Here is a 69,790-nt window from a genome sequence, read left to right as displayed (position 1 = left end):
CTTATCACAGTGCTCAGCAAAGAGGAATCTAAAGCTGCCGAAATCCAAGATATATTTGCAATTAGTGCCACAGATAATGTCCCATGAATGTGAGATATTTCAGGATACTCTCTCTGCAATCAGTTTATAAACCAGCTAATTTATAAATCAGCTTATTTGTCAGCCTTTGGATGAGGGACACCTAATGAATGTGCTGAGCATCAACCAATTCCACACGTAAAAAAGCCAACCTCTCTTCAGACTTCCCCATTTCAGGACAACAACAGTGATCCATTCTCCTTGAATTATTAAAATGGCAGAGGGGGACAGCCCTGAGCTGAGCGTTCAGTATCCACGCAGCCTGGGCTGGCAATCAGCGCAGCCCCGGGTATCGCAGCCCTGGACCCAAGAGCGTCTGCTCCGCTCCGGGCTCTGCTGCTGCAGGAGCCGCGCAAGCCCCGTGCTCCTCCGGCCCTGCCCTAAGCCAGGGAAATATCTCCGGCTTCCACTGGGAAACACTTGGAGATCCACAGAGAGGGAGCAGCGTCTCAGACCGCTGATATTGCTCTGGGCATAAAAAGCCTCTGAAATAGCCTCTTTCCTTGGGAGCCTGCCCCCCAGAATAAATCACAGTATTCTGGATTATCAGCTCATTTAGAAACACCAAAAGACATGATCCTTCAGAGAAGTTTTAAAATAAAATGTATTTTATGTTATTTTTAAAATAGGCTCTAAGGTTCATAAGGATTTGCTCTTTATTCATTCCTTGAGCCCAATCTACCATTTTTTCCCCTTTTTCTACGTGACAGTAGCCAGAACAGCCATTACAAAGCTCGGACTGCGGCGTTTCAGAAGCCAGAGTCCGGTTTTACAGCAGAAGGCACGCCAGGGTTACCACTGGGGTTGTTTATACGGAATCACTTTAATTAATTGCTGAAGATATGCCTTGGGTTTACATCACTTCATTGCTATTGGGCTGTGCTCATCCTGGCTAAACACAGTTTATTTTCAGCTGCTGCCCTCTCCTTTCCTCTCAGCTGTCGGCGTTGCCATGCCCCACCCTGAAATCCATGGAGGTGTTTTAGCCAAAAACCCCAAATTCCCATCACCACCTTCACGGTGGTTGCAGCTGTGAGTCCTGGCTTGGGACAACAGCTCCAGGAGGCTGGTGCCCCACGGTGCCGGCCGTGGCTGCCCCAACCTGGGGAGCAGCTCCTCTGCCGCCCTTCCCCACGTCTGGAAAGCGCCATTCAAATTAGTGACTCGCACAACTACTGTAAGCATCTCACTCAGACTCTGTTTGCTTTAAAGTCTGGAAAGCGCCTCTGCAAACGAAGCTTTGCCAATTTGTCTCAGCCGAGCTTCTGCCCCCACGTGTTGATTGACTCATTGCTGATTATTTATTTGAGGTAATCAGCGGCAGTTCCTAAATGTGTATTTTTATTGGCAAAGACAGCACAAGCGTCTGGATTGTTGAGTGTAGCCATTTTATGCAGAAACTCAGATGCGGCGGAGAGGACAAGCCCGGCCAAGCACCACGATCAGTGAGGATGCCTCTTTGTGTGGAAAACACGCAGGAGCCTGCTCGATGCACCGACGGGAATGGTATGGCCTGGGAAAGCAGGGACACAGCCAGCCCCGGCTGCTCGTCCTCCCTTGTCACCGCTCCCCTCCAGGGTTAGCACCCGCCGGCCAAATGGCCTTTGGTTATCAGCTCTGCTGCAAACGTCCCCTTCCAGAGACAGCTCTGCGGAACCGGGCTGCTCCGTGCTGTGCTGAGCGCAGGGTGGTGGTGCAGCCCTTTGCCCTGCCTCCTCCTCCTCCTCCCTGTGGGACACAGGACTTCCTCCTCATCCTCATCCTCATCCTCATTCTCATCCTCACCCTCATCCTCATCCTCATCCTCTGCAGCAGCAGGGCAAGGGCCCCTCAGCCTCAGCTCCCCACCCTGGTCATTCCCAGGGGCTCTCCTTGGGGCTGCTGCCTGCCTCATTTTCCAAATTTCTCTTTCCTAAAGTCAGGAGGATTTACAGGGGCAGGAACACACTCGACTGTCCCTCCAGACTCCGAATCACACAAAATTAGGAGCGCTGGGACCGTATTTCTGGTCTCCGAGGCAGACAGCAGATGTGAGCAGGGACTGCGAGCTCTCCTGATAATTTAGCGTAATAATGGTGTTAACAATGGCCAAATGGCTAACTTGATTGTAAATGAAACTAATTACCCTGCCAGAGCACTGCCACGAATACTTCAGACCAATGAAAACAGACTGGCCTAGAACGAAATCCACTCATTGTATCAAAGTGACCGTAACATCTTGTGCATATTTATTGCCAAGTATGTTGGCTTTTGGGTTATTTGACAAAACACGGCCTCAGCTGCTCTCTGCTGTTTGGCACCGTGTCCGGCGACCATGGAAAACAGGGAATCCTGTTCCACAGGCTTTAGAAAGGAGGTGAAAAAAAAGGAAAAGAAAATCAGCACAGGGTATTTTTTACAATAATGTCTTAATTATGCAAGCAAGTGATGTGATGGATTTTGTGTGATTTTTATTTCCTGGCTACAAAGAGGGGATTTTTTTTTTTCGTGGGGGAAAGCATTCATAAAGCCTCTCTGCTATTTATCCCTTTGACCTCTGCATTACCCCAGCTGTGCCTGGGATGACAGATGTACATCCATGCACTCGGAGTACTGAGGTTAAAAGAAAAAGTGACTCATCCAGTATGAAACCCCCAGGAAAAAATAAATCCCTTCGGATGGAGAGAGGTGTTAGACCAGCAGTTTAATTTTGGCCACTTGCTGCCTTCTCATGGGACGGACTTAGGGGTTAGCACCATGCAATGAGGGCTGCTTTGGGGCAGACTCTCTGGATTAACTCCTTAGAAGCACGGGCGCTCAGGAGGGCGTTTGTCTGGCCGTAGGTGTTGGCATCTCCATGCAGGTCACCCAGGACCTGTCTCCAGCGGAAGCAGGGAACAGAAAAATCCTCGAGCCTTGAGCGCCCTTATCAAAAGGGAGTGCGACAGGCGCTGTCTCGGCTTCTGCAGGAGAGCTTTATGCGAGACGAACGCAGGAATCCTTCTGCTGTGCCTGCTGCGGGAGAGGCTCCAGCCTGGGCGGCTGCGTGTCCTGTAAGCTGGTCCTTTTTAGGGCAGCGACATGAAGTACATGGCCTTTGGCAGCCCTTCATCGACAACTCCACTTTTTGGCACACTGGGCATGATCTCGTAGTTTCTGTGGCTTGTAACTGAGGTTTGAAATCAGACTTTTTCCCCTTGTGCTTTTGGTTTTTTAAAAAAATCTGTCTTTTCTTAAGAAGCAAAAGTGGCATTTGCAGATCTGTGTGTGTAAATCAGTTTTAGTATAACTACTCTGAGGACAGCTTCATCCTGTGGGTCACAGTCCTGTGCTGGGGATGTGTCATGTACTCACTCATCCGCAAAGATTGCCGTGATGGAGGGAGCAGCTTGGACCACAGAACTATCCCAAAGTAGGTACCTGGAGAACTTCTGATGCTGTTAATGAACTGACTGGAAAAGGAGCTCTAAAAGGAGCTGGTCACCACCATATCTGGTTTACACCCTTTAACTCCATTGATTTCAGTGCTCTCCTACTTCTGAGCTGCACTGATATCCATCAGTTCTCAGCTGCCTTCCCAGTCTGGGGTGACTTTGGGCTGTGGAATCAACTCAAGAAACCACAGAGGATCTGCCTGTCTCCCTCAGCTCGGTGTCTGGACATTCCCACCATCATGTTGGATCTCTCTCAAGCTGAGCCTCCAGTATGTTGCTCTGTTTGCTCCAACACTTCCAAAACTACTTGCCTGCCCACGTGCTTGGATCCCCTCGGCGGTCACGGGGCCCTCCGTCCCCGGGCAGAGGGGAAATTGCATGATCGTATGGAAAATACCAATAGTGTTGTTGAGTTTTGTTGCCATGGGAACTGGAGCTCAAAGCAGAAATACGGCACATCAGACGGCGGAAGGCTGCCTGTTGCGGAGGATGCCCAGAGTTCTGTCTTTAAACAATGACATAGCAAAAGAATGAGACACCAAAGGCCAAGAGCTGCTCTGCGGGTTAGTCTTACATTTCTTTTGACCTTTAACTATAAATTGTCCCTCTTATGACTGTCTCATAATATAACCTCACATTGTACATGATTTTTCGTGCACTTGCATTAATAAATGGGACGATGTACTCCCCTCTTTCTCTCTTTGTGTGACTTTCTGTGAGTAAAATACTTCACCAAGAAATGAAAGACTCTATTCACCTTCAGCCCACATAAATATCTTATGTTAACGTACAAATGCATGAGAACATCTGCAGCCTCTAGCCAGATGTTAGATGTAATGGCTTTTCATCTCTCGGTCTTATCACTAGGTTGCTTTTCTTTAGGAATGAGTAGGATTCAAAGAGGAGCTGAACACTTCTGTGGTTAGTGAGCACATCTGCAGCTATAAAAACGCCAGGTCACAGAGGAGCGGGATGGTCAAACTGCCCCACATGTGTCCTGCAGGCAGCAGAAGCCTGCTGAGCTCCCCGGTGCTGATGGAGGTACTTTAAAGGTTCCCACCAATGCTGGCAGAACAGAGCTCAGCATCACACCCAGCTGCAGGCCCAGCTTCCTCTGTCCCCAAAGTCCTTTCCCACCAGCATCTACTGGGATCCACCCTGTGCTAATGCATAGCTGGTCTGATGTGATTAGAACCAAACTATGGACTTCGTGCAGCTCTGCAGGGACACCACGGCAAGGAGCCAGCTCCCATCATTTCTTCGTTGGGGCATTTCCACATGCACAAACACAAGGCAGGCAAGTGCAAGGCAGTGATACTCCAGTTCAGCCACCGCCTCAGCTGCATCAAGGCACAGAAAACACTCAGTGAGGAGTGGCTTCCCAACAGCCCCCATGGTGGACACTCAGAAATTATTGTTTCTTCAGATCTGTGCTGTTTTTGCCTTTTCCAATATCTTTGTCCTGATCTACATCCGTATTCTCCCCTTGACTAATTTCTCCAGCCTGGTTTTTTGCCTTCCTTTCTTTGTGCCTCCCCTTTCTTATCTTTGTTTCTGTATCCCTTTGTCTTGCGTACTGTCACTGTTTTTTTTTTTCTGTTCTGTATCTCACTGTCTGTGACCTCCTCTGTGCCCCTGGGCGTGTTTGCAGCCCCTGGGTGCAGAGCTGATGGCTGAGGACAGGCACAGGGAAGGGGGTGATGTGCTGTGGGGCTTTGGCAAGGGCCCCTGCTCCTGATGGGCTCCAGCTGGGGCTGGAGGTGGGGCAGCCCCAGATGGGTCCAGTGAGGCTGAGGGTGGGCCTGGCCCTGGCCCTGGCCCTGCTGTATGAGGGGCCTCCAGCTGTAAAGGGGGCCGCCTGGGCATGGCTGCTGGAGGGGACTGAGGAGTGAATCACAGGCAGGTGCCTCCAGCAAGGAGTGGCTGGTCCATCTGAGCCCTCCCTGACAGAGCAGACACCAGGACGCAGTGCCAGGAGCTCCGTGCCTCTGTCGGCCACGTGTGCGAGCCACCACATTCTGCTACATTTGTCATTCAGCCCTGTCCAGAACGTAGCTGTGGTAGAAGTTAGATAGCATGCATGGTCTTGCTAGAAATGAAGCCTGGAGCATTTGTTTTCTTGTAGGAAGCTAAAGCAGGTGGTTTTTGATAATGTTGTCATTGCATGTAATGACATACTTTTCTAGTTAGCTTGGTATGACACCTATTTTTTTTTCTACCTACACCCTAGAAAAAGTAAGTTGAGCTTTGCGTCTCTCAGCATCTGAAGCACCACGAGCGGCAGTTGCAGCGTCGGACTTCTTGGCAATGAGTGGAGCCGGTGAGCAGAGCACTGCGGCGCTTTTGAGGAGGAGAGTGCTGCAGAAGAGATTGGTGGTAAGTAGTATGATGTTGAAGGGCGGTGCTGTTTGGTAGGTTTTATTTTTGGTTTTTTTTTTTTGCAGATGGTGATGAGGAGCTGGGCGAGGAAGCGTTATCTTAGTTAGCATGGGGTTGTTCTTTTGAGGATGGAATCTGATTTCTGGCCCTTTGAGAGCTAAGTTGAGGGACCACAGCTGAGGAGGGAACAAGGCTGAAAACTGCAGGGAGGGTGCAGGAAATTGGGAGGAAGAGGGCTCCCTGGGAACAGTCTCTCTTGGGAAGGTGAAGCGGGAGACGTTAATGGTCAGTGTACACTGGGCAAGAGTGTTGCAGCCTGGGGCGGTCTGTCTTTTATGCAGTCTCTATACTGGATAATGTTTGCGGGCCTGTAGATGCGCTGGCAAGGGCCGGCGAGGAGCAGCACGAGCTTTCAGTGCTGGCACTTTTGGTGTGGCAGCAATCGTCTGACGTTCGTTATTTTGAGGCCTTTTTTCCGGTGGGTGGCCGTGCGGAGTTGACAGTGAAAGCGGGAGCACTGGCGTCCAGGAAATCCCAGAGCCCTCCTCTGCTCGGAGGCAGTTCACGAGGACAGAAGTGTTGCTGTGCTCCTTAACAAACAAATATTCAACTTGGCACATAGAGGGTGAGGAGATCTCGGCTGTACTTAGGGTTGAGAAAATGTATGTAGGCATCTGTGTCTGTCCCCTGCCTGTATCTAGGACAGCGGTTCGAGTGAAACTAAAGCTGCCAATGAGTCAAAAAAAGCAAAAGGTTTAAAAGCTGGTATCAACAGCTGTAACAAAGGTGCTGCAAAATACTCTGTCCTTCACGTGGTTTTAGTCCTGAGAAACCTTGCCTGAAAAGGAAGAGTTAGATTCCTGCCTAGCTTTAACTAAGGGGTTTTTCCCTCTCTCTGCTGAATGTCGACTACCAGCGTTTCACCGTGGTCGCCCTTTCCTTGGCCATGAAAGTACGAGATGGATGGAAAGGAGCCGTAGTGGTCTGCATCTGAGATGCGTGACTGCATTTTTCCTAAGGGACTTGCCGCATGGATTTTAAAGTGAATGTTAAGAATGTGGTGATTTTCCTTCTGTAGTCTTTTAACTAAATATTCAGACACAGGAAAAATCAAATGAGGTGTGGTCTGGAGCATAGTCTGGCCATGGAAAAGTAATTTGTATATTATGGACAAGGAAAAAAAAAAGCCACTCAATTTGGGGAAAGTTGGTGTGACCCAGTGGGAGACGGAGGGGTTCTCGCTGGGGATTACGCAGTGTGGGTCCATTGTCCGGTGTGGGTCATCTCGTGCAGGTTATGCCGGGTGAGTTACGTGCTGTGGATTGTCCTGTGTGGACTCCCTGCTATAGGTCATCCTTATGCACCTTTCTTCCCACACATACCCCTTGTCCTTGCGTGTCCGTCTGTCCCTCGTATCCGTCCCCACTGTCCCGCTCTGTGTTTCTCAGCCCTCCTGACGCGTGGATCAAACTCTACAACTCGGAGAGGGTTATAAAGCAGGCATGTTTATTTGGCACCGGGTGCGTGGGGGATTGCTTCTCCAAAAGCATGCACACTGACAGCACATTTTACCAAAAATTTATACGGTGCAGGTACACACATTCCTAGGATTGCACAATACAGACATACATATGCATAAGTGAGGCGGGGTTATTAAAAAAACACTTGCGTTAGCATTTCAGATCTGTCTCTGGTGGTCGTTTACTTCTTCAGGGGTCTGATCTTCCGCTAGATGAACTTCAGTCATTCACCCATGCTCTCCTTTCACTTGGGGATTTCAGCAGTTTCTTAATAACTTCTGACCAATGTTGCAGCTCCTGTTATCATGTCCTTTGCTTGACACATTAGTCCTTGACGAATACCAATTTCTTGAGAAGTACCAGTCCCTGATAAGCTTAAGTAAGTTTCAAGGCAAACAGGATTGTTAGGCATTGTCTAGCAGACAGTTAGTCTCCTAAATCAAGCAATATTTAGCAGACAGTTAATTTTCTGTATCACTTCCAAATGCTTTTCAATAAAACATCCCCCTGTGCGAGATTTTCCTCCCTTGTGAGTTTTTTTTGCCCTGTGTTTTGCCCTTTGCATGCCCAGCACTCTTGTTTTGTGTCCCCATTCCCACTGCTCCAGCCCTGTTCGATGCCCTGCTTTTTGGCGCTGCCTCCCCATAACCCCTCTGTCTCGGGATCCTCGGGGTGCTGCCTGTGTTTCCCAACTTGCCCAGTGCCCCCCACCCCCAACTTTTATGGAGATTGTTTCCATTCTAAAATGAAAACACTCCAAATGTTTTCATTAGAAACTTACAAGTGTGTTCATTTGTATCAGTTGCATGTCTTGGGTTTTCTTTTGCTGTATTTTTTTTTGTTCCACTTTTCCTTACCAGTGATGGTTGTTTTCTTCCTTAATATTAAACTGTTTTTTATCTCAAGTCACAAGAATTGTCCCTTTGACCTTTCTGAGTCTCTCCCCATCCCACAGGGTCGGGGGCAGTGAGCGAGCACAGTTGCTGGCTGGGGTTAAACCACGGCACAAGGTCAGCTGCAAGCCCTGCCTGGCTGATGCTTTAGGCTGTCGATGTCATTCCTAGTGTCTTGACAGTTTGTCTTTGTTCTTTGTCGTTGCTTTTTAGTGCCTTTTCCTCTTCTGTTTTGGGCAGCAGTGGTTGTGGAGCCGCTCCAGGTAGCCACTCTCTTAAGGGCAAGGGGGTGGCAAAGCCGCAAGCTGGTGCGCAGTCCGGTTGGATGAAGGCACCCACCTGTCACTGTGGATCGGTATTCTGGAAGATGTAACTGAAGGCTGCCTCCCGCCTGCCTCTCTGGGTGAGGAAGATCCCGTTTTGAAGGCCGCAGCAGGTTAGATCGCCAAAGAGCACTGGAGGGTCTGTACACATAATTTAAAAAGGGGGCACGGTCAAGTACTGGGTGAGCGAGGCTACGTTTCTAGGGAGCTTTGTCTCATAAGAGCTGTAACGCATCCCCCTCTTTTCTTAGGTTGGGGACAGTCAAGCAACGGGAGTGACAGAAGAGGAAGGGAAGAGCGGAGAAAGAAGGGTCTGAACTGGCAAACCCTCCCTGGAGCGCCGAGAGCTGCGGTGAGTCCCAGGCCCTTGGGGTCCCTTCTCCCCTCCTCTCCATCTCAGGGCCTCCTTGGCCCTCCCCCAGCTGCCTCTCTTTCCCTTTTTCTTTCTCATGCTGCTGTGATTTTCTTGGCTTCCCTGTATCTCTCTTCTTTTTCCATTTTTCTGTTTTTCTCCGTCTTTCTCTTTCCCCTTCTCTCTCTTCTTGTACAGCACCCCTTCTTTTTCTATCTGGGCTCTTGTTCTCCCCTCTCTCCTTCCTTTTTTCCACCCTCTGGCTCTGTCCTGCAGCCCATCACTGTTTTTTCCTTGTATTTCCCTGTCGTAGTTCAGCCCTGATCAGGACCAGACTATGCAGTCTCTCTCTCACTCCCCCCACCTTCCGAGAGAACAGGGAGAGAAAATATAAGAAAAAACGGCTCGAGGTTTGAGATAAGGGCAGGGAGAAATCCTTGAAGTTACCGTCACGGGCAAAACAGGCTCGACTTGGGGAAAAGTATTCATTTATTATTACAAACAGCAGGATAATGAGACAGAAAACAAGATAACCTCCATCCACCCCTCCCTCTTCCCAAGCTTAACATTATCTCTACCACCTTCCCCTCCCGAGCGGCACAGGGGGGAAGAGGGAATGGGGGTTGCAGTCAGTTCATCATACGTTGTTTCACACCGCTGCTTCATGGTTGGGGGAAGAACTCCTCACATTCCTCCCCTGCTCCATCGTGGGGTCCCTCCCACGGGCTGCAGTCCTTCGTGGAACTGCTCCGGTGTGGGTCATCTCTTCCACCGGGGCCGCGCAGGAGGGAGCAGGGTTATGGATGGGCTGCCAGGCCCTCCCGGCGGGGGCCTGCCTTTATTAGGTAGCGTCACAGCTGCTGGCCACTTTCCACAGGAGTTTTAAAAATGCTTTTAAAAAAATCTTGTAGGGAGAGTGTATTAAACATACTGTACTGCAGTGAGAAACAGACCCAGCTGACAGGAGTGTCTGCTCAGGACTGGCTAAATCCCTGCTGTATTTCTAACATATTCATTGTCCTTTGCAGTACCTGCCTGTGTTAGCTTTCAGGAGCTGTGATGAATTTTTTTTTACTTTCTCTCTCAAGAAGGATTTCAGCCCCGGCTCCTCTGCCCTCTCCCAAGGGGTGGAGGTTACATGCGGAGTGTGTATGAGTGCGCGTCGGACTCTGCTTGTGCCAAGCAAGCGGCCGGGGGGGGCGGCCATGCTCCAGGCAGCCGTGGGGAGGGAAGGGAAGATCTGACCCAGCGTGATGGGTCCCGTGCTTCAGGATGCACACATAGGGTTGGCAGTTGGCTCCTTCCATCCCTTCTCCCTCTGCACCATTCCTCTCTGCTCCCTTTGCACCCTCCTCCTGCAGCCACACCAAAACCAAGGCTGGGAGGGCGCAGGGCACTGCCGAGGCGGCTCTGAGCCCTTTGCCGGCGATGGCTTCATTAGGGCTCCGGGTGTGCCCAGCCCACACTGCACAGCTGTACAGAGCTGGGACCAGGGAGAGGAGCTGATCCTCATCTCATGCTTGAAAGAGGGGCGGGGATGCAGGGTAAAGTCCAGGCAGTAGCAGGATGAACTTTGGTATCAATTCACTTTGCCTTCCTTGAGAAAGTGTCTGTAAGACCACGCAAAGAAACCGTCCTGCTGTGTCTCTGTTGCTCTTCCAGCCAGCAGAGTCTGTCATGCAGCTCCTGGCCAGCGTGAGGTCAGGCATGAGCAGCTAACATTGGCCTCCCACTCACCTGATTTCCCACCCAGCAACTGACTGTGCCAATTTAAGAAAATCAATTTAGAAACAGGCTCTTTCAGGCCACACAGTGTCTGTAGGTCCCTGGGGGGATGAGTCCCAAAGGGGAGCTCATTCTTCCCTGTTCCCTTGTTTCCTGGCTGCCCTGGCGACGCGGTGACAAAGGCTGCATTTAGCAGGAGCCCTGGCAGCGGCTGATGCCATCCGGACACGGCTCTGCCTGTGCCAGCAATTCACAGAGGCCATCACAAGCCATCTTCCCTTCACAGCCAGCCTGGGCTCCTGCACTGACAGCCTGGGCAGCAGATTTCCCTTTCAGCCGATCCAGATTAATCCAAAATAATTCTGTTGAGATCAGGAGAGTAACAGTGGCATTACCCATCCTGGGGTGACTCAGAGCCTATTGATCCCACTAATTCTGTGTTTCACTATCAAGCTGCTGAGTCAATCGCTGGTCCGTATTTGGGTATGTTTAAAATTTTTAACGACAAGGTCAGGAGACTCGGGTTTTGCAGAAGAAATTTCCATTCTTTTACTTTAAAAGAAGCATGACACTCATCCTAAATACAGAAACACCCATCGTTTTCCATTTGGGTTGTAACAGAACCAGTGGAGCCATTTAAATCTACTTTCTGAATTTTGTGCCAGAGTTACTCTTTTAGTACCCAAACTATGTATGGTAGAAGGTGGTATCACATTAAAATTTGTGTGATGCATGGTGAAATATATTGCTTACACGTGTAGCCACAACATGCTGGCAAAACGTGAATTTCTATTTAAGTCTGATGGGAGGTAACAAGTGCTTGTGTATTATCCAGTTCTGCTAGCTGACTCTTCCCTTCAGGGATAATAACTGTTTTCCCGAGGCCATGCTGAGCCAGCACGACTATTGGGGGGGAAATGGATTTGTTCTGAGCACCTACAGCAAGAAAAATGTTAATTATTTCAACACTGAGTTTCAGCTGTGGAAGTTTTGGGGTTGGAAATGGATGCATGGGGGCGTAGGGCCAGACAAGGCCTCCAGTCCCCCACCCTGCTCCAGAGGGTGACAGATCCGGTTGATCCTGCTTTCCTGAAGATGCCGGCCCGAACTCCAAAAGCCAGCTGGCAGGTTGCAGGATTTGCAGGAGTTGCACCCCCAGCAGCTTGATATTAAAACATTCATTTCAAGCTCAATCTCTTCCGCCGCACACTAAGCCTGATGTGTTTACTCCCCCTCCAGCCTTGTGTGGGGAGGCCCTCAGCCCCGGCCTGTGTCCTCGCCGTGCCCGGCCGCGCTTGCCGAGGGCAGCCCACCCCCTCGTGTCCGTGTCCGTGTCCGTGTCCGTGTCCCGCCGCGGCCCCTTTGCACCGCTGAGAGGCGTGAGGCCGCCATGGCCACCGCCTGCCCCGCGGCCCGAGCTCGGCGCGCCCCCTCCCGGCCTCTCCGGGAATGGCGGCCTGAGCAGCCGGTGTTAGAACCGCCTTGGCCGAGGCGTCCTCCCGCCCCTCTCCGGAGCACGGCCTGCTCGGGCATCGCTGCTTCCCGGGGTGGGTGCTCGCAGGGGTGCTCCGGGGCTCCTCTGAGGGCTGGAGCACCTCTCCTGTGAGCTGGGGCTGTTCAGTTTGGAGAAGAGAAGGCTGCGGGGAGACCTTAGAGCGGCCTTCCAGTGCCTAAACGGGTTACAAGAAAACTGAGGAGGGACTTTTGACAAGGGCATTGACAGGACAAGGGGCAATGGCTTTAAACTGGAAGAGAGTAGATTTAGGTGAGATAAAAGGAGGAAGTTTTTTTTACGCTGAGGATGGTGGAGCACTGGCCCAGGTTGCCCAGAGAGGCGGTGGATGCCCCATCCCTGGAAACATTCCAGGCCAGGTTGGCCGGGGCTCTGAGCAACCTGATCTGGTTGGAGATGTCCCTGCTCCTGGCAGTGGGGTTGGACTGCGTGGCCTTTAGAGGGCCCTTCCCACCCAAACCATTCCATGATTCTAGGATTAATTGTAACAGAGGACAAACCTCACTTGGAAGTTAGTGAATTAGTCAGAGGAGTGGCCTGCCAGAGGGGAAAGGGCAGGCAACTGGGACCAACTGGAGGTAGGGCGGTTCCCAGGCGCGTGTCCTGTCCTGCCACAGCATGGATATGTTTTTTGGTAACCCTGGCTACAGTGGAAGCTAATGGGTCCCCAGAAGAATGTAAAGCTGAGCTGTTTGTGGCCCTGGGGTTGAAGGTTAGTGCTAGCTTTTCTTGAGATGCAGTTCAGTGAGCTACAACTAATGAGGAGCTAATAAAGTATTAGGAACCACATTTAATTCTGCACCATGAAAAAAAGAGGTGTTTTGCCCTGGTAGGCTGCCTTGGCCAGAATCGAGGGCCTGAGGGAGATCAGCTCTATCACCTTTTACAGGAGGAAATGCAGCTGGAGCCCTCAGCGAGCAGTGACGTTTTGAGGACATTTCCCAAGGGTTCTGTGGAGACCTTGGTGGCAGCGCGGGACCAATGCTACGCTGAGCACATCTTAGAAACAACAGCATTGCTGTGAGATGGCTCCCGTGAAATGAACAGGTAATACTGCCACAGAGAGGCTTGAAAAGTCGCTTTGCCCAGCCATACGTCTCTAAAGGGAACTTTCCAATAGCCCAAGAGTGTCCTTTAATTTCCTGCAGCAGAACGATCCCTAAAAGCGACGTGGAAAGGGCAGATCCCGGCATGTACAGCCCTGCCGGGAGCTGGGCAGCCGTGGCCGTGTTCCCCAGGCTGCCCTTTGCTGCTGGCTGCCCATCTGTAACGCCACCGCTGCAATGCTGTGTCCCAAACTGCAGCCTTAAAGAAAACCTCACACAAACACTAGTTTTGCCCAGGGTGGTTCATTTAATTTTTGGCTCCTCAAGGGACAGCACGTCAGGCCACTATACCAGGGTCTGAGCCGCAGATAATTAAAAATAGCTTTGTCTCTCAGGGCTTGAAACTTTGCTAATTAGAGTCATTCTCCTGAAATTAGTAGGGTATTACAGTTTATACCAGCTGAAGATTTGTCTGTAGGGCCAAAATTATTTTTCTCATAATAATTTTCCACTGTCACACCCATACATGCAACATAAGCTGGATTCAGCAGACTGGAAAGGTGAATGAAGATTTATTTTATGGTATTCTACTGTGTTTCTTGAATTAGAAATGAGAAAATATAATTTCCTTTTCTTTTGAATTTCCATTCAGATTTAGAGAAAATAAAAAAGCCAAGGGACATTTTTTATGTTTGCAGCAGATATTGCTACTTAGCCTCTCAGTTGTATTAGTACACATCTTCCAAACATTATTTTTCTGCATTAACCATGGAGCTTTAAATCTTCATTAACTAGAACGCCTCAGCTCAGTAATTGCTAAATAGAGCTGAAGTAAAGACATATAACAAAGAGCAGACTAGGAAACAAAGGCACACAGTTATATCATCGCAATTCTATCGGGAGTTACGAAAATGCCTATAAAGAACCCTTGTATCTGCTTAAATGTCGGAAATTGTTAAATGTATATACTCTTTACAGATATGGAATGACATTTCTTGCAGTTGTAGTTTTTTCTTTTTTTTTTGTTGAGGAATTTATAATATAAGGGAAGAACACACCCCGTCCTGACTTAAGCTCTTCGGTTTATTCAAATCTGCTTAGAAAATGAGGAGATGAATGGTGCTTCCACCACATGCTCTTTGCCATAGGACCAATCATTACGGGAGAAGTCTGACCCCTACACTTCCCCTGGATCATGCCAGAAACGAGCTGCCTTGGGTGTCCTCTCACGGGCAGAGCAAGGAACAGTATTTGCTCTGTGAATTTACATACGGAATTGGAGCATGGATATAAGTAGATGTGCTTTTCCCCTCCAGCACCTGAAGTGAAAGGAATTCACTGCCTTATTTAATACCTTTACGTGAATGTCCATGCTCAGGCATCCAATGTTTACTTCTGCTGAGTATACAGTGCACACACTGTACAACTTCTTCTGCCTGGGAAGGAATAAAGATCTACTGTTCAAGTCAGCCAAATATTTTTAAAATTAAGTGATGTGCCAGAAAGGATTTCTGGAACTCCAGAAGTTAACAATTCCACTGCTGCATTTTGCTGTGCAGATGTTGCTGCTCAGAGGAAGGATCACGACTCACACTGCCAGGGTTGCCCTGCTTCAACACTGAAGTGGGAATTCAGAACAGCTCCTTCGCAGGGGCAGCTCCTGATCGGACAGAAGAGGAGAGACCTTTGGGCAGCAGGCTGACCCTAGCGCCTTCTGGCCTGGGAGGCTGCGCATTAACCACAAATGACATAAAACACAAATGAAGGGACGTCTTGTGTGAGAATGGTAAGAAGCTGAAGGACTAAGTGCTCTGCAGATGGAGATACCTTCCCTTTGCTTGCTCATTGCTGGCATGCCTGGAGGTCGTGGGTGAACAGTGAGGAAAATTTAGGAAGGGTGCTGTCATCCTCCCTAAGATTTTAAGATCTGAGATTTAAATTCTCAGAGCTTGCACAAAGCTAATGAGTCCTCCACATGAGCATTTTCCAGCAGCCAGGTTTCCCTCCTAAGGTGTCTGTAAAGTACGTTGTGTGCACAGAAGGGATGTGACAAGCCAGCACAGGCTGATGCAGAATGAGTAACAATACGGAGCTGATAGCGCTGCAGCTAGTCAGCAGCGAAACCCCAGAGCCTGCTAGCGCTGTTTGCCTGGGTTGCTCTCTTTAGTACGAAAAAACAAGATGCGGTGACCCTTACCTCATTTATGGAATCTCTTCTGGAGACAGGTATCTGATTTCCACGTAGAAAACCCACACACCAGCTAATCCTAGAAGATGATAGCCACCTAAAGCACAGTAACTGCAAACTGTCCTCTCTCTGGAGAGAAAGATTTCCTACTGATCTGACTTCAGCCTGGTTCAGTATGTGGGTTTTTTTTTTTTAAGGTCTGGCTTTTATCCACTAATTAGTAGCCTAAATAAAATACAGGTTGAGATTTTTGGAGGGTTTTTTTTCATGGTTTTGTAATATCTTTTACCCACATTTCTTAACTACACCTTTCCCTAAACCTAAAAGGAATAATGTGACCAGCTGGCCTTTCCTATTTCTGGATTTGATTTATGAAAGAATGACTCATAGAGCCTGCTTTACGTTGGCCGCTCAGTCTTGTACGAAATCTGCACAGTGCAGTGCAGGATGATCAGAGTTCTTTTCAGTGCTCCCTCTCGGACCTTCTCTAGGCTGTGGCAAAATGTGCTTCTCCACCACAAACCTCTGTGTTAAACATGTTGCAAGGCTAAATCCCTTGCAGGCTGCTGTCGGAGCTTCAGCCAGAGTGGTCTGGCTGCCTCCCTTCAAAGCCTTTGTTTCTTTCAGTTAACAGTGAAAATTACTGCTATGCGGTGAACAGAGAGGTCAGACGGGCAACGCTCAGCAGCCACCTGCTTGCCAGCCACCCAGGTACATTCCCCAGCACTTACGTGCCTGGGTGCGGTGACATGGGCGAGATGGGAGTGCATCTTTCTGCCACAGCTGGGGCTGCTGCTGAACCTTTCTGCAGCTATCAGCATCTTCCCTGGGCTCCAGCGACTTCCAGCATTTTCCCCTTAGTTCAAACAGGGAACACAGGGTGATTCATCGTTCCTGCTAGCCAAGTTTACAAAAGAGCTTACTCATTTGCTGAGGAGGGGGCCAAAGTGGTTAAAAAGCATAAAATGTGGATATGATTTAAAAAATGTTTCAGCCTGGACAGTGCCTTCTATGCATGTAAACGATGGGGGCTGCAGTCACTCAGGGCTTTCGCAGAGCAGCTCATGGACAGATTTTGGAGCAGAATACCAGAACAGCTGCCTCACTCCCTGCAAGCCCCTCCAGTGCTTAGCAAAGGCTATGATTTGCATCCTTACGTCCCCTGGTTCTTTTGGGCACCTCTGGACAATTTGGAAGATCTAATTAAAAGATGGGCAGTGCCATTGCAAATAGGATAAAACAGTATGTGCCTTTTCCCTTCCCTGTAGTCAGATGCTTCTAATTCTGTATTGGTGCACTTAGGCAGTTTTAAATAAGCTAGTCAGGCAACTACTAGTTATTTCTGTGTTTGCAGAAGTTTAAATGACCTTGTGAACGTGCAGCTGGGCACGGTTCAGAGCCCTGCCAGACCAGCCTCGGCTGTACCATAATTACGTTAAACAGGAACACGAGCCATCGGATTCCTCCCTGGTCTCATCTTCCCGACTCTCCTGGAGAATCCAGCTTTAGTCTCCCAAACCTGGCACTGAGACAGCTGGAGCTACCGCTCTGTATGACAGACCTTTTCCATCTGCACACTGTGTTTATCTCACATTAACTCTCATCTAGCTTATCTGCAGGAGAATTTAACACATAAATCCCATCCTTCCCTTTCTCTTGGTTGAACTTCGGTGTCCTCAAGGGGAGCAATCCTGAATAACACACTGACTGCTGCCTGCAGCTTTCCCAGTCTGCTCAGCTCCGCACCAGCATCAGGGCGGCTTGGGACCTCACAGGAGGTCCTAAACCAGTGTAAGTGCAAAGGGCCCTTTGCCTGTTCCAGGAGGACCCTGGTACAGGTCTAACTGCTTCGGAAACATTCAGAGCATCAGTTTGTTTGCAGCCGAGATCTCTGAGTTTTATCAGGGGACAAAACTTGATACAGTTGACACCTCAGTGTTTCACACACTGAGTTTGTTTAGCCTGTGCAGGGCAACCCCAAAGACTCCTGGGCTTGGCCTGAGCTGGCTGCTGGACAAATTTACTTGCAATCCAGAGAGCAGATGCTGAGCAGAGGAGCAACATAAGTGTGTGGAGCAGTAGGTTGTGTGGGTGCTATGGTTTAGTCCCACTCAACAGCTAAAATACCACACAGTCGCTCACTCACCCCTCCCTCACAGTGAGATAGAAATAAGAATCAGGAACTAAAAGAAGGCAAAACTCATGAATTAAGATAAAAAATAGAGGAAAAAAATGGAGGTGGGAAAAAAAAATAACAGGAAAGACTTCAACACATAATTTACAGCACAATAGCTTACAGTAGATCCTGATGCCCAACTCCTTCCAGAGCAGCAAAACCTGCCCCTCAGCACCATCCCCACTTTATACCCTGAGCAGGGTGTCCCATGGGATGGAACAGCCCTGGGGCTCGTTAGGGTAAATTGTCCCAGCTGTTCGCTAATTAATAAACTGTCCCAGCTGTGTCCCCAGCCACAGGTGTCACCAGCTCCAGTTCTCCCAGCTCTGGTGAGAATTAACCTTATCCTAGCTAGGACCAGGACAGCGGGCTGTGGGACTGCGTGATTCAGGAAGGCTTCCTGTACTCTATAAGGATAACAGTTAATATAGTATTTAGAAACGTTAAACAGTCAAGGCTCTTCGTCTAATACTACATCGTATCATCTGTATATACAGTCAAAAGGACTGCACAGCTGGTTATTCGCGTGAACAAAGACAGGTTCATGTGGTCTTGTGTTCCCTCTACAAACACACTTTTAGTCCTTTCCATTAAGATAAAGAAAAATATTTCTCCACGACATAAGAGCAAAAAGTCTACCATAAAACTGGGTTAAAAACGAAGCCTCAGAACTGAGTAAGAGCTGGCTCTGAATCACATCATTGTCTCTAAAGACTAATGCTGTTTTTGCAGTCTCTTAAATGTACTTGTCTTTAGCGCCGTCACACACTTACAGATTGCTTCTTTCACTGACAGTAATGCAATGTTTTTCTAAATATATGACGGAAATTAACTTCACCCAAATAAATGTTAATGTACAAAGTGTACGCATGTGCAACATATGGAGCTGTCAGGATGTTTTGGTGACAGGACAGCCGGACTCTTTTATTATGGTTTATGATATTAGCAGTCGTTAAAAGCTTCAGTGAAATCGCACCCTTATGTTAGGTATTTATTTCCCTATTTTCCCCTTTCTTCGTGGGTTTTGATATGGCGAGTCATCTCCCAGAACCTTGCTTTTTCAGTCACGTTCTGCTAGATCTCTGTTCAGCAAACGGACTTGTGATGGTGGAGCGAATCTGGAAAGTAAGAGGTTGCTTTGTGTATTGTATGGTCTGATTCGATTTCTGACTCTATTTAATACTGACAAGATGCTATTTTTGGCTAAGGTAATTGTTACCATGACTGGTATTGATGAAGGTAGCTCGGAATTGGTGTGAATACTGGTTTGTGGGAGGTGAAAAATAGTAAATTAGACATTCCCGGTGAGCTGGGGAGGTGATCTTCTCCGGTTTGTTTCAGCTCTGTCCATGCCTCAGCCGTTGAGCCCGTCCTTGTCCGAAGCTGTGCCGTGATCCCACAAACCACAGCGGGGGCTTGGGCCGCTCCTCGCCGGAGCGCAGGCTGCCCGTCCCGACGTGGAGTCCGGCTGTTCCTTCCTCAACCCGTCACACCCTGCTCGTACCTTCTGATCATGTTCCAGTACAGAGATCTTCCCCTCTTTCCCATTTTAAACTTGATTTTCCTTCTCCCTGCGAGACTGCCAGCTGCCTAAGGCTTACAAGTTGTCAGGCGATGGGGACACTCCAACTCGTGCTGGCTTGGCGGCCGTGCGGGAGCCGCAGGAAGAGTGAACTCACGGGGAAGGCTTTCAGAGCAGGGCAGGCAGTTTTTGGAGAGCGGGCAGGATTTACAATTGGTGTTTAATTTCCCTGTGGAATCCGCTTTTTCGCCGAGGAGCCAGGCCAGGCCTGGCCCGACGGTCCTGCCTGAGGGGCCTCAGCTGATCCCGGGTGGGGGCCGCGCCGCTACTCGCGGCATTACGGCAGGAGGGGCCGGGCTGCGGGCGGGGCTTCAAACGTGGCGGCGGCTCAACAGGAGCGGGGCCGGGGGCGGAGCGGGGCCGGGCGGGCGGCGGCGCGGCTGGAAGGGCCGGGCCGGTTCTAGAAACGCGGCGAGAGGGGCAGCGCGCTGCGGGGTGAGCGGGGCGGGGGGCTGCGGGTCATGGAGGGTAGGGCGAGCAGCTCCCGGGGGCCGCTGTGAGGAGAGGGGCGAGCCCGGGCCAGGGGAGCGGGGCTGGGTGGGAGCGGGGACCCAGTGACGGGCGGGGACCGGTCCCCGAAAGGCTCCGTCTTCGGTTCCCGGGGGGCTCGGCCGCAGCTCGGCGCCGCGGTGCCGGTTGAACGGCGGGGGTTTGCGGGCAGCAGCGGGCGGGCTCCGTCCTGTGCCTCCCCGCCCCCGCTGTCGGCCTCCGGCGGGGAACTGTGGCTCAGCTGGGGGGAAAAAGCCGAAAATGACACTTCAGAAAAATCATTGGGTGTTTGTAAGCAGGTCAGAAGTATGGGTATTGCCAGAAAAGTGAAAGGGCTCCTTCCACTTTTCCTTGCCCTCTGCGTTTGGATATGACCCATGTTATCACAGAAGGTGGGAAGCTTGTTGTGCGTCAGCTGCGTTAACCGCTGTACGTGTGCTTTGAGACACAGCAAGTGATGTCTGAAGCTTCATAAACCTGTTCAAACCCCACTTGTTCTATCTCATTTCCTCTTAACCTGAGATTTGTTTTCTAAAAAATGCTTGTCCTTGTTTTGGTCAGAGCCCACAGGTGCGGGTGAGCCGCAGCAGCCGTGTGCGGCAGGTGTGGCGCGGAGTCCGACGCCTTGGTGAAAAAGGGTCGTGCGAATGCAGGGTGGGCTGGCGGGAGAGCCAGAGGCACTGCCCAGGGTGTTGTCGCAGCTCAGCTGGGCTGTGATAGCCTGCTGTGTCATGGTAATGCAAAACATGCTTTTGGCCAGCCAGGAATAATTTTATTGCAAGCAGCAAAGCATATCGTTGTAACCTGGAAGCAAGGAGGAAAGAGGCTGTGTAAATACCGGCTGTGTCTGGCACTGCCTGGCTCTGTTGGTATTCCTAGTAGTTCCTCAGTAGTTAGTATAGAAAATAGGCTTTCCCAAAAGACATTTTTTGTAACAAAACCTCTTGTCCCTTAATTTTATAGGTGCTCTGTGAGGGCGTAGCTGAGCTGAAAGGCCACTGCAGACGTCTTCACCAGGGTGATACTTCAGCTTTCTGGCATTAAGGACTTAGGAAACAATCCCACAGGTATGTTGTAAAGACATATAGCAACCAGTAACTGCCCGTTGTATTTTACAGGCAGAACCTTATTCTACAGTTGTAAATTGGCATTGCTATGACACTAACAGACAAGAATTTTGCTTCTTGCTTATGCCATAATTTCTTGAGATTTTTTTTCTTTTAAATGTAGCTCTTCCCAGTGCAGGAAGTATGAGCCCAGAATATAATTATGTGTTTCCAAGACAGTAACAGCAGAGGGAGCATGATTTACCATTTGGTATGAGAAGTTTTTCATTCTAGATTTCAGTCAGGAACCCAGTCTGTTTATAATTTCCATGCTGTGCATCTTGGCAAACTTCCAAAGAAGCAAGCTGTAAACTGAGATATTTTTCCTATGACTAGTTCTGATTTTTGTGTATGGTTTTCTGTATGTCTGAGAAATTAGAATGCAGAGTATGGTAGGGGACACGTTCTAGGGTGATCCTAGGGTAATTAACTCCCATACTTCTGTCATTAATTGCTGGTATTAATTGAAATAAACAGTTCACTGATGGTAGACCCTTTTTATATAAGAAAACATTATTTCTGAACAGAAGGATTTTTAATGCTGTACGAGCATATGGAAGGTTATGTTAAGTATACTGAAGTTATGGGCTTTGCACAGTAAAATGCAGTCTAAATTTTAATGCTGAAAAACATAATGGGAAAAAGAGCATGCAATCCTGCTGTCTTCACTAACTGTGGGATTTGACTCTAGTCTGCTTCGTGTGGGATGAGCTTGCAGGTGCTGCAGCGTAAGATGCAAGCAGATCTGCTGTGCCTTAGAGTAGCATGAGTTTTCTTGCCCGCTTGAGCGCAGAAGAAATATTCTTTGCTATGGTTTAAAAAAAAAAAACAAACAAAACAGTTTGGAGCTAATTGAAATGCATGTAGTTTATAGGCTATAGCTTTATAGATTATTATAGTGAAGGATAACAAATCATTCTATGCTGGAAGAAATGCTTGCAGTTTTGCATGAATATACTGTATCCTTGTTAATGCGTGCAAACGAACAGCTTTTCCTCCTTTTCTTTTGGCTTGCCTTGAAAAATACAAGGCAATCATGTTGTGTTATTTGCTAGGCAATTATAATTGTTTTCAGATGCACATGAAGCCCTTTGGCAAGAAAGGTAGTGATGTTGGCATAAACTGTTTTGAGCAGTAAACCCAGCGTGTACGGGAGGAAGGAGCTGGGAAGCAGTTCCTTGATGATGAAGAGGGAAAAGAGCTCACTTAAAAGGAGGCAGCTAGTGCTGCAGGGGAGCAGTGCTGTTCGTGTCCCCCTGGGTGTGAGCTAGCTGTTTGCAGTGAGGTAAATGTATGTTGCACTGGCAGTGTCGTGAATCCTGACATGGGGTTCAAGCTGTGACAGTGCGGCCTGGGTGGGGCACTGGCAGATGTTTAAATCCACAGGTCAGAGGCGTGGTTGAACTCTGGAGCATCTGAGTGCATGTGGATAAGGAATTTTAGCCCTGAATTACTTGCTTCAGAGTCTTCAGCTGGTGGTGAAGGTTGGCTTTCTTAGGATAAAATTGATATGCTTTCCTTACTAATCAATCATTTAAAAATAGTTTTATAGCTCCTGTAATGTGTCAGGCTAATCTGCAAGACTTGAAATACAGCTACAAGCTGGGTGTTTTTTATGGCTGCTTTTCTTATAGAGGTATTGAGAGAAGCTTTTCCTTGGCAACATCCTGAAAATCTGTTCACAGTTCAGCCCATTTTTCGGCTCTAAGTGAGTGTGTAAGCAATCTTGCAGCTTTTTGTTTGTCCTATTTTCCACTTAAATATAATTAGCCTTCTCTACAGCCATCAATACTGATAGCAAGTTGTTGGCTACCTTTGAAGCTCAGTTGTGGAGGGGAAAGGGGATGAAGCCAGCTGAGCAGTCAGTTCAGTACTTCTTGCTGTGTCTGCAAGCAGTAAGACAGTGGGTGGAGAGCACTGGTGTTTTGAGAAATCCCAAACCAACCTGTCTCATCCAAGAGTCCAACCTCAAAGTGCTGCTTGAGGATGGACCATTCTTCAGAGCTTGGCATGTGGGGCCTCAACTGTGTGTGCACCAAGAACCCATCTCTGGCCTGAGGTGACTTTGAAGTAGTGATTTGCTTCTTAGGATTCACCATGATACTTTAAATTTAGATACAATGTGGAAGCAGTTACTTTAGTGGTGATTTTCCAGGTGTCTTTAATAGTGCAGGCAAGCACAGAAGAGGAGGTGGGCTGTAACCCTTATTTGTGTCATCAGCTTGTAGGTTGTTACATTGTGATGGGTCAGGAAAATGGTATATTAATTGGATTTTGAATAGTATCTAGTTATGATACTTTTATCTTGGAAACTTTATTACTCTGTAGCAAAGTGTGGGTATAGGTCTGTAAGAACCCAACCAAACTAGGGAATAGTAGTCTGTCCTAATTGCTTGGAAGAAACCATTGCTATATACTCTGAGGGGGGAAAAAAAACAAACAAATAAACCCTGCCCCCCACCCCTCAAACCTGGAAGAAATAGAAAATTAGATCTGTTGGGAGTAATTAAAATTTGTCATGAAGGAAACAATGTCTGATGACCAACGATATTGTCAGAGCAGTGACTTCTGCTGTGTGCTCAGCACTGATCATATTCTGAAGCGGCGAGTTGGCATTCTGCTGACCAGTGATGGTTACGCAGGTTTTGGACTAATTTTGTATGGATCAGTGAAGTATTGCATGTCTAGTGCTCTCTTTTCACTTCTGAGCTATCTGTTACACCTGGTTTAGCTGTTATCCAACTGCACTGTTATACTGAATGTGAGCTACCTTGGAGTGGCTGCGAGGTAAACTCATCTGAGTTTTGTGGACTGGAGATCGAAGTACAGAGGTAGAAAGAAACGCATGCACAGGGACTGAAATTAACCCTGTGAAAGTTTCCCCCCACCCACTCTTTGAGAAGAGAAGTGACCTTGCTGGCAGCAGTTTGGAGCAGCTAAATCACACCCCAGGTCCATCCCTCCCCTGGAGAAGCCTGAAGCAAAGGGAGCACTATCGTGTTAAGTGGTGGAGTGGAGGAATACTGTGGGTTTCTTTTTTTCTGGACTTGATGTGATCAAAACGAGAGTACACAGACTGGTCTTACCTTGGTTCCACTTAGTTTAATTCTTCTGCATAAGAAGTCTGTTCAAATTTGGAGCCTGGATGAAGGACTTGCTTTTGTCAGTCCCTGTTTTTAGTTAGATTGTCAGGCAATTGAAGGGTTTCTTCTTATTTCTTTTGTTCTTCTGAGCACACCCTTATCTAGAATGAAAACTGACATCAGGAGTGAATGATCAGCCATCAGATAGTGTAGCTCGCATCTCTGATTACCTATCATATGTGCTGCTACTATTACATCTTAAAAAAAAGCTGCAGAATTAAATCAAGTCCCCTTATACGCTGTTATGCCAACTGAATGGCCCTTGCGGAGGCTCTTTTCTGGGGAGAGGGGTTCATGGTTTTAGTCCCTCTGGCTTCAGCAGGTGTGGGTAGGTGGGCTGTCTCCTGTCTGAAAGAGGGCTCTGTGAAGAACATGCTCTTGTTCTGCAGCGTACAAAGGAGACTGCAACTGATCAGTTTGATCGGAAGTGGGAGCCCTAAGGGGACTGGACAAGTAATAGATATTTGTTTCCTCTTCTGACCTGAAAAAAGTTCTCCCTTTGGCTTGTCTGGGAGCTGGCTTGAATCCCCTATGACTGGATATGAAATTCAGGGTAAGTGAGAAACTGATGACCCTAGTAAATGTGCAAGTAACTCTTCTTTTATAGGTCAGGTCCATGGTTTTATATCTTCTCGATTAAGAATTTTTAGAAAGCTTATTTAATAAAGAATTCAGTCTAACTTTTGAAGAAAAATTCCATCTTGGTCTATTTTTGTCTCGAAGAACCTTTTTTCTTTCTGTGAGTGAAGTCTGACGGCGCTCTTTCCAGTGGGAGCAGTGATTCACTGAGGTCTTACACTCCTACAGAAGTGTTTGCACAATATCCTTTTGGTTGGCTTTTCAGCACTGCTGGCTGGGGAAGGTGGGAGAAGGAAAGGAGCAGAGCACTAAGATCTGTTACTGTCTGCAGGGAGGTTTAACTCTATCCATGCTGCTGGAACGGCTTCTCAGTACAGTGAGGTGTCTCTCAGGTAGGGCAGTGGTGTAAGTGCTCACCTGAGGAGCCATGGCCTTAGGGTCCCTGTGCTGATGGCACCTGAGATAGCCTGAGGAGCCAGAGCAGTTTGTCCTGGGCTGTCTTGCAGAACAAACTGCCTGCTCCGTTCCTGCATGGAGGGGTTATTGTAAGCCACAAGCCTTCTCAATCTGTTGCAGAGAAATGTCACTATTCTCACTTAAATGAAAGGAGATGGAATGTAGGCAGTGTTTGTCCTATACAGACTTCTTATCTGGCACTTCTTTGCAACTAAGTTCTTCCATTCTGTATTTGAATAAAGCACACTGACTTTATGAGCATTTATCTCGTTATTGAGGGAGGAGGTGCTGAAGTCCCTTCTGCCTCTTTCCCTCCCTGCTAGCAGGTGGTTTAGCTATGCTGGGGTGGGCATGCCTATGTGTGTGTAAGCACATATGCTTGTGCTGTCCAAAAATGTGGTTATAACATTAAGTTCAGCCTCCTGTAATTCATTATTTGTGCTGTTTTTTTTTTTCTGAGTAACAGCTGTGAAAAGAATGTGTACAAACAATTTAAGAACCCCGCAGCCAGGTGTCCTGCTTGTTCAAGCAAGAGCCGACTTCTCTGTTTACCGAGGTTTCTGTTTATTGACTCAAGGACGTCTGAGTAGGATGGCAAAGCTGTTAAAGATCTGCTATAAAGACAAGCTGCTAGCTGTAGTAACTGTTCTTCTTGGCAGACATCCTCAGCCCTGAGAGAACATGGTGAGGAGGTGCAGGGCGGAGAATGTAGAGTTGTGTTGTTTTAACTGGAAAGTTCCCTTGTAATTGTTTTGCCAGGCTTTGTGTAGTGCATCCAAAAAGCCACTCTGTGAAATGACAACAGACTATGCAGATGGACAGTTGTGGCTTAATATATCCAAATTAATGTACTTCCCAAGTGCTCCTGACTTGCTGTGCTTTCTGCTACATCACTTATTGTGGCTTTTACTATTGGCAGACTTCTGCGTGGTACTATTCATTCAGCTTCACTCGGTTCTCAGATTACCCATGTACTAGTTCTGGACCTACTTAAACAAGCGGTTTGGGAATATGCGGTTTGCAGGGGGGTGAGAAACAGAGGAGGGAAAGGAGAAGACTTATTGTGATGCTGTGAGACATTTTCCTGCTTACTCACGGTTGCAGGCTGTTGTGGTAGATGTTGCTGATGCCTCCTATAGTCTTTTAAAGCAATCAAAAGAATAATTTAAAAACAGTCATCTTGCCATATGATAATACATAGCAGAGAGTGGAGCTATTTCTGATGATCTTGGTGATTGTAGGATCATTGACGGTGTGTTTGCTGTCTGCCCATGGCACTGGTGAGCTCAGCTAAGGGTGAGGGCTTTTATCATGCTGTGGGCTTGAAAACCCAGAAGGAAGGTGTGATATCTGCCTGCCGCCTCCTGTCTCGTGTTGTGCAGGCAGACATGGAGCCCAGGGGAACCATGAGCTAGAGTTGTCCCTGAATTATCTTAATACCTTCCCACTTGCAAAATTTCTTTAAATTTATGGGTGTTCCATGTATTTTCACTTACCTTCTCCCTTCTGTCTCCCTTTCTCATCAGTTTTAAGTTATTCCATTTTGCCTCAAATAGCTGCATGTTGTTTAATGTATTTGGAGTAAGAGTGGATTGCAGGTGGTCATTTCCAGCTGCCAGTTTACCCAGTTACAATGGGTAGGAGAAAAAGAATAATTGCTGTTTGTGTTAGGGTAAACAGTTGTCATCTTCCTTCTGATGCTGTGCGCATGGGTGTTACAAGCTTGGTGTTTGAGCAGCAGTGCTCCTATGCGAGGGCTGGCTGTGATGGCTGTTCCTGCTCAGAGAACAGGCAGCTCTGGAGTGAGCTGTGGCCTGAACAAAGTGCAGGCTCCTCTTAAATTCCATGGAAGAGGCAGTCCTGGCCATCAGATCTATGAGGAGAATTACAGCTCCCAGAAGACTCATCTGTACAGGTCTTATATCCCCTACTTCACTTGTCTACGACCTTGCCTGCCTGTCTGCGCAGACTGACTTTCCCTGCCGTGCCCTTGGTGGGCTGTGCTTTAGAAACACAACAGTCTGTTTTCAGTCTCCATCTCAAGGACCTGGGTTTGAAGCTGGCACAGCCTTTGAAATACAGAAGTCATCAGGGCTGTGCCCAGAGGCCAGTGTGCTGGCATGATGCATATTGAATAAGCAGAGTTGGAAATTTCACTTTCAACTTTTCCAGCCATTGCTGCCACTTTGACACTACGAAATGCTGTATTTCTTCATTTGGCTTTCTCACTATTTATATTTCTAGACAGTTTTTATATAACTGAGTTTCATGGCATGCTACAAGTCTGACCATTTAATTTAGACTTTTATTATCATTGGAATGTAATACAACTTTGTATACTCTGTTATTTTCCACCTATAATTATGCATGACGTGGAAGGCATTGAGCTGCCCTTGCAGAAGATCTTGTTCTCACTGTCTCAGTGGACAAATATATTGTGTCCATGTGGGCCTTCCACGGACTGTAGTGTCTTCCATGTAAATCTGAGTATACCAGATGGTATTTGAGACTGTTAAGTAACAGCTCCTGTGGTTAAATAAGACCTTTTTTCAAGCTTTACTGATTAGAATCCAGTCTTTCAAGGATACAAAATCATTTTCTTGAGGACAAAATGACTGAAGATGGAGATTAATGCCTCGGGTGTTTTTCTCACAAATAAAGTAATAATTCTTAATCCTCTTTTTCCCTTTTAGTTTGTACAGGTTTGAGCTAGCTGGAAGATGAAGCCTTGGCTGCAGTTGGTGTTCTTTACCTGCATTTTCTTGATCTGGCCCACAGAAGCAGAGTTCTTCACCTCCATAGGTATGGAAAGAACCAATGCGTGATGTGATGCAGTTCATGTGATTGGCAAAATTTAAAGTTTGCAGTTGAAGCACATAGCCTGCTTTGTTTGGCCCTGTCAGACACTATCTGCATTAGGAAAAGCTGCTCTTCTGCATCCCTGGTGCTACTCTGCATTGCAAGCCTGGCGTCAGTGCAATTTGTAACTTAGCACATTGTCACCAACGTGATACGAGTTTCTCTGTGGACTCTGTCAGTAGAAGATGACTGTTTTGTTAAGAATTTTGCACCTGTTGTAGTCTTGAACACAGCACAAACCTTATGCTAAAAAGCTTAGTCCTGAATTTGATTTACGAAGAGAATTTAAGTGATAAATATGTGAAATAATTTATTTCACAGAACCTGAAATCTCCTGTCTTCTCAAAAAGCTAGAGTTGGGTATTGGAAGGAAAAGCTAATATCCCCTTATTACCTTATGTGTGGTTTGTAAGACCTGAGTAAATCCTGAAGAATCCACATTGTGATAAATCCTGAAAACAGATATATTTTGATGACAATTTAGTTATTGTGTTCTGATAGTTGTGATACAACAGTGTGTGAATGTGGTAGAGTCTAAAAATAAGCACAAACTGAGTTTTCTGCTGTGACTTGGTCTCATGTTTTCCTGTGGAATACTGTGAGGGATTTACCCCCTGTAGGGATAATAGAGATTGATTAACTATGTCTTGGCTGTTCTCCAGAATATCCCTTGAGTTCAGTGGAGCTGTGTTTTGGAATGGCAAATCTCAAACCTCCTGGTGGCTTGTTTTGCACCGCTGTGTGGAACAGCTCGGCCAGAGCAAGGCAGAGTGGTGTTTCACTACCAACCCCCAGCACATGCTCCTTAAACAGCATTTAACTACATATGTGTCTGGTTCTCTCTTTCCCTAAGTTAAATAGCTTTTTGTACAAAATTACTGTGAAAGATCACTTTTTTGTTACGCTTACCTATTTCTGAACCTTTCATAACTCTGAAAATACCACAGACTGCTGACTTCCATCTGCTTAATCATGCTTCATTAATAATTACTTTGGAATGCTGAAACTAAAGCTGTGGCTGCATTTGTTAAATCTCATCCGGTCTTTGTGTTTGGTCTTTGAAAATGGAAGTTTGTCATAGCAATTAAGATGGATGTGCTAGCCCAGTTTCCACTAATGCTAGTCAGGAGAGAGAGCGTGTGTGTCAGTCTATAAACGTTAATCTGAAATTCCTCTGTACTTAATGTTAGGTTGTGTTTCCATCGTTACCCATCTTGAAAAGCTGTAATTTTAAGCGATGCCAGTGGTTAGACTAATAATTTCTTAGTGTGACCTAATCTGTATCCATATGTAGAACAGATGCTTTGGCTCAGTAACTGTATTAATGTCAAACCTTTCTTTTGATTGTCTTGCGTACAATTGTGATACTAAAAGTAATTCAGAGGCAGTGGAAGGGGCACAGCAAAGCTATGTGAGTCATTGAAGTTGGGATTTTAAAAGCCCCTTGAAGCATTTGAGTGCCAGACCTGTATGTATAATAGCTTTTGTGGTTTGGAGACATTGAGGTGCACGCTCTTAATTTGTCTGTTCTTTGTGGTGGTTTTAATAGCCCTGGAGCATCTGAAGTCTGTCTTCTGTGCTGTTAGAAATGGTTACTGCTTTAGGTCTGATTAACACTTGCTCATACTGTTTTTAGGTCAAATGACAGACCTGATTTACGCAGAGAAAGACTTGGTACAGTCTTTAAAGGAATATATCCGAGCAGAAGAGAACAAGCTCTCTCAGATTAAAAGGTAGGGGAAGAGGTTTGTCTAATGAAGGGTGACAGAATGGCTCATCTGTGTTCAATTGCAGCCACCTTTGTCACCACTCTGCTGCTAGGTCTTGTCAGCATTTCCTCAGTAGGTAATCACCGTGAGACCACAGGTACTAACTTGGTTGTAACTTATTCCCATAAACCTGCGGAGAGGGGGCCTGGCTTCAGATATTGTTTAGACTTTGCTTGTTTAGAAACTGTTTTCTGCTAGGCTCTTCCCACTTTTCCCTGTCCTTGCACCATCCCAGTGCTCCTGTGGAAAAGACACTAGTCATGTCAAAGAGCAGCCTTGTCCATGTGAGTTAAATGCTGCTGGGTGCTAGGGCTCTGTGCTACCTGTTGTAAGCAGTGCTGAGGCTGTGAAACAACAGCCAAGTGTGCCAGCTCCACGGGTTAGTGGAGCTCACAGCAAATCTCCAGCTTCCTTCCCGTATGGGCTTTGTTCTTGGGGATAGCTCTCCTGCGTTGTTCTCTTCAGTCACTGACCTGGCCAAAGCACTTCTCTGATGTTATCCTGATTACTCAGATCACTTGAAAGGCTCGTGCAGACAGCTGATGTTTTCTGTGTCCCATAGTTAATACTTATCTTGCTGAAAGCAATATCTAATAGGGCGTGACACTAGAACAGTCTAAATGAGGTCCAGGTTCAGAAGAGCTGTGTGCTTGTAAATAGAGCCATGCTTTCCAAAATTTCTAAACTCCAGGCTGTATGTAGCAGTTTTATCTCCCTTTAGCGATGTAGGGTGGGGACGGGGCTATTGAGTAAGTGAAATGATATGGATTCCTTGTCGCTTGTATACACAAATGTTCATTTCTTAAAAAGCTGCCCTTTGGGGGAAAAGCAATCTCCTCCTCAAGTATTGTTAGAGGAAATGTTAGTTCAATTATATATAAACTGGTCTTTGTTCAAAAAAATAAGTATTTTTTCATGGACTGATATATGCAAGTGCTTTATTAATGTGTTAAGTTTTCAGCTGGCCTGTATTTTGGTGTATTTGTAAGCAAGAGTATTCTACTACTGTGTCAATACTTGACCCCTCGCACCCTGCTAGTGCATGAAGCATGTGCTTTGTACCAGAGGTGCTAAATTGATCATCTGAATATGGTATCACTTTTCAGTATTTTGTTAGTTCCAGAGAGATGTGTGATTAAAAAGCACATTGTGATGTGAATAAAGAGACTAGAACTTAAAAGTATTTATTACTTTGCAAAATAAATATTAGAAGTAGTGAGAGTTTTAAATTAAAAAGAGTGCAGGTGAGACTGGTCTTAATATATGTTGTTAATCTGATATCCCTGCAAAGGATCTCTGGAAAAACCAATTTACTTTTGTTGTGTTGCAACATCACAGTATAGCAGAGAAGCCAAGTAGTCTGACAATATTTACCTATGTTTATGTAAAATTGTTTTTTACTATAGTTCGTTCATGACTTATGGAGTTTGAGATTACAGGCTAAAAAAATCAGTTGTACCTCACTTTACCTTTGTGAAGTTGGAAGCTTGAAAGCTGGTTCTGATGGCGAAAGCAGCAATACATGGATTCTAGCTGTGTAATTAGGATGAGTTAAGAAGGAAAGCATGCATTCATAAAATGTTCTGAGACATACACTTCTCCTTCCAGCTGGGCTGAAAAAATGGATGTACTGACTAGCAAATCAGCCTCTGATCCAGAAGGGTATCTGGCACATCCTGTAAATGCATATAAGCTGGTGAAGCGCTTAAATACTGACTGGTTGGAATTGGAGAACCTGGTTCTTCAGGATACAACAAATGGTAAGGAGTACAGAGGAGAAGGCATCAGCAGCAGGTAGCCTTACACCACAGTTGCTTATCCTCCTTGCATTCTGCAAAGCTGCACACTCAGCTGCGGTTTAAGTATTATTGCCAAGTTTGTTTGAAACTTAAACTAATGACTTGCCTCTTGTTTACTGGTTACTCAACGGAGTGAAACTTCCCACTGAGACACATCCGTCAAGACTCAGAAACTGTTATCTGCGTTAGGCCTGTTTTGTTTGGCTTGTGCTGTTTGGGGCGAGGGGGAGAATATGATATACTGAAGTGGTCAGCTGTGTTGGCAACTATTGCTTTATGCCTAGTCTTGAGCTTTATGTTCATCTTACATAAAAACTTACTCATCTGCTTTCCCAGTCTGCTGCTTCTCTTGGCAGTCACAGTTGGTCGGTAGATAAGATTTAAGGATCAAAATAAGACCCGTATGGAATTGGTGAAGGAATTCATAGCAGCCCCAGCATTAACAGTTGGCAGGTGATATGCAATTACTCTGTAAACCTACCCTTCTATGTTAAATGTCTCCAGTACTAATCTTTGCTTGTGCATCATATTGTCAGGGTTTTGCCTGTGTTTACTTCCATAGCTTGTTTGTTTTTCTTTTTTTTTAAATGCAGTTTTATTTTTACTGGACTCCTTGAAAGTAAGGGAGAACAGGCTGTTTTTCAGGCAGAACATTGCATGTTTTCTTTCTACTCTGTATATGCTAAAGTTTAGGTACTTGAAAGTTTTTTCCAGCCAAGATTTTTTATTGCCTTTTGGAATAGTAATCCGAGATGGAAATAAAATACTCAATTCTATTGAGTACTTCTGCCATTAATTATTTTTCTAAAGGCTTCCTTTTCCAGTTGTGTTTGCTGTATGATTAGAAATGGCTGAGTTTTCCTTCTGTTGATTGTCCCCACTTCTGCCCAACCAACCTGCTGTACAGCCTTGATATATTTGTAGTGCATTTAACTTTATTTCTAAATGTCACTTGTTTTTACTTGTCAGGTTTAAAAGCCTCTTATTCAGTAAGGTCCTACCCCTACTTTGGGAATTGTGGATCAGAGTCTCTGTCCCTTGAGCTAAGATTTGAAAAGCTCTTACGGCTTTACAGGTTGAAGTACAGAGTCTGAAATCATTGTCCAGTATGATGATCTGCAGTTGTCTCTGGGTATTGCAGGAGAACTGAGGAAAGCTGATAAGTTTTCCTACTGGAAGGAGACCTTAGGGGAGAATGGAGCTCACTAGATTCACATTGTACTTTAGTAATTCCGTGGCACAAGAAAACAGAGGAGTTTAGTTATTTATCCTTTATCTCTTGTTCATGAGCCGTGTTTCTTAAAATGAGGCAGAAAACAATATTGTTGTAACTTGAGAGCCTAATAAGAGACTTTAAGCCTGGATTATTTGGATCTTAGTTCCCAAGGCAAAGCAGATGTTTCCTCTTCTGTGTTAATCTACTACTGATATTCACTTGAATTCTGGAAGTAACATCTTTTCCTTTTACTACAAAGGCTTTATTGCAAATCTTACAATTCAGCGTCAGTTTTTTCCAACTGAAGAAGATGAGACTGGCGCTGCGAAGGCTCTGATGCGCCTGCAGGACACCTACAAACTGGATCCTGAAACTCTCTCTCGAGGAAACCTACCAGGTGAGTACACAAAGGCCTCCTCTGCTTTAAAAGGAAGGAAATGGTAACATCCTTAAACTCTCTCCAAAAGTCTTTTTTTCAGTAATGAGGAAGAACCATGGTGCTGCAAGTCTGTGTGGCTTAATGCTTGAGAGCGTATCTACTGCAGCACTTTGAGAACAATCTTGAGGCTGTTCCCACCTGAGCCAGGGTGCCAAGGTCTGCAGTGACCAGCTCAAGTAGAATTTTAAAATTAGTATTAATTTAAAAGAAAATGATTATTTTTGTAATCGCTATACCAAACCAACAAAGGATGACACACTTTCTTCTTGTTGATTACTGTGTAAGCACACGCCGTGGGTCTGTCCCAAATCACTTACGAGCAAGGGAAGGAGCTGCTCCGTAATTCATTGCTCTGATGGCTCTTGGAAAGGTTGGATCTGTTCTTGTTTGCTAGTCTTCCAGCAAAGCTTTGGTTGAATAACTTCTGTTCTTTTTGGGAAGTGGGGTCTAATAGTTTTTGCCACAGAGATGTTTTGGAAAGTACACAGATATATTGGGATGCTTCAGTGTTTTGGCAGCTGAGTCCTGATAAATGTTTGTTGCTGCTGATTGAAACTTGCTAGCAACCACAGCCTCTTTCAGTAACAGTTTACAAGCTGAATGGACTTCATTAGAGTGTGGGTAGATAAGCTGACAAAACAGTTTGAGTTATTATATGTAGGTTATTAACAATTAGATTAAAGTTAGGCTTATCTGTGCATCTGCTGAGCTGGAGCAATTGGAAATCAGTATGCAGTTACAGTCAAATGGATACTCAGTTTGTCTAAATGACAGTCAGCTTGCTTGTGCACAAGTATACATCTCCAGTAGAGCAAGCAAGCTAGCTCTGCATATGGCCAGGCTTCTCTGAACATAGAACAGTGTTAATTTTGTAGGTTCAGTAAAATCTGTTGAGCTGCTTGTCTGCTTTGCCTTTGTCTACAACAGAAAACACAATAGCTTAACACTGTAATTTCTGTGTTAAACTTCTCTTGGTTTCCAAAGGAATTAGTGCCAAAGAATTATGAGATAATGTAATCTTTAATTGTGAAGGTGATCAAGTTGATACAGAACCTAAAAAGCATTGTTTTTAGAAGCCTTTTTGGGTGATAAAAGTGTGTATTACAGATATTCCTTAATGTGCCCCATGTATTTGAAGGCAAAGGTGCTTCTATGTGGATTGCTTAAAGCTGTCTCTTTGTTTTTAGGAACAAAATATAGATCCTCTTTGACAGTAGGTGACTGCTTTGGTATGGGGAAGACTGCTTACAATGATGGAGACTACTATCACACAGTGCTCTGGATGGAACAGGCCTTGAAACAGCACGACGAGGGGGAGGATACAACTGTCAGCAAAGTGGAGATCCTAGATTATCTCAGCTATGCTGTTTTCCAGTTTGGGGATTTACACAGAGCCATGGAGCTTACCAGACGCCTGATATCCCTTGGTAAGAACAAAACCCCCACTATTCTAGCGCTGGGGAGTGTTGCCAGCAGCAGAGCCAAGAACAGTCATGGCCCACGCGTATTGGTGAGCTGACTGGAAGGGTGTCCTGCCAGATGACTTACAATAAACATAGGTCCTTGGAAAAATACACATACTCATACATGAAGTATCTTTAACAGGCTGTCTTATAGTCCATGCTGTTAATTACCCAAAGCCCAAATGTATGTCTGACTGAAGTACCTGTGTGCTTTGCTTCAGTGTACTGAGATTATATGTTCGGTAATGGTTAAAGCCTGACTTATCTCAAGTGCAGATCAAGGCTACCACAGATTTAGGTGGTGCTGTATTTTCTATAAAGTCCTGCTGACTTCATGTATTCCTCTTTATTCCACTGTGCAGGTATTTTTTGATGCCAGAAGAATACTTTGCCTGAGATCTTAAAGTATTTATTTCTGAATATTGAGAACAGATTGAGTTTCTTAAAACCTCTTTTTATCTCTGATCTGTTTCTAGCTTTCTCTTGAGTAAGCAAATAAGCATTGCTTCCTATACAACTTTGCCTACTTCCTACATTGGAAAGGTTTATCCTCTCCAGTTAGAATTAACATCTACTGTGTTACGTATTTGTATGTTTATTTAATCAGCCGTGTTTCTGAACTTAGATGTTAGCTGTATCCTGAGAGTCAGTGAAGCTTTTCTATTGAAAAACATGTATCAGTCTAATTTCTGCAGGCACTGGAGTTCATAGATTAAAGTTTACGAGAACATGCATTGAATCTAGCTCCCTCTGCAGTAGCAAGGTTTAGCACTGATAGCAGAATGCAAATCCTTATCAGCACCAAACAGTGGAACAGACTTGGCAGTCCCTTCTGGGAGCAGCAGCTTCCTCTGCTCTGGGCTCAGCTTCCTTATCTGGCCCTACTGGCCTGCGCTCTGAGTGGCTACCGCTGTGGCCTTCTGGCTTTAAATAGGATAAACACAACAGGCTTGGGAGGGTCAGAAGGGAAAGGAACTGTTGTAGGGGCTAGTGTCCAGAAACAGTGGTGAACAGGGAGTTGTTACTTCTTAGTTGTCCTGGGTGAAGATTTATTGATGACGTTTATTGATTCATGCCAACATAATTACTAATGATAGGTCCAGTGATGCTAGTGGTCCAGGATACCTCCCATGGAAACCTGTTATAAACATCTAGAGATGGATGCTGTAGGTGGGCTGTTAGGTGGTAATGTGTACCTCTGAGCTTCCCGATTTCGGAGGAAGTCTGGGGCTGAAGGCTGTGGGTGGGACTCCACTGCAGCCCTTGGTTAAAGCATGCTTGTGCAGTGTGGATAAGAAGCATGGGGGAAAGGAGTGCAACAAGGAGACTAGCTTTATCTCTGCTGATGAGCACTGTGATATACTTATCTTGAGTAGAGCTGGGCAGAAAAGGTGAGAGAAAAGGAGGGATGTGAATACCCAAAACTCCTACTCTTTATTGGAATACAAGTCTTGACAGATCCTTCCAGAAAAGATTCTTTTGCAGACTATGCCTACCTTCCCTCTGCAAAGGCAGGAACTTCCCCATGCTGGTTTTCAGTGCAGGCTGGAGCCAGTGCCTTTGGTTGCCTGATAATGCTTTAAGAGGGGGAGAATTCCTGCTGTCTCAATGCAAATACATCTTTGTATTAGCAGCTCCTGAGATTGCATAAATCACTGGTTCCGTCTGTTTTTTCTCCCAATGAAGACAGTACTCATGAGAGAGCAGGCAGTAATCTGCGGTACTTTGAGAAGCTGCTGGAGAAGGAGAGAGAGGAGGAGAAGGAGAAAGAGAAGTCAAACAAGACCATGACAACGACAGAACCAGTGGTGCAAAGCGGTGCCTATGAGAGGCCTCTTGACTACTTGCCAGAGCGTGACATCTATGAGGCCCTTTGCAGAGGTGAAGGGGTAAAAATGGTAAGAGAAAGGCAAGAATTTTCACCCTTTACATAAGGGCGATAAAGCTTGGTGGGACATGTTAAATCTTTCCTCTGTGAAGCTGTTTTTTTAAGAAAATTAAATTTAATTCTGTCTGGGCTGAGATTTGTACCTTATGTCTTGGCCTCTCTATCTTTAATTTTTAATTGTAGACAGAAAAACATCTCTCAACCGTACCTCCTAAAGATAGCTGAAAATTGATTCTACTCAGCCATTTCAAATGCCAGCTGTACAGATAAGCTAGGAGGCTCTTTCAGCTGAGAGCTGATTAGGCTTTGCCACACTTGAGGAATCACATTATTCCTTCCCTTTTGTATCTTAAAGACATGTACTTCTGGGGTGACTGTTTTGACAGACAGTTTCCAGTACCTCTCAACAAACATGGCAGGGAAAGGAATCCATTTATTCCATCTGCATATTCTTAATTATAAGAAGCAGACTTTTTTTACAGCTTGCTGCTTGTGTAGTTATTTGCTTAATCTGTAACCTATTATGTTTTAATTCTCTTAAGGTTAGTGTTTCAGATACTGCTCACTGATGTCTTGAGTAGCATATGTTTTTTATTTGCAGTAAATAGCAGAATCACTTGTGCTTACCTCTTAAATTTGCGAGTCAGCTGATGGCTTTCACAGCATTTGTGGAATGGAGCTAATTTTCTTTTGTCTTGCCTATTTTAAGGTGATGCGATGTGGTTGAGCAAACAATATTTTCTGTGGCATTTTGTTTCAGACACCTAGAAGACAGAAAAGGCTGTTTTGTAGGTACCATGATGGAAACAGAAACCCTCATCTGCTCATAGCTCCCTTTAAGGAAGAAGATGAATGGGATAGCCCTCATATTGTACGATACTATGATGTCATGTCTGATGAAGAAATTGAGAAAATTAAACAACTAGCTAAGCCAAGGGTAAGTTTCCCTTCTTCCATCTCACTGATGACTGCTAATTCTGTCCTTTAATCTCTATTAGCAAAGAATAGGCAAAGGATTTGAGAGATCTGGTTTCATACTACAGATGATACACTGCAGCTGTGAGTCTAAGGAGGACTATTTCAAAACTGCCTGGTGATGTAGGACCATAAAGCCCAGGCCCCTGAAGGTATTTATGCATTGTTGCACTTGATTATGCGGAGTTCTCAGTAAATGGCTTGTTTCCTAGAAGGTTTCCAAGGGATTAGATCTGAAAAGGTAGGTGACTGACTTATCATGATAGGAGTAGGTGTCCAATATACCTTAAGTCTACCTTTTGAAACTAACATCAAAACAAAACTTGAAAGCCCAAATCCTAACAGAAGTGGGAAGAAACAACGGGGCTTTTAAAATTTGTGCTAGAAGAATACCTGGAGTTCTGGTGTTTTGCGTCAGGTAACCTAGAATCCCCTGCTTCTGTTTTAGACCGTAATCTAGACCTGCGCAGAGGCAGGCACTGTAGGTGCCAAGGTGCATCCACAAGTGGAACTGCAGTGTTCTGAAGCCACATACGGCTCTTTGTGAATAGTGCAATGCAGTTAACACAGTGGAGAAATCATTTGTGCTCTTCATTCCCAGTCTGGGATTTGGGAAGGACAGAGTACTTGTGAGGATGAGTGCACAATGCAGTCATTCCCCCAGAGCCCTTCAGAGCTGACTTTTCCACCTAGATAGCTGTCTGTTGGGCAGCAGACAGAGATGTGACAGCTTCAGTATGCTAGGTGTAGATCCAACTCAGAGGCAGCAGCTTGGAGTGGGAACCCTGGTCTTGATGCAATACCTGTTACCGGTGGTGTGAATTCTGGTGACTCTGCACACAATAAAAAAGCATCTACTTAATGCAAAGCTAGCAGTTATCTCGTCTGATTTTTCTGGAGGTGGAACTTGCTGGGTGTTTCCTTCCTGGCAAAAAAGTATGGCAGTGTGAGCTCAGTAGTGGCTGCTACACCTTACTTTTGTCAGGTCTGACAAGCATGTAAAACTAAAAATCTCTGGTTTTATAGATGAGTGGTTCATTTTAGCACTGTTCTAGCTACTGCTTTGAAATGAGGTACTAAAATTTCAGGCAAGAATTACCCCTCTATGTGTTTCTAAACGTAAACATAAATATCTAGTTAGAAACAGACTGAGAAACTGATGCTTCCTAAGAGCATGACTAATTAGGGATGTTTGTGAAGCTGGACTCCTATGACTACTAGCCAGCTATGGGAGTGTTGGCAGAACACCCCTGTCTCGATGAGGACTCTCACCTCCATAAATGGAGACTTTTTCCTATTACATCATACTATAAAACTTCAAGAGCTTCAGATAAAATGGAAACTCTCAAATAGAGCATATCACTTAATCTATTTTATTAAATTAAGCACATATGAAAGGGTCTGTTAATTTTTTGTTTGGTTTTCCCTTTTTGTCAAAGTTGAACATAAGGTTCAAAGTTTTATGGGAAGTCTGAAGTCTTGCTCACTGAGGTTTTCTTATGTTAGTAATGTCAGGGGAATTACTAATATAGTCCGTAGTGTAGAACTGGGATCAGTCACTGTACGAGTTGTTGTAGTCTTAACATTCAGGTGAAAGTTTTCTATTTAAAAAAAAAAAAAAACCAACCATTTTCTTACAAGTTGTTTTTCCTAAATCTGCCTGTAGCTCAGGTGCAATAATAGCTTTAAATTCTGCAGTCCTGCTGAAAAAATGGAAAATGCAAGTCATGTGAAGAGATGGCCCTTAAAAAATATAGCTTAATTTCAGCCAGGAAATTTTACTTAGTAATCATGGAAGCTTTCAGACAGAACTCTGAAGTAGTATGTTAGTTTTGGGCTCAAAGATGAGCACTTCCTTTGTTATAAAATGCATTTGCAAGAAATTTCTACTTTTGGGTCCAAGCACTTTAGCATTATCTGCAGTTTGTTGCCAATGTTTTTTTGTTTTGCAGAGAAACAACATCTGTACGTGATTGAGAGTAGCTGTATTCAAGTTGGTTTTCATGCTTGTTTTGCAAAATGCAATCACTTTTATGCCAGTTCCAAAAAGTAGATCCAACTTCTCAGGCAATACATCAGAGCTGACTGGAAGGGTCAAGAGAATTGTTGATTTTATTGGTGTGGATAGCATTGGGACCAGTCTGCTGTGAAAGTATGAAAGCCTTATTCCCAAAGTTCTGGATACTACCTGCGATACAGACATGCCTGAACAGGCAGAAATATGGCATGGAGGGGGACACTTGAATGTCTTTGAACTCAGTGCTGCAAGATTTCAGCAATACAAAATTTCCAAACGAAAAGCCAATGCTTCTGACCAATCCAGTGTGTTATGATTCTTCAAAGCCAGCAAATGTGTTTTATAAGGCTATTTTCTCCACCCTGAGTAAGGAAGCAACACATTTATCAGTTGGTTATACTAAGTGAAGTATAGATTGTATGTCTTAAATGAAGAAGCCTGCCTGTCAGAAAGAGGAGGTATGGAATAACACGAATGTAGTCAGGCTTGTTTTAGTTCTGATTTACTTAGACCAAATGCTAGGTGCAGAAATCAAGTGAGCCACATGCAAGCTTGAAAATGGCGACAGAATGAAAAGTTTGAAGCTAAACTATGTCCCAAAAACTATGTTTCATTGTACAAATGAAGAACAACATTCACTCAGCCTGTCTCTTCTGTTATGATTTATGCAGGAGAAATCTGGAACAAAATAACAGTGACTCAGAATTACAGGAACAGCTGTGCCAAGAACTCTTGTGTAGGGACAAGACAGCTGAAATGGATTGTAAAGCTGGCTGGAGACTTATTTCAGGAAAAATGAGGGAAATAATGACTGCATGCACTGAAGAAAATGCAAATAAGAAGGCTTTCTGGGACCTATAATTAAGAGGAAGGAAGAAGGGATGATTTAAAATGTTTGTGGTTTGCAGGAGTTAAATTTAAATGTGGTCTGAGTTTACAGTCAAAGGAAGGAGTGTCCTAGTTCTTGTTCTCAGCTGCAAGTGTAAACCCACAGTGGCCCGCTGTGTTATGCTAACAGTAGTCTATCGCTCTGACACCGCAGCAAACCTGACCAGTCTTGCCAAGTTCTAAATTTTTACTATAAATATGGTGATGTGACCTAATGGTGATGATGCATTACTTGCTGTTTAAAAATGTATAGGTGAACTGTGCTTTTGCAGAGTTGCCTTCATAATGTAGTATCATTATCTCAAACTGCCTCTGAATTAGATGTTCTTGGCTGGCTCCATCTTCTAACTGGAAAATGGGAGCATGGTAATGTTGAGAGTTGCCCTCAGGAGTTATCTACCATTGTGGATTTGTCTGCCCCATAATTTATAACTCATTCTGTGAAATGTTATTTTTCGTCTAAGAATGAGGATGGGCTTTTTTAGTCCACACGAGGAGCAGCCTGATTAAATTTAATTTTCTCTTTGCCAAGAACTTGGGCTTCGTATGTTGTTAGCTTTCGTTGTTTTTTCCTATTGCTAATATTGACTCCAGCTGTTTAAAAAAAAAAGTACCTTCAAAACCCGTTCAGCCAGCAGTACTCATGGCTTTAATGAATGTCATGGCTTCTGCAGTCAAATTCTTTTTCCAGGATCAAATGCAGGTGATGGATTGCACTTGTGTTTCTGCGTATACTGTTCTAGCACAAAATCGGAACAAACTCTAGGCTGGAGCTATAACATTCATCCAGTGATGTATTGAAGTTGGACAAATCAGGTGTTGATTTTGGTTAAGATGAGAAATTATTCTAATGTGTAGTTGATGTGTTTTTTTTCCCCCTTGGGATTTTTTTGACACAGCTGGCACGAGCCACAGTACGTGATCCCAAAACCGGTGTCCTTACAGTGGCTAGCTACAGGGTATCAAAAAGGTAAGCGTAGAGGAGAGCTTAGTTTTGAAGTTTTTGTGCTTGACAGCTGTCATCTGCTACCTACAGCTGAAACTTGAAGTGCTTTGCATGTAGCGAAAGCTTGCACAACAAATGCATGGTAAATAGCTTTTAGCCATCTGACTGGGGGCAGAATCACTCTGCCTTGGGAGATGGGTTGTTGTGGTTGATATTCCAAAATAACATGTTTCAATCCTTTTCTGATCCTAGCTCATGGTTGGAGGAAGATGATGATCCTGTTGTGGCCAAAGTGAATCAACGAATGCAGCAGATCACAGGCTTAACAGTGAAAACAGCCGAACTATTGCAGGTTGGTACACTTGTCAGACTTCACCCTGGTAAAATTAGCAGCTGGTCATGGTCTGGTCCTTGTGCAGATCTAAACATAGGCTGGCTCCTATCCAGCCCTTCTCAGGGATTCTGTTGTCTGCTAACTAACCACACGGAGTAGGTAAGGTGTTTATGGAGACTGTGGGGTGTTCCCAGCTGCTGCTGGCTGTAAGGACCAGGCAGGTAGATGTTTTCCCTTTGTGTTTCAGCCAGAGAAGGGTGAAGATACCAAGGAACAGAAGATAACTTTGTGCAGGAATCTGTGATTTACCAGTTTGTTCTGAGGGGAAACTCCTGCCACTTATTTTCAAGTCTGCAAAAGTTGAACCTCCTTCCTAGTTGAACCTTTCAAAGACCCAAATATTTTTCATAGTCCTGCTGTATTCTCAGATAAAGTCTGATCTTTGACACTCTGTTGGGGAGAGCAAGGAGAGCAGGAGTGGTACAGCATTGCCAGAATAGCTGTACCTTTAGCCTCTTTATTGCTTTTCTTCCTCCATACTCCTTAAATTCCTGTTTTAGAGCCTGATTGAAGTGCTGTTCGTTACAGGTAATTTTTCAGAGAAGGGAGCAAGAGTGTAGTAAAATTATTGCTGCTAATTCATGTTAAGCAGGCTGCTGTAGTGTAGTGCTACCACTGAGAAATGTTTGGTACTGAGAAATACTCGGTGAAACCCCTAAACTACGAATGGGAAAGAGCACTGAAATTGTTTTTCATCCATGTACCTCATTTCTGGCAATCTGAAGAGGAATTATGCTATAGGTAACAACCCTGCCACAAAGAGCTGTTTCTCCAAGCGTGTTTTGGATCTAAGAGCAAATGCTATTTTCTGCAGCAGTCACCTGCAGCTCAGTGGATGTTTATGGTTTCCTTTTCCACACTATAGGTGGCCAACTATGGAATGGGAGGGCAGTATGAGCCACACTTCGATTTTTCTAGGGTAAGATCGCACTTTCAATTATATCTTAGTGGGATGGGGAGTTGGGGGGAACAGTTTGTTTCGAGAGAAAACTGTTGAAACTCTTTTCTGTGAAAACACTTAATGTATAGCCCTGTTGCATGGGATGGATTATGACCTCTGGCAGCCTTTGCGCTACTTTCTCTGACTCTGAAAGTTCAAGCGAGCAATGAACAAATCTGCCTGCTTATCTTGTCACCTGAGCTCCTTGCACAGTATAGAGACACTGAGGCAGTCACGCAGCACTCAAATAGGCTCTTTCTGTTACTTTATTCAGAAACTGAGGTCTGCAAACTTTGGGTCGGGTGTCTGTGTTGTTCCATTAGGCTTCCAAGCTCAGCAAGGTTGTCTGAGTCCTCCTTTGGTGGATATTTTAAGGTATTTTCCAGGAGCTGACTGAGCAGGAGACATCAGTTTGCCATCCTCCAAAAAAGTAGCCGTTATGGAAATCTTCATGGGTCATACAGCCCTTCTGGCAAGCCCCTTAGTGTGGCTGCAGCTACAGAGTCTGAAGAGGGTTTGTTGGGTGGGTGTTCAGGGAGGCAGTGAGCAGAATTTGCAGCTGGTGGGTGCTGGATCTGCACAAGGCACTAGAGGGCTCTACCTGGCAGGTAACGGCGCTGATCTGCTGCAAGTGGGAGGAAAAGACGAACAGGTTTTTAATTGCTACCCTAAAACAGTTTATGAACATGCTAATCGTACTAAAGAGCTATGGTGGCTGGTAATTACAAATAAAATTCATCTAATGCCTTGATTTCCAGTAGAACCATGGTATTTCTATGGAATCTGGCTTAATTCAGGCTGTCCCAGTGGTTTTACCTGGTAGGAGGAGAGATTGCCACAGCCAGTGTGCAACCTGATAATTGAGTGCAGAATTGAAGCCACCCAACTTAGCACTGTTTCAAAAAAAAAAAAAAATCCCGAACTTCAACACTGTGGAAGCTCATATTCGTTAGCTTTGGCCTGTTGAGCGAATTTTCCTGTTAACCGTAAGACTGCTTCGTTTCCTGAATCAACCAAGTGCTCTTAAATTATCTTCAAAGCCTTTGAACTCGGGGACCTCAGCCATCAAATTGGCCAGTGTGGACTTTACTTTTGGATTAGACAGCCGGGGCAGAGCTCCACTTGGAACAGAACCTTGGCTGCAGTCACCAGTTAAGGCAGGGCAGTTGCAGGGTTTGCCATGGTTTTGGATGGGTCCTTCAGGCTCTCTGTGCATCACAGATTTCAGAATTGAAATGCAGAGGTGCTGCTGTGTCCCCATCTCCTGGTCAGCCACGCAGCTTTTTGTTCTCTTGCAGTTCTCAGCCAGGGACTGAGATCTGTATCTGTAATATCTGCATATTACAACTTTGAGATTTTATTGCTCAAAAGTTAGAAATCTTTTGCTGTTGAAGTTCAGAAATGCATGGCTGGATCTGGACTTGGCAGTGGTGGCAGGAACCAGAGAATCTCCAATATATCAGTGTTCTTACATGGGTTCTTTTGGGATGAATTTGTGTATGCAGATGCAAGAGTCTTGGTTTTATGAACCCATGTCAGGAAGGACCTTTTATTTCTTGAAATATGCTTCAAATAGATTGAACTATAACATCTCAGAGATGGTAGCTGTGGTTTGCTGTTTGTCTGTTTTAATATTAATTTCTTTTTTTCTTTAAATGTTAAGTTATTATTTTTGTGTAGAAGAGTGCACCTTAATGTCTCCTGGCTGAAATTACTTCCTGACAATTAGCAATGTAAATAAACTCTTAATTGCATTTTTTTGAAGGAGAGAGAGGTTGATATTCTGGATGTTATTTCTGCTTCTAAACTGGCACCAATGTGATCTCATACTTCAACAAATGAAACTCAATGTTTCCTACAGAGTAAAGACAGTTTGATCTTTTTGATGTGGTCCTTACTCCTAGACAGCAGCCACCTGAAAGAACTTCATTATTGTGCAGTTTTGCCTGCTGACAAAAAAATGTTTTCTCTTCTCATGGCATACTTTCTTGGGTCACTACTACGTTTAAAAGAATCTGGTGTGTTATCTAAAGCCCACTGAAGAGTTTTTCATATTTACCTCAGTTGTTGACTTTGGATCAGTGTCCAGTACACTAATGGCCTGTTGTTAACTTTATTTGGGTAACATCTGTGCCACAGGCCCTGAAAATATTGCTGCTTCTCTGCCCCAAGAATGCTTCAGTGCTACTTCTCCTTATAGCATAGTGCTGTGTGCATGCAGTTATGCACCCTGGCTGCAATTTGTAATGGCTTTAATGTTGCCCCCCTTTCCATTCCAACTCTTCAAATCGGGCTGAAGGGTCTCTCTGCAGAGGTACACATGTGTAACTCTAGCGTGAGCCTGTTTGGAACTCGGGTTAAAGTTGTTGTCTGTTGCAGCGACCCTTTGACAGCACACTCAAATCGGAAGGAAATAGGCTAGCGACGTTTCTTAACTATGTAAGTACCTCTGTTTGTCTGCTGTCTGTGAGCTTGAAGTTTGCAGTTATTCTTATTTAATTTTATAGAAAGATGAGCCAGATGCTTTCAAGCGGTTAGGGACTGGAAATCGTGTGGCCACTTTTTTAAACTATGTAAGTATGATGATCCTTTATGCCTTCAGTGTAACTTTGGCAGCATCTTGTTTACAGCTTGTGCAGTTGGTTATTTGTAGAGATTCCCTGGCATCTGGAAGAAGAGATTTCATTTTTCTTGCAGCATCAGGTGCTGTCCCCTGTGAGTTGATAGAATTCTGCTGGTATTTAACCTCAGAGCAGAAAACTCGAATAGAGAGGCCAGCTTCCCCTTGTGGCCACTCTGCTGTGAAATCTTTGACTTCATTGGATTCCTGGTGGAGAGAAAGGAGAATTTGGCTTATTTCTCAATGATTTCTCACTGTTTGACAGCACTTGATGCTGTGGTCTGTGAGCCTCCATTTTAGCTGTTTGTCAAAGCTAGAGTTACTCTGGCATTGCCATTGCTTCGGCAAATGGAGGAGACGTGGCTAATAAACTTGATGCAGCTGGGTTACAAACGTGGAGTTGGAAAGACTCAGGAGTTGCATGCATTGTACAGCCTAGAGACCATGTACACTGGAATCAGTGGCCTAACGTTTCCACAGTGGTCTTCTGACTATAGTTCATCTGGTAATCTGTACTTACTATACCAGTAATTAGGATCACCCAAACCATTATGTCTAAATTTGAGTGATAGAACTTCAAATTCAGAAATCTGTGGTGAAATATTTTGGCTGAGCTGTTGTTTTGAGTGTGAAAATGCAGCTCTAAACAGAAGTAGAAACACTTTCAACTTGATATCACAGGGGAGGAAATAATCTCTGAAACGAGATTTGCATTAAGATAAGTAGCAGTAAAAAAGCTAGCTAAGAGGCTTTATTTTTAAATTGTCTCAGTGTATTTTGTCTGTTTCTCAGACTTTTGGACAAGCCTTGATTTAGAGTGAATGATAGCCACCTTGTTCTCTGCCAGTTGTACATGGTCAAAGGTCGTTTGCACTTGTGTGTCCTGTGTAGAACATACCATAATGTACCAACACCCTTACTAAAATGAGTGATTGTGTCGCTAAGACGTAGGTATTAACTTGCAAAGCTGCATGCACATGCTTTCTTGTTGGAAGGGGCAAAAGCCCTTGTACCTATGGCATCTTACGCCCTTTTATTGTAGGTACCAAGCAGAAGGACACCAGCGTGGTAATAACATCTGCTCTAAACAGAAATCCAAGTTACAAGAGAGAATGTGGGGACCTGGGGAGTGTATTAATAATAGTTCTCCTATTTTAATTTGATGGGAGCTGGATCTGACTCATTCATTTCTTTTTATTAGAATCTGGTCAAAAACTGACTGAAATGAGTGGAAAGACTTTCCATTTTTAATGAGTGTTTCCAGGAACTTCGGTGGGGTTTGGATCGTGTCTAGTGTTTGTAGTGAATCCATCACTACTGATAAATTCAGTAGGATTAAATTCATCCAGTGTAGTGGGCAAAGCGTAAAGATTTATGCTTTTCTTCAGTCACACAAGTGTATGTACAAAAGCTTGAGATGCATAAAGCACTTGAAGTGGCATAACATCACTGGTGAACAGCACAGAAACAGTGCAGAAAGTGAGGTTTCCTAATAGCTTGTGTAGCTTTTGAAGTGGTTGACCAAGATCCATGAAATTATGCAAATCACTTCCAAAGACATGGTTTCAATTTATGAGGAGACGTGTGGTTTAACAGACACACGCTAGTGTTCCTAATTGGATCATAAACTGGAATGGAAGTCTTGAAGCTGACTTACTCTGAAGTCCTCTCCCTTATTGTAGAGTACTAATTCATTAGCGCTTCAGGTAGTTTCTTACGGCTGACTGTTTGTGCAATAGATTTCGTATAAATCCAGAGGAAATGCTGAACAAAAGCCTTGAGCTGAAATAAAAGCCTTCAATAGCAAGTACTGTTACTTTCGCAGTTTGTGCTGGTTGAAGTGCATCCTTTCCTCATCAGTGCCCCTCGTAGAGGTGCAAGTAGAAATATCTCTGTTAGGGCTTGGGGCACTTCAGTTTGTGAGACCACGCGTACAAAAAAAACATTGTAAATGGACAGAGTTTGTGGACTTTGTTTTCTCAGATGAGTGATGTAGAAGCTGGAGGAGCTACAGTTTTCCCAGATTTTGGGGCAGCAATATGGCCCAAAAAGGTAAAGTCTATTTGTTTTGCTTGATTTCTCCTCTCCCCTGTTACTTTATCTTCCTTACTGCAGCCCCCCATCTGTTTACAAGTCAGCCAATGTGCCAAAGTGCTGTTTGTGGCAACTTGATCGACAGGCCGCTGTGTATCGAGGCAGCTGTAGCTGGTTTTGTAGACTGCAGGGCTGCATCCTTCGTTATACGATGTATAATGCGAACGGTTTCTGTGCAGAGCTGTTTTAACAAAAACCCTTGTGTTCAGATAGAGCTGCTCTCTACTGTGAACAGGGCTGAATTAGAGTGGAACTAAGAGGGTTTTCATGTGCTGTCCATGGTGGCCTATGTTAAAGTGCTTCCTAAGAGCCTGCAGCTGAATTTGTAGGCACTTTTCCCCTCCTTACTGTAACTGGAAGAATTACATTGACTAGATTCTGACTAACCCAGGTCTGATTTCACTTTTCAGGGAACAGCAGTGTTTTGGTACAATCTCTTCAGAAGTGGCGAGGGTGACTATAGAACGAGGCATGCGGCTTGTCCAGTGCTAGTAGGGTGTAAGTGGGGTAAGTACAACACTCCTTCAGGAATGAAACCTGAAGGCTCGTGTGTATGCAAAGCTGGTGATATACTGAACGCTTATGAGAGCAATTAATAACCTGGGTGTTGCCATTTTAGCTACTGGAGTCCTTTGGCCATATTCAAGACTCCCACCACCAATATCCCATAGTATTAAGCAGCTACTTTGTTCAGTTGTAGCTCTTCTAGTAGGTTTGTTTTGTCGCAATGACAGTACAGTGTGTAAGAACGTCACTGGGTTTCTACAGTGTATCAGCATCAGGATGACTTGAGTTATCACTTGACTAGAATCAGGTCTGTTCCTACCAAGATTTGTGCAGTTTTCACTGCAAAAGGAGAGGAGAGCTCCTTGTGAGGTAAATGGCAATGTCTGGACACTGGGAATTTCTGCTGACTGACTGCTGCTCAACCTTCACGTCATCCATTTTCCACGCCTGTGTCCTCCAGCCTCCAAGGTATTCCCCTGGCCTGCCAGAGCATGCTGATCTATAAATGACACCAGACCCAGAATACACTGCTCTGTTACTGTTGCCCTCAGAATTGTGCAATTGGAAAAATCCTTTCTGCCCCAGCCCTGTGTGTCTTCCTATGTCTTTCCCATTGGATGGGTAGAGAAGTGTAAGCGGGAGTCCTCAGACTGAGAAATGAGACTTTACTTGAAGTAAGCATCTGGGTTGCAGTAATACTTGCACTGGGTATGTGGTGGTAACTAATTTTACATCCTTGTTCCACAGTTTCCAACAAATGGTTTCACGAAAGAGGAAACGAATTCTTAAGACCCTGTGGGAGAACAGAGGTTGACTGAGACCCAACCTGCTGCAGGCCTTTGTTTCTGTCTCCTTTTCTACTGTTGTTTGTTCCAGTTCATTTCTAAGAAATGATCCATCTTTTTCTCCAGGAGTCCTAGCACTTTACCAAAAAAGGAGAACAAAGTATGTAACACCTGTGAAAGAAAGTAAATGGCATTGTACACATGCTTGTGTTTTGGTTGCTGTCATTTCCGGCCTCCCAACTCTCTGTAGCAGTGGTGCAAGCAGTGCTGCGGGTGATTCGGTATGTTTGGGTGCCTGGTCTTGTGCCTTTTGTACCTCAGAAGATTCAGATGTTAAATATTTCTTTGAACCAAAGGGGTTTTTTTAAGTTTTGTGTACATGTTGATTTTATTGTATTTCTATGGATCACAAATTTTGAAACAAAAATAAATGTTCTTTCCATAAGGTGATTCTCTATTCTGTGTCCTTAATAGGTGTATAAGTGCTTGGTTTTAGGGAGCAAGTGGGCCTTTACTTTTCCTTTGAGGGCCTGTTGCTTTGTTGCCCTTTTTCTGTAGAAAAAACATCGTGGTTTTGGACAGTGTTTTATTTAAGGCTCCAGCATGTGACACAGAACTGAAAGGTTTGATTTGTGTGTTGAAACTATAATGTATCTTGGAAACAGGCACATTTTGGGCCAATGGCAACTGTGATCTCAGTTTTACACTTCCGAGAAGCCTTTCCCTGTGATGTGAGCTTTTCTTTTGTGGGGTACCATCTATATTGGGTAACAAGCAGTTACAAAAATCTGAAGCCTTTCAAGACTTTCAGCAGGCTTGAGAACTCTTGATTCTAAAAGCGGCTATCTCTGCAAGATCAGGTCTTCCTGTGGTAAAAATGCAGTGTTTCAGCAGCGTTCAACGCTGATTGAAGTCAGTAAGATGGCTTGCAAGCAAATCTTAATCTGCTTTTGTAGACTGGCGCAGAGTTTTGTCTTGCCCTTCAGACAGGGAATAATCGTGCCCTTTGAACACAAGGGTTCAGATTCTCCTTTGTGTTTTTGCTTTGTTAGCATGTGTGTACTGGACACAAGCCAACGTGTAGAGGACAATGTCCAGAATAGAAAGGAAATCCCATTTCTGAATTATAATTCGGAAGAAATGGCAGTTAATTGCTCACTTATTTTTTTTAGCAAAGTTATGGAGAAATTGGGAAACGTTTCAGAAATGTTGAAACTTGCTGTTAGTACCAGGCTGTTGTATTGATGTGCAGGATGGATTGGGTTCAGGTCTCTAGCTGGCCATTTCTGGTGTGAGCATGACTTCATGGGAATATAGATGACTGCAGGTGAACTTAAAGCAAAAAAAAAAAAAAGGGTTTACAGTTGTAAGTTATTGTTTAAAGACTTGCTTGGCAATTATTAGTATACCAATGTATGAAACTGGCTTGAGAAAGTGCAAACCACTTCAGTTCCACTGAAACACCCAGTTGCAGGCCTGGGTGTCAGATGGTGAAGGTTGGTTTCCTTTGTACTCCTCCATTGCCCAACGTTGTGCGAAGACTGGATGAGCCGGGATGAGGTGATGCTTAAAACTGTGAGGCAGGATGAGAAGCTGTCCTTCTAGGAAAGACTTGTGGAACAGAAGGGTTTTATATGTTGAGTATAACATGTCATTAATTTATTGTATCGGTAATAAAACAGTGCGACTTAGCAGTATGTGCTTGTGTGCCTCTGAATTTTACATGATTAATTTATCAATGTAATGGTTATTGCTTTGTTTTGTTATTTAGATGCAGCATGTAACTAATGTATTTGCTAAAGTTTTAATTGTTCTGTTGAAAATACGCAGCTGGTTGAAGAGAGATGTCTTGGATTGCCCAGGCAGAGAGTAGTTGTGCTCCAGTTGTTAACGATGCTGAAGTGAGAGGAGCATCTGGTCTTGTAAATAAACTTTGTGTGAACACTTACAGCAGGTAGCTATAAAAACGGCAAGATTTTTTTCTGAAAAGCTTTAATGACTAGCACAGCATAGCTCAATAGCTGCTCTCCAATCTCTCTCAGTGCTCCTTCGCTTGCCATGAATGCTGTGGTTGTTGGCTGGCTGTTCAGAATATCTCCCTGTTGACCTCTAGTTTTCTTAGTAAAATCTCTCAGCACAACATGAACTTGGGAAATAAGGAGCCTTGCTTTGTAACAAAGCGTTCAACACGACAGCCTCACAGATGTGAAGAACGGACGACGAGCCAAACCCACAATCTCTGGTTGGGGCTATTTGGATTTCAGAGGGAGGGAGAGGAATCTACTTAGACTTTCTGTCAACGTGGTATGTTGACAGATAAAGTTCACATCAGGACTCTGGCCAAAAATGTGCACATCCCACGTCTGAAATAGTGCAGTTGGCTGGGAAATACCATTGTGAACTGCATTATACTGAACTTCTACAGCTTATTTTACATGCTTGTTTTCTCTGGGAAATACTCTGTCCTGTTCTGAGTTGTGTTCCACCTTGCTCCGGTCTGTCCCTGAAGCAGGACGTGATGAGCATGGATGCAGAACTGCTTGAACGCAAAGCTTCCTTTTGTGCTGTGTGCAGGATTTGCTTGCTGCTAGTCCGATGTGGTGAATAATAGCTATTTTAGAGAAAACGGCATGTGTCTCGTGGGCACTCGTAACTTCCCAGGCGTGTTTGTGTAGCCTGGCAGATCATATTCCCTATTCTGTCTCCTATTGTTCTAGATCAACAGAATATGGCAATTAGCCTAAAATTAAGCCAAATAGATGATTTCTAGACCTAAAAGAGATAAGGTGCATATGCTGGAACAAATAAGCCTTCCTCTATCTAGGCATAGGGAGCTTCTGCTGACGTGTCACTGGTATGCAAGTACTTAAGTCTTGTTTAGACTGAGATGGTTTTTTTTGCTGACATGCTGCTGACTCTCACTTCACAAGGTTGAAGTACTTAGTACAGATGTTTATACACACTACAAAGGCTCACTGTGGACAAGTGGCTGCCAGACACTTTGTTGAAGTGCTTTGGGACCTTTCGGAGGGGTGTGCAGGTCACATCTGTTAGCGTTAGCTGCCCCGTGAGGTCCTTGGGGCACTGCTCTGCGTAACAGGTCCTGGTGACACAGACACCGTGTGAGCTCTCATGGAAAGATGGTCTCTTATCATGGCTTCTGTAGTCATAAGGAGAGCAGCCACCCCCAGCCCATGCCAGTAATCCCTATCTGGTGCAAGCGTGTGGTTTCCTAATGCCTGGCCTGAATGCTGCTGTTGTGGACATGTGCTGTGCTGCTGAGCAATTCTGCAGCCCTCCAACTGGGTTAGGAAATCACCTACAGCATTCGTGTTCAGCTGCATAAGCTCGGTGGAGTACTTATCTCTTCTGCATTAGAAGTTGCTTCTCTTTCCTGTTACAGTGGAAAGACTTGTGAACACCATCTATCTTATCACCTTAGAGGGGAGAACTGGCATCCAGGCCACATGTGTGCTGTGAACGGAGAAAGGGTTTGGCTGTGGCGGACAAAGGAAGCTGTGCAGGCTGTGGCATGGAGCAGTTGGGACGTTCTCCTGGGAGGGGACTGTTTATAGTATGCAGTAGAGTTGTGTACCTCAGCTGAGCTATGAAATCTCTAATGTGGGAAGAGGAAGGGTCTTTTTTCACTGATGCCAGGTTTTGACAAGGATGGTGTGTGTGTGTGTGTAAAAGGCAGCCTGGGATATAGGCATCTCCCAAGCATCTTCTGTTTTGGTGCACTTTTGTTGAAAAACAGGATAGCCAAATCTAGGAGGGGTCACCTCTTTGACTGCAGAGTGGGAGGTGATTTCTCCTTCAGTGCTAGCTGCACCAGGCCCCCACCTGCAAAATGGGGCCTGGATTCAAAGATGCCCTTTTAGCCTCGTTCTCCAGTGTGGAGATGGGAGCCCTGCAGCACCTGGAGCCTGATGGTGATGTAAAATCATACAGCAAACACCAACGGCCCCTTGTGTGGTTGCTGATCTTTTGGGGCACTTTGTAATCTCTCATAGCCGCAGTGTCAGTGTCCGTAGTCTGTGTCTGCAAAGATGATGGAAGATCGGGTGTATGTTGCACACCCAGACTGCCAGAGAGCAGACCTGACGGGACCTGATGAACTTTCTGAATCTTCTCTGCTCGTCTGGGCCTGGGTGGAGTGACTCACCACGCCGTGGTGTCCTGAGGTTCAGCGATCCCTTACCCACATCCATGTGTAGACCAGGATGGAATCTCCGAGTGACTCATCACCTGGAAGAGGAGCTGGAGTAGTGGCTAATCCTGGTCCTTACTCCATCTTCTGGAGAAGATGAATTGGGCGTGTGGGACTGCTTGTTACTTTGGCTGTGGAGCAGTTGTATGGCATTTTGTTTGAGCGTGGTGGCTGCACCCAGCTGGTGAGCATCGCCCACCTCTGGCCCAGGTGCCCCGGAACTGTGCTGAGCTCTCTGCAGAGCTTGCGGCCGTGGCTGCAGGGCCTCGGGTGCGCTGGCAGCGAGGTCTCCTCCATGTCCTACCGCAATATAATCTTTTCACTTGGTTCTGCGTTGACTTCCTCCACTTTAATCTTCCTGAATGGGGGCAGACAAAAGAAACGTTCCTGCCTCAGTGAGGTTTCTGAATTCGTAAGCTCTAATACCACATCTGGCCTTAGGCTGTCACTTCCTAGCAAGTGTTAATTTATTCACATGCCCTGGTGTCACTTTGCCTTTGTATGTGGGTGGGAGAAATACTGCCAAGCATACAATGTGCCTGTGGGGTCAAGGGGATGCTGGCAGTGGCTCTCCCCAGCTCATGGCAAATCTGCAGCCCTCGCATGGGGAGGAGCGCCCACTGTGCATGCCTGCGGGATGTCACCCTGCCCGGAAAGAGCAAGGCCTGACTCTTGCAGGTGTCCTCCTTTTCTGTGCAGTTTACCCTTGCCAGAATCACAGAACCATAGCACGGTTTGGTTTGGAAGGGACCATAAAGCTCATCTGGTTCCACCCCCCTGCAAGAAGCAGGGCCATCTCCAACCGGATCAGGTTGCTCAGAGCCCTGGCCAACCTGGCCTGGAATGTTTCCAGGGATGGGGCATCCACTGCCTCTCTGGGCAACCTGGGCCAGTGTCTCACAGGGAACTGGTCTGTGGCACAGGACACAGCGAGCTGGCAGGAGCAATGTCACCGCTGAGATCTCCCAGCGACCATCACGGTTCATGGTTTTGTTGAAGGTGCAGGTGGTGGGTTCACTGTTCCTGGCGGCTGGGGGATGCCGAGTCCTGCACCCTGCTGCGCTTTCCCCATGCTCCCTCCCAAAGCTGCTGGAGACAGAGTCGAGCTGCTTCCCATGGCTTGAAAAGGCACCCGAAGGAGAGGAAGGCTGCCAGAGGTGATGGGCTGTGGACTCTCCTGTGTGTAAGTGCATCATCAGGGTACGTTTGCTGTTTGTCTGGGCTGCGGGTGGAGGAAGGCAGAAAGGGGGGGTGGCTGCGTGGGGGGTGCTCGCCCCGGGGTGGCCCTGTGCGCAGGGCAGCTGCCAGGGCCCTGTTTCCCCGGCATGGGGGGCTGGCTTGCTCCGGCTGCAGGCGAGACCTCCGTGAGACCATCATCTTCCGTATCTGAACAGAACGGAGAAAAATCTGCATTGTACTCTCCATTTGGGCAGCGCTGTGGGTGCTGTACGAGCAATAGAGTGCATCAGTGGAGGCACCTGCGGATTTACCTGAAAAAAAAGAATAAGAACGGGAATAAGAATTGGTCCCATGAACAGGGAGAGGCTGAGAAAGTGTTGGCACAAATGCTGGAAACCGTTCTTTATTTGCCCAGGTCCTTTAACAATGGTGGGGAGGAGTTCCTGTTCAAGGGAGTCTGCTCAACCTGTCATGTGAGATCTGTCTGTGTGGAAAACATTTTATATTTGAAAGGCTGGATCGCAGTCTACTCACTGGATACAACTTTGGTATGACTTGCATCCAGCAGAGTTTTATCTGCCGTTCTGGGACTGGGGCGATGCGGGGAGCTCGGGGTACGCAGGGACGTCCCGGGTACGGCAGCGTGGTCTGACGCGGTTTTGGGCACCGTTGCTGGGTGGAATGTCCGACTGTCTCACGTTTAAGTAAGAAAGAGTTTTGTGCATTGCATAGATCGTGAAAAATAAACAATTTCTGCGTTAACGTGTATAGAAATTCAGATTGCTCGATGACTCAGCATCGCAACTGAGCGAGGCACGAGCACCTGAGTGTTTCCCTGTTTCCATCCTTCCCAGAAGAGCTCGTTTGTGGTCGCCTTGCCCAGGAGAGAGGAGCAGCCGGGCCCCCGGCGCTTTCAGCCAGAAGCCGAGCCCAGGCCGGATCGCTGCGGTTGTTCAGCCGCGTGTTTTGCTCTGAGCAGACGATAACCGGGATTTTCTAGATAACCAGCATCATTTACTCACAGGAAAGAGGAAATGGCAGGCTGTAGTTGGTTTTGAAGTGGTACACAAGAAATATTCGTACAACTTTGGGTGTGTTTAGAGGTGGGGGGACAGCAGCCGAAGGCTGCGCTCACTCTCCATCCTGGAGTGCTGGCTGAGACCGGAGCCACTTGTGACATGTGTGTGCTCCCTGAGCTGCTCGGTCTGACCGGGGCCACAGCCGGTGCCGGGGGGATATTACATGAATTCAGAGTAACATTTCCATCCTTGTTAATTCAGATATGACCCCAATGGCCAGAGGTGGCAAAAGCAAAGGCTGGGGCAGCTCTCTGTGCCCCGGCCGCGTCTGCCAGGTGACGGCAGCGGCTGTGCCACGGCGTGGTTAATGCTGTAACTGCCGCTCGCTGGCAGACCTGAGGGGTGTGAGAGCAGCATCAGCTGACAAGCCTGGGCTGGGCTGCTTCTGTGAGGCGGATTTCTGCTTTGAGCCACGAGATCTTACTCTGAAGTTTTATTTCTAAGATGAGTAGAACTGTTTGTAGCTGAATAGCTGTTGTATCTCCCAAACCCAGGTGAAAAGCATCAGGGAGGGTCACCCCTGCGAGCACCAGGCCTTTGTTTCTGGGGTAGTTCGTTGGGAGGATAACCCGGCACATCCTCATCCAGCGCTCCTCTCCCCACTGTTGGCGCCGGCCGCGCTCGTCTCCTCCGGGGCTCTGAGCTGCTACGGCCAATGTTGCTCCCAGTATTTTGTGAATCCTTTGCAAAAGCAGAGGGAGAGGGAGCGTTTCAAGCACCACGGTGATTCTGCGAGTAAAGCCATGGCTGTGGGAAATTGGGGCCCAACAGCAGCGTTTCCCTCCGTGGCTGGAACGCGGAAGGAGGGAGCTGCAGGGCACGGCCTTGGCAAACAGCAGTGGTGTTCGGGGTATTTGCACGCCCAGCGTGCCCAAAGTACGCACCCTTCGGGTGGAGGGATGCTGGGATTTCTCCTGTTGGGAGCCTCGTGTCATCATCCTCCTGTTTCACCCTCGCCCTGCAAACCCTCGTGAACCCATCACAGCACTGAGCAGATCCAAGGCTTGCACGAGTGTCTGCACAAGGAAGTCTTGCCTCTGTTGGTCAGTAAAAGAATTGGAGAGCAGTTAGGAGGAAATGATTTAATGCTTAAGAGCCATTCTCTACCTCATACCTGGGAAACCACAACCTTGAAGCTTCGCACCGCTTGGAAGCGGCTCGCTAACCATCTCACAATCAGCGCCTCTTTTTTCACACCTGGCGCTCAGCTCCTGCCAAGGCGCTGCTCTGGCTGTGGCTGCGCTTTCCTGTCTTTCCAAAACAGCAGCCCCAAGTTCAGAAAGTCAGAAGTGTGACTGTACCCAGCTGGGGGGCTGGATTTTTAAAAAGCCAAGCCTGTCGCATCCCACTCTCCGGTGCCCGCTCCCAGGAGCGCTCCTCTCCCCCCGGCTCTCCTGGTGACTCTGCGTGATTTTTGGCTTCTCCTGCCAGCGGTGCCGGCTCGTGCTGACCTGGTGGGATGCTGCCAGGAAGGGATTTGTCTCACCTGGTGCCTGGTTAAACTGGAGGAGGAAAGCGGGCACTGCTGGGCTTGGGGGGGTGCCCATCTCCTGTCGGAGGTGGCCATGTCCCGGCAGTGTCTGCCTCTCTTTTGGCTACAGAGGAGCTTGGGCAACGAGTCCCGGAGCCAGCGCGTTGGCTTCAGAGTTGAGGCACGGATTCCAGGCTGAGGTGAGAGGGCAGAGCTCCCGAATTGTGTGGCAGGGCTGGCACCTGCCACATGCCTGGGAGCAATGGGGCGTCCCTGTCACGGGAGGTATCAGCTCTGCCATCGCTTGCTCCCTGCGTCGCAGGCTCGCGACCCTTCCTTGCCATACAGAAGCCATAGGGAACAGCAAATAACTTGTAAAATACCTTTTCCTCTGTTTAGAGCAGACATGACATCATCAGGCTGAGGTGAACAAGTGCATTTTGCTCTTACCTAACCCGCGAGTAAAGAATTTTCTCCATTTCCAGGGCTATTGGTTTTTACTGAACCAGCACAAAAGTTATCGCAAGAACTCAAAACAGATAAAATGGGCGAGGGAGCTTTCTGCCTCTAAGAAATGTCGCAGAAAGGCAGCTCAGCGTGAGATGTTGTTGTTCAAAGCAACCACCGATAGTCACTAAATGTTCTCGAAGAAATGCCCCGGCACGGCTCTCGGGCTTGATGTACAGATACGGGCAACCGCACCTCTCGCCCGTATCAGTGACAGGTGGGAAAAGTCTGCGCTTCTCGGTATCGCCATCCCCGCGTGCGGAGCCGAGCGGGCCCACGGGGTGATGCGGGGGTTAGATAACTCCTCGGAGCAGCTGCGCCACAGGGTTTGGAGGGGGTTAGGGGCTCCGTCCTACGAATGCACCCAGTTACCCCAGCCCTGCTGTGCTAATTCAGTTTTTCTTCTAAATATTTGCCAGATGAAATCCTTCACGTGTGTTAGACCACAGAGATACCCAAAAAGCCATTTGCTCAAAATAAGGGTTCACCTACCCGTGCTAGTGTCATGAGAAAAACCTCCTGAGCTGTTTGTAGGTAACGTCCCCCGCTAGCTGAGCGCTTAACCCAGCCCTCTTCTGTACGTGAAGTCACAACTGGTTTGCAATTTGGGTTTAATCCTTTGGGAAATCTTAATTTGGGAAATCCTTCAAAGCCCCTGTCAAACACTTGCCCAGGCCTGACCGCAGCCGGCTTTGGATCGACCCTCGCGTGTGGGATGTCCCTCTGGAAGCACCAGTACCCCTGACCCATGCTCGGCGTGCCACGCAAGTGCCAGCCTGCTCGGAGCAGCCAGGCGGAACGCGTCCAGCCGGGCGAGCTGTCGGCCGGAGCACCGGCTGCGGATTGCAGCTCAAACACTGTGAGTAAGGGCGTTCGGTGCTTGCGAGGGAGGGATTAACGGGACAGTCCAGCTGGAAGGGACCTGCAGCAATCATCTGGTCCAACCGCCTGGTCACTTGAGGGCTGAATTGTTTCCTAGAAACCAGCTTTTCTTTATTTAAAGTTGGGGTTTTTTTAAACAATCTTAAAAATACGCCTAGTGTTACTAAAAACAAGTTCCTAGGTAATAAAATCCTGACCGATGCTCATCCCTTAGCTGCCATTGAGGAGCTGGTGGGAGCAGCGGGTCAACGTGCTGTGGTGCCCGAGCTACGGCCGGGGTGAAGGGACACGGTGGCAGCTGTGACTTGCTCAAGAAAAAAAATACCTTTTTATATAGGGCAAACCAAAGCATCAAATAATTACGCTCTGCCTACGCAGTGAGCTGCTGCGATACCCTTTTGGAGAGGGGGAGGAAGCAGAAATGACTGTCTCCTGGGCACGTTTCCTGCAGTAAATAGAGGCCGTTTTGCCCCCTTTGAGCAGCTTTTACGGATCACGGCAGGGTTCCCCTGAGCTGCGAAGGCTGCGGGGTGCGATCTGAGTCACCCTGCGACGGGAGCATGCCCAAAACCTGCGCCGCTGAGCAAACCCAGAGAGATCCCGGTCTGAGTTGGAACGTTTTCCCCCACAGAGCGTTGCTCACCGCCGGCCCTGCCACGTTTCGGTGTTCCTGGAATACGCTGCTTACCCAGGGCCTCGCAGCTGGGTTGGATTCTTACCAGCAGAACGATCTCCTGCGCTGCTGGTGGGAGTAAATCGTTGAGCAGCGAGGTGGCCCAGTGCAGCCGGGGCGAGGGGACGGTGGTGGGGCAGGAGCTTTCTGCTGGGCCATGGTGGAGGAAACTCTGCTCTTCTCCAAGGGTTTTTGCCCAGCAGCTGTGCTCCTGCTCTTTGCTGGAACAATTTTGAACCCTGGCTGGGCTTTATATGCAGAACCCAGGATGAAAATTCCATTAAAATGGGGTGGAAATGAAAATGGAGTTGTACTATTTTTTTTTTATTAGTGTGAGAGACCTGCTCCAGCTGCGAAGCAGTGCTTGTAGAAGCTGCTTGGAACCAGGCACAACGCTTTTTAAGGCTGTGCCTCGCAGCAGCCGTGTTTTACGGTAGAGCAGCCCCTGCTTCTGCAGGCGTCCGTCGCGAGCAAGGCTTTGCAGGTGACGTGGATGGCGGGTAGATGGGTACCTGGTGCCCTGCTCTGTTAAACTGGTCAACTATGACATAAACTGCCTCGCAAATAAATAACACTGGCTGTGGTGCTGATAGTTAGTACCTAACGTTGCGTTTTAGTGCATTTTAACTCCAATGAGGAGATGCCGTTGTTGCTGGAAAGCCGCAGGAGCGCAGGGTATGGGTGTGTTCTGCAGAGCCGAGAAGCTCAGTGAGTAACAACGGGATGAAGGATGTTTCTGATGATTGATTTGAATCCTGGTGCGGCTGCAGATCTAAAGAAGTCACTTGAGCTTGTGGAGATGGCGTTATCCGTCTTGCTGAATCGCCACTCTGCTGCCAGACCGAGCCCTCCCCGGCGCCAGCAGCACGGCAGAGGACGAGGACCAGGAGGGCACTGGCGTGGCTGGGGATGGCAGGACCCATCCCTGGGACGCAGAATTCCTCATGCTGCGTTATCCATCCTGGATGCAGCACTGCATTCATCTCAGACACTAAAGTAAGCTCGTTTTAATTTATTTTTATGATGCTTTTCTGGGACTGCAGACTGGACGGCACAGGAAGCGGAGGCGCGGCGATGACCACTGCCTGCGCTCTCGGCTCCTGCCGCTCCTCAACCACAACCCTATCTCGCGCTTCTATCTGAGGGAGGTCTCTCTCGCTGTTTTACACTTCTTTCTTTTTTTAATTTTTCAGCTAATAAGCCTCCCTTGGTAACTTCTCAAAAGCTGAAATACTTTTCAAACCGCTCCCATCGTAGGCTGTTTGTCAGCAAATGATGACAAGGGACTCCGTTTTGTGTAGCGCCTTGCCAACAGAAAGGTAAGCTGATTTCCATCACGTAATTTGGAGATTCCTAGATGCGTCCAGTAACCTTCTGGCCACTGGGACAGCGATTTGCACCTCTGGCTCTAGCTGTTGAATTTTTTCGTGGTTTATTTGAAATATGCAGATTTTTGAAGGTGATATTCACCTGAGGAAGAGCAACCGTTTTTCTGATACGTTTGAAATTGCAAGCAGGTTCTGGGGAAGCTGTGGCTTTTCAAGGATAACGTGTTGGGATTTACGGAGGGTGGATGGGTGTTCCCTGCGTCCAGATGTGTGGGCGAGTGCTGACTCAGCAGCGATTCGGTGGGGTGGGGTGTGCTGAGAGGGGCACTGCCACGCGGGAGCACGGGTGATGCTTCTGCAGATAGCTGAGGGGAGGGAGGCCGGGCCAGGACTTTCCCGTTGTTTCTGGTGTATTTGTTTGCTCGTGGTGGGTGGTGAAAACTGCACTCAGTCGAGGAGATCCCTACCGAGCTCTGTCCTGCGCCGAAAGTTCAGGCCCTGTAGAGGACAGCGTAGGAACATCTAATTATGAGTAATAAAAACTTAAAACCCTTGCGTGTGAAGTGTGTCACAGATCAAATATGCTGCCAGGCGTGAGACCCAGTGCTTATGGAAGCTATTAGAAGGAAGATTGTGCTGCCGCCAAGAATATTAGATCCAGATTTCTTTTTTTTTTTTTTTATTGCCGTTTGAGAATACTCAGAGCATTGTACTTAAAAAGCTCCAAAGTCTGGGTGAAGATTCAAATACCTTAGGAAATGGGAGATAGAGGGCTGGGGTTGGTTGGGGATTGCTTCTGAGCAGAATTGGATTGGGTTTCTGGAGATGTCGAGACTTGGGGAAATAAATTATTTTATAGCTTTTACATGAGGTTACTGTCAATGGCAACCGTGCTCTGGTCTGTGGATTACCGATGCGCCGTTAGCTTGAGTGATTTAACACTTGCCATTTCTTCAACTGACTTTTTTTTTTTTAATACAGTGCTTTAAAATGTTTTTTCTGCTCTGTCCCATAGTTAGTGGTGTTATCGTTAGAGAAGGAGGTGACTCCTTTTAACGGGAATATACGCTGTGCCCGCTGCAGCTCACAGAGTTTGGGACTCAAGGATGTGGCTAGCAGCTCTGTGTATCTTAAAAAACAAAACAAAACCAAACAACAAAAAAAAACAACTTAAAATCTTTCAGCTCTGATAAACGGGTACTGCAACCTCAGCGCCTGTTGTATTTCCCCGCTCTTTGATAAAGTCGGGGGAAGAAATAATTTACATGCTGAAGTTATCTGCCTGTTTCCTTTAGGCCGAAGCCTGCGGGCTAGACTTGTGTGAGTCTTCTCTCCAGTGCAACTGAGGGCAGGAGGCTTCGACCAGCCCTCTCAGATTGCTGAACGGTACCAGTAATCGGCCTAAATTACGCCTCTTCTTTTTTTTTTTTTTTTTTTTTTTCCGCAGAAGCACCAACATGAAGTATGACCTGTGTCAGAGTCTTTATTTTTAAAAACTTTGCCCAACTTTGGTTGTTTCACCACAATACAAACTCTGAGAGCTTCAAAGATGCTGGGGCAGTATTAATTTTTGCTTTTTTTTTTTTGCTAAATTTTGCTGGGTTTTTTTCACCCTGTAGAAGTATGAGGAACAGCTGAGCGCGGCTGTGATCTTGAGGTGTTTGTGGGTGGCTTGAGGCTTGCAGGCCACGGCCACCCTGCCCCACCGTCGGCAGCGGGGAACCTGTTGCAACCCTTTCCGTTGCCCCACACGTGAGCCGTGCAGTTTAAGTGGCATGAATTCGGGTGGGCTCAGTGGAAATCTTTACTTGGTTATCATTTACCTGTTTTTTTTTTTTTGAGGCGATATGAGAGCTGAAAGTAAAGGAAGGCCCAATTGTCCTGCTCGTTGCCTTGTTTTGTGACGTTCATCCAGCAAGTGCTGGAAGTGCAAGAACTGAGATTGATTCTCACTCATCTATCAGAAACTTGCGTTGTTGCTGGTTTTCAGTTTAAACCTCCCGCTGTGTTTGCTGAGTGTGGTATTCCACTCTTGTGTCAGCCATTGCTTGTGCTTGCAAGGGTTGGTAACGTGAGGCGGGAGCTGGCTGCGTGCAGACAGGGAGGGAACCATCGCGTTCGCGCCCCACTGTCCGATGAGCGTTTTGGAGCCGGTGGGCGTTCAACACTACGTCCCGCTCCTCTGGGACCCCGAAGCTGTGCGTCCACAGCGTGTCCAGTGGGGAGTAATAGGGGATGTCACTGTGGCTTCCATTTGAATATCAGAAGTTGCTTACATGTGGTGTGGAAACCTTCGGAAAGATGGTGGTGGTGAAACAGAACATGAGACTGTTTGCAAGTAAGCATTGAGACCATCTTGCATTTCTCCCTCACGGTTCTGACAAGTATCTTCTTAGTTTGCAAGTTGAGGTTCAGTCATTGAGTGTTTTATCCATAAGCTTTGTGTAGTGAGCTGGAAGGTTGTCGTTTCCCCTGTCCAGAGTTGTGGCACTTTTCTGCACCTTGTAGCCATGGTGGTCCAAGAGCAAAACCAAGGCCCACTTCTGAGAAAGAAAGAGAATTTTTCACAAATAATCTGAGATCATTGGGGAAGAGGACTGGGTGGACAAACGTGGACTATCGTGATCTGGAGTTACTTAGGTTGTGGCAGTGCTGGCAGCGGTGGCCTGTCCCTACTCGCTGCTGGGAAAGGGCAGTGTGTGTGTGTACAGGAAATACGTGTGGGAAATGCCATAAATTCAGAATAAATGTGTTCATAGAGTTGGTGAGGAAAATGCCCCTACCTACCTATTTGAATGGTCAAGATTTAGTTCTGAGTTGGCTCCCTTTTCTGCGTTGGCGTGGTACAAGGGCTGCAAGTAGATGTATTGGAAAGTCACTGCCTCCACAGGGGTAGTGACCTAGAGTTAGGAGTGGGTTTAGTAGGAGTTGAGAGTGGGTGGTTGGGGTTTTTTCTTTTTTTCCCCCCTCTTTATGAACTTAAACCAAATATGAAACACTCTGGGGGTGCTACAGGACTTTCTGATCAAGTCAATGGGACATCACCATTTCTGAGGTAAACGCAAGTGTCGTGTTCAGAATTTTGGCAGTTAAATGGAATGACATTAAAACAAATACCTTGGAGGAGGTGCTGGTGCTGGGTGCTCTGCAGAAAAACTCAAACTTATCTCAGCAAAACTAACTGCAGGAGGTAACAAAAAGATATTTTCCACTAAGAACTCCTTAAAATCATGGACGCCTGCAGAATAAATGTTTTTCTGATGATAACATTACTCTTCTGTCCACCACCCCAGTTCATACACTGACTGGTGTGGTTGTCTCTGGTTTTGTGAGATCCTGCTAATACGGATCAGTGTTTGAGGGATTTGATCTACTTTTTCTCATAGAATTGGACAGCAGCACTCCTGCTCATCTCTAGGGTTTGTGGAGCTAAACTAAGTGCTCTTCAATTGCTTTCCATTTTTTAAATGGAATTGTTCTTTGAAACGGCTGGGCTGGGCAGGCGAGGGAGCTGCAGCCCCTCGGGTAAAACCCTGGGACTAAGGTAAAATCACAGATAAGTGACAATGAACAGTGGCTTCAAGGATGAGACACATTGGGAGACATCCAGTTTAAAAAGCATCAGGCTTAAAACAAGCCACTTTTAAAGTCTTCTGGAAGGTGAGGTGGAGCCGAGCGTGTGAGCGAATTCCGGTATTACTCAGCAGCTGCTCCGAGTGGAAGGTTACTAGTTGGTTGCATTTACTGTATGTGCTGTGAATTATTAAGCAGGTTTGTTTCAGGTCCCGTTCTTTCATGCACAACCACAAAACCTCATCCTTTAGCTGGTTGTTGGAATATGGCACCTCAGAACCCTGCTATGGTTCAAATCATGGTGGTACTCCGACTGTTTTCATGGGCTTTGATCTTGCTCAATTTGTAGTTTCATTTCAGTTTTCAGAGACGGCTGTGATGTGGGTTTTTGCAGGGCACTCACCTTGCATGGTGTGCAGAAGGATGCAGGCAGCTGAACCCATACCGCCCCGTCTCCACCGCTGTTTTAACCTGGAGGTGCCTGACGGTTTGGGGCCTTCTGAGCACGCTAGGAAACTACTTGTGTTTGGACTGAACAGGTCTTTTCTCCATGTGACTTATAAATGCTGTGTCTCTTTCTCTCTTTGACCACCTTTTAGTCAGCTGCAACAATCAGGTCTGGCATCCCGCTCTAGGCTGGGCGTTGGTGAGCAGTTAAGGCTCGGTGGGTGGTGGTGCCAACCTTCAGGTCTGTGTGTGTAGGGATATCTGGTTTTACACGTGTGATAAATGCTTCTTTCACGCCAAGTCATTTCCATGATTGTTAGTGACTTCAACACAGATCCTCGTCCAAAACCCGCAGACGTTGGGTCGGCTGGGAGTACAAGAGGGGTGAAGCGCGTTCAGCGTCAGCGAAGGTCGAAGCACCACTATAAGCTTTATCTCGCAAACAGATATCTGCGATATTTCTGAGTTAGAAGACCATCTGATGACTTTGTCATATTTTATCATTGTAGTCTCAAATTTTTGTCTCAGCTTTTTGCTGGGCTTAGAAGAACGACAGATTTTCCATGGATGGAAGCTGGATTTGTTAGGGTACATGCCAGTCGTCTTTCGGCTGACTTTTATAGCAGACTATATTTCTATCTGTATCTGGAGACGTCAGCAATCTGGGTTCCCCCATCTTCTCTAAGTCTTGGGGACAAAACCCTTGGAGTCTGTGGTTCCTGCAAATCCCACTGCTGCCTGTACACACAGGAACAGGTGTTGGGCAAGCAACCCTTGGAGACCCGCCATCCAGCACTTCCTGTATCCCGTATCTTGTATTGTTATTGCAGACTGGGAGCACTGGTATTGCTGTGACCAGAATTGCTTTTTACCAATACTTTGCGATAGTCTGCATATTTTTAAAAACTTTTTACCTTTCGTGTCTCTGCGTAAGACTTGCCTGTTTTGCAAAGATGCCAATACGTATCAGAAAACCAGCGTCTGGCGCCTGGTCTGCACTGATTTACCCAGAGCCGTGCGAGGTCTGATGCAAGGAATATTATGGTCTGGATCTAGCCATAGACTGTATAAATGCTGTATACTGAAAAAAAAAATTGATAACAAATAGCCTGTGCTTTGAATTTATGCTGGGAGAAGGTACTGCGACTGAAGTAGCAGGCACGTGAAACCTCAAGATCGATTTGGTGTCAGATTTGTGTTAAAGCTGATCGTAAACCAGTAGGAATTAAAAGCAAGGATTTTAGTGCTGAGGGGTTAAAGCAGGTGGAATGAACAGTGGGTGTCAGGTCTCTTTTCTCCCTGGGGGCTGTGCTGGGTCCCGTCAATCCCCGCTGAACATCCCGGCTCTCGAGCCTCCCACCTGCAGGAACTCTTTCCTGGCCCCTGACCCGAAGCGTTTCGATGGTGTCATGGTCTGTGGGTTGTGTCCCTTTGTGCAAAAGCCTCGTGAACTTCAAGCCCCTCTACGTATCTCTGGTGACATAGTGACGTTTCACGTCCAACAACAGCGTGTGATATAAACAACGATACTTGGCCGTGCTTGTTACACAGATTTTAATGGCTGTGTACAGTTTTAATTGCTGTGTACAGTTTTAATCAACTCAGCTGCTTGCGTTAGCACTTAGCAGAGATTCTGACTGGTAATAGCGGTTTCTTCCCCCCGCTCCCCCCAGCCTCCCGGCTGCCCTTCCCTACAGCGAGCCCTCGCTCCACAGGTCAGCGCAGTTGCATTTGCCGTCCAGATACAAACCCGACTCGCTTCTCGTCATGTTGCTGCACCCCTGCTTGTGGTTGACCCAGTTCAAGAATTCTTCCAGACTCTCTTTAAATTTTAAGAAGCTTGTTGTTGCCACCTCCAAGCATTTTTCGTCGCTGGATGAAGATTTCTAAGGGAAAAGAGCGGATACTGATGCACGAGCTGTGGAGGAATTCCACCCAAATGCTGTGTGTTCTCCGTGGCTTCCTCAGCTCACTGGGATGGAGGATGAAGCCAGCTGGCTGCCCTTCACCAGCCCCAAACCGTTTCACACAATTCTTGCAAGTCATGAGTCAAATAAAACCTTGCTGTTTGTCTTGACTTTCACAGGACTGCAGATTTTTCTGAGGTTTTTTTGGGGGTAATTGCAGCCGTGTGGAGCTCAGCCTGCATTCGGTTAGGTGGTAGGTCAAGACACGGCTGCTTCTGCAGCCTGCAGTAATGAGCAAATTGATGCAAAGCTGGTTTTTTTTTTTTTCCCTAAATCCTGCTTCTCTGCTCAGGGAAATGCCTAAGCGCAGTCGTTGCTGCAAGCACAGCCACGGGCAGAATGCATGCAAACCCTGTCTTCTGTCCCTTATTTTCTTTCTCTTTCGTATCCAAAAGGCAGATTCCTTTCTCTGTACTATTCCTGGTCTGTATCTTTTCTGCTATTAATTGCCCTGTTCTTCCTGAAGGCCAAGCTGTACAGCTCAGTATTGATTGCACCTAATAAATTATCTTCATTACTGCAGGTCTAAATGGATTGTATTAATATAGCCCATATTAGAATGAATTCTGCATGATAAACAAACATTGATATCTTTCCTTGAGGCTGCAGCTGGTCCAAAATGAAAAAGGAGGAATAACTGATTTGCTAAAAAAAAATCTCAAAACTTTGAATCAGAGTTTACCAAAAAGTGAGTGAGAAGTGAAGGTGAAGCCTGGCTGAACAACTTCCACTGATGTTTCTTTAATTCCGTCAGGGAAATTAACTTTTGGGGAAGCTTGGTAGTTTCTTTGAAATCGCGAGGACAGCTGCTGGTGTTTTTTCAGCGTATCTATAGATTCAGTTAAAGAATCATGCTTTATCCTCCATCCTGTGCCAAAATAAAGGTGAAGGCACGGGTGCAGCACTGCCTGGCCGGAGAAGGGGCTGTGGCTTTCCAGCCACTGTCCGAGCGAGCTACCAGGTGTTTGAACAAAATCACCAGGTAAAAAAAAAAAAAGGATAAATGGATAACTACAAGAAAAATATTTGAAACTCAAAGCAAATAAATAGTAAAAGCTAACCTTCAAAATGGGGCACTTTTCTTCCAGCCTTTTCATGTCTTTTTCAACTATCTTAATACACTTCCGTGTGGATATCTTTTCGAGCTCGTGAATGAATTTTTCGGTGTTGTTATGTGCACAGGCTTGGCTCTAGGAGAAAAAGGGAGAATAAAGAGTGTTCTAGTTTGCAACCAGAAAACTTTTCTTTATGAAAAGAACCATTGATAAATCGTATTGAAGATGCGAACTGTTATTTTTCTCTGGAAATCTTAACATCTTTTATCTGATTTCCTTTTCATGCCGTCTTTTAAGAAGTCATGTTTTAAGTGCCGTCCTCATAACTATTATATCGGGAAACTTTGCCATAGAAACAGTCTGGTTTCCATCAATGGAGACAACATTGGGAATTTGATTCAATTCCACCTAAATTGGAGCGTGATTTTTTTTTTTTTCTTTGCCTTGGCTGTAGGATGCTTAGAGAGCTGCTTTAACCGTTTTTCCTTACACTGCCAGTCATTTGGAGACCAGGCGTTACCATCACTAACAGAAATTTCTCTAGAAAAGCATTTAAAAGAACCGATAAAAACGGAGGTAGGGCATACTATCTCTCTTTGCTAGCAATGAGAATGGGTTACTAGCCACATTCACAGAATCTTGTAAAAAGACGATGTTGTGCTGGGATTTGGGGCCAGCAAGAGGAGCACGGTTGCCTCTGAGCGGGCAGGAACGAGCAGCCCTGCAGATCCCCCCGGCCCGGCCGGCAATCCCACCTCAGCTGGCACTTTACATCTTGCCTTCAAACATCCTCAGCCCTCTGCCAGAGACGTCTTTGGAGACTCCAAATGATAATAATAGAATAATAAAGAACAGCTTCTTACCTTTATGTGAAGCGGTCTGGAGAACTCCCCCTGAAAACGACACAGATCTCTTAGTTACAAATTTGAAACTGTCTCAAAAAGCAAATCTGGGGCAGGGAAAGTGGAAAATTATTTACATTTATCGTCGCATTTTCAGCTTTGAGTAAGCAAAGTATTTCATTGATTATTGAGTATTTAGTCTCGTTCTGCAGATGCGACGTTTCCTTCAGAGGGATGAAGTAAGCGGCTGCCCCAGAACCAAACAGTAGCAGGAACAAGTGAAGATACATTTTGAAGGTGGTGTATTTGGGAGCCCGACCCGTTTTATCCGAAATCGGCTTTGAATTGAAGCTCACCACTCTTGATAGATGCTGAGCTCGCTTATATAGCGAAGCTGAGTGAGTGCAAGATGTGATTACTATCTTATCTCGTTCATAAATCATTAAAATAGGAAAGAGCAGTTGAATTTGCAGCATATCTGACTTGAGAAATGCTTCTGATTAAAGATCTGGTAAGCTTCCTAAAACCCCCATCTCCAGAGCAACGCTTCGGTGCAAGCAAGAGCGGTGTGCAAGGGCACGACCGGTGTATGAGACCTCGTCAAAGGAGAACGTATTAATAGCTGAGGAAATTATTCTGCTTGTAATACAGCCATGAGGGCGATTGTTTCCCATCAGATGAGGCTACATCCTATGTGGCTGTAAATTATTGCTGTTGCATGGATGTGGGAACTCCAGAGGGAGAAGGGCTGAAGCAAGAGCGGAGCGTTGTGCAGGTTTTCCCCGGCTTTCGGAGGACTGGGGCGCTCCCCGCTGCAATAACCTGAGAGCGGAGTAAGTGTGGGAGGGAGTTCACTTCTAGGGAAATCTGTGTTTGAAGAGTGAAATCGCCAGAGTGATTGCAGAGCCAGGGCTCACGCACCGCTAAGATAGTGCAGCTCTAGAGGGAAAAAAAAAGTCTAACTTGTTCCATGATGGGTGGCAATTAATATTTCAGTTAATAAAATAAGTGTGGTCAGGGGAGCTCGCAGTGGGGAATTTGAGGAATTGCTCCTGGCCACCGAGGAATTGCTCCTGGCCACCAAGGAAAGGGAAATTCCTCATCGTCAGGCACCTGGCAGCCTCGCGGGATGTTTTGTCACCTGCCCGGGGACGCCTGTGCCACCTCGCCGTCCTGCCTGCTCCACCGCAGCTCGGACGCCCGCGGAGCCCCGTACAGAAACCTTCCTACAGCGCTGGAGGAAACACGCTTGGCAAGGGCTGGATGGAGAGGGTGAGGGAAGGGCCAGGGGCTCAGCTGAGGCAGAGCAGCGCAGAGCTTTGCTAACGTCCCTGCTGCCGGCTGCCAGCCGAGGGTCTGCCCTAGGTATTTCCCATAAGGTCCGGTTTCTATTCCAAATCTGTATTTGATTTTTAGATAGGGTATTTTGTAGGAACTGTCTGACAAAGTGCTGAAGCGGCGGATGGGTTTCACCAGGTTTGATTAGGGAGATCTTTGCGTTGAGTTAGGGGTACTCTTCACTTTGGATTGTCTTCTAAATGAAAATTTGAGACTGGATGATGTTTGAAGTTCTCTGTCTACATATGTTTTGGGTTGTCCCTACTAGAAAATACGAGTCTGCATGTTAACCACAGCAGTGTTATTCTATGTACGTTTAACTTCTCTACTTTGCAGAGCAGGTATTGACCTTTCCCAGCGCTGTCTGAGAGGTTCTTGCAGCAACAGCCACGTGGGAAAGGATTGTTGTGGCTGTGCTTTCCAGCCCTGCTTTGGTTCGCCTCTCGAAAGGCCTGAATTGTTCCCTCAAAGGGCAAAATTTTAGTACCAAACTGCTCTTGGTTCTCTGCTGTCCAGGCCCCCTCATTTCCCAACCAAGCTGTCAGCACACCAAGTAGCATTTGGCATCTGCAAGCTCTTTTCAGCCAACAACCTCAGGTAGAGCTGATTAAAACGAGTCACTAAAATGAACAGTTAAATGTGCTAAATCGGCACATTGAACGATGTAAAAAACCCAACA

The 69,790-nt window shown here is 46.2% G+C and overlaps 2 protein-coding genes and 1 long non-coding RNA gene across 6 annotated transcripts; 2 read left to right on the top strand and 1 right to left on the bottom strand.

Annotated features, from left to right (window-relative positions):
* Positions 1 to 5,726: 5,726 nt before the first annotated feature.
* Positions 5,727 to 8,658, top strand: LOC147599013 (uncharacterized). Its single transcript, XR_015260160.1, has 3 exons — positions 5,727 to 5,867; positions 6,787 to 8,400; positions 8,497 to 8,658. It is a non-coding gene; the product is annotated as an uncharacterized LOC147599013 (long non-coding RNA).
* Positions 8,659 to 19,957: 11,299 nt separating this feature from the next.
* Positions 19,958 to 48,763, top strand: P4HA2 (prolyl 4-hydroxylase subunit alpha 2). Of its 4 annotated transcripts, none has more exons than XM_086758711.1 (16): positions 19,958 to 19,976; positions 20,641 to 20,744; positions 27,664 to 27,763; positions 29,457 to 29,553; positions 31,198 to 31,349; positions 32,864 to 33,001; positions 34,231 to 34,470; positions 36,193 to 36,404; positions 37,155 to 37,331; positions 41,174 to 41,244; positions 41,473 to 41,572; positions 42,480 to 42,533; positions 45,062 to 45,127; positions 47,158 to 47,226; positions 47,679 to 47,775; positions 48,523 to 48,763. In XM_086758711.1, exons 3-16 carry the CDS (start codon positions 27,682 to 27,684, stop codon positions 48,591 to 48,593), a joined length of 1,626 nt encoding a protein of 541 aa, XP_086614837.1. In that variant the 5' UTR covers positions 19,958 to 19,976; positions 20,641 to 20,744; positions 27,664 to 27,681; the 3' UTR covers positions 48,594 to 48,763. The 4 variants fall into 4 exon arrangements, with proteins under 4 accessions (XP_086614837.1, XP_086614838.1, XP_086614840.1 ...); XM_086758712.1 differs by lacking the exon at positions 45,062 to 45,127 and adding an exon at positions 44,934 to 44,993; XM_086758714.1 differs by lacking the exon at positions 45,062 to 45,127.
* Positions 48,764 to 64,200: 15,437 nt separating this feature from the next.
* LOC104486829 (uncharacterized) lies at positions 64,201 to 68,106 on the bottom strand. The gene is made up of 5 exons (XM_086759247.1): positions 67,911 to 68,106; positions 67,795 to 67,824; positions 66,938 to 67,066; positions 65,605 to 65,795; positions 64,201 to 64,276 (listed from the first exon to the last, which is right to left on the bottom strand). Exons 1-5 carry the CDS (start codon positions 68,061 to 68,063, stop codon positions 64,201 to 64,203), a joined length of 579 nt encoding a protein of 192 aa, XP_086615373.1. The 5' UTR covers positions 68,064 to 68,106.
* Between the last annotated feature and the right edge of the window lie 1,684 nt (positions 68,107 to 69,790).

This window comes from Chlamydotis macqueenii, chromosome 14 (assembly GCF_036417535.1).
Source record: "Chlamydotis macqueenii isolate bChlMac1 chromosome 14, bChlMac1.mat, whole genome shotgun sequence".
Taxonomy (NCBI): domain Eukaryota; kingdom Metazoa; phylum Chordata; class Aves; order Otidiformes; family Otididae; genus Chlamydotis; species Chlamydotis macqueenii.
This window is presented reverse-complemented; position numbering and strand designations above follow the sequence as displayed.

Coding starts and splice junctions, on each gene's coding strand:
- P4HA2 (XM_086758711.1), top strand. CDS start 27,682: ATGAAGCCTTGGCTGCAGTTGGTGTTCTTTACCTGCATTTTCTTGATC. Junction 27,764..29,456: donor AGAGTTCTTCACCTCCATAG/GTATGGAAAGAA, acceptor TACTGTTTTTAG/GTCAAATGACAGACCTGATT. Junction 29,554..31,197: donor AAGCTCTCTCAGATTAAAAG/GTAGGGGAAGAG, acceptor TTCTCCTTCCAG/CTGGGCTGAAAAAATGGATG.
- LOC104486829 (XM_086759247.1), bottom strand. CDS start 68,063: ATGTATCTTCACTTGTTCCTGCTACTGTTTGGTTCTGGGGCAGCCGCT. Junction 67,067..67,794: donor CCAGACCGCTTCACATAAAG/GTAAGAAGCTGT, acceptor TTTTTCTCCTAG/AGCCAAGCCTGTGCACATAA. Junction 64,277..65,604: donor CTGTGGAGCGAGGGCTCGCT/GTAGGGAAGGGC, acceptor TTGTACTCCCAG/CCGACCCAACGTCTGCGGGT.